At 36.8% G+C, this 72,089-nt stretch overlaps 2 protein-coding genes and 2 long non-coding RNA genes across 5 annotated transcripts; 3 read left to right on the top strand and 1 right to left on the bottom strand.

Moving 5' to 3' along the window:
- Positions 1-20,520: 20,520 nt before the first annotated feature.
- LOC104115716 (pentatricopeptide repeat-containing protein At5g46100) lies at positions 20,521-24,695 on the top strand. 2 transcript variants are annotated; one of them, XM_070195528.1, is made up of 3 exons: positions 20,521-20,672; positions 21,711-23,525; positions 23,798-24,695. In XM_070195528.1, exon 2 carries the CDS (start codon positions 21,871-21,873, stop codon positions 23,302-23,304), a length of 1,434 nt encoding a protein of 477 aa, XP_070051629.1. In that variant the 5' UTR covers positions 20,521-20,672; positions 21,711-21,870; the 3' UTR covers positions 23,305-23,525; positions 23,798-24,695. The 2 variants fall into 2 exon arrangements, with proteins under 2 accessions (XP_070051629.1, XP_018633036.2); XM_018777520.3 differs by lacking the exon at positions 20,521-20,672 and adding an exon at positions 20,686-21,071.
- LOC104115715 (protein DMP6-like) lies at positions 23,712-24,575 on the bottom strand. The gene has a single exon (XM_009626403.4). The coding sequence runs from the start codon at positions 24,573-24,575 to the stop codon at positions 23,940-23,942; it is 636 nt and encodes a 211-aa protein (XP_009624698.1). The 3' UTR covers positions 23,712-23,939.
- A 7,919-nt stretch (positions 24,696-32,614) lies between the features above and the next one.
- On the top strand, positions 32,615-34,344 carry LOC138906534 (uncharacterized). The gene is made up of 2 exons (XR_011413961.1): positions 32,615-33,037; positions 34,171-34,344. It is a non-coding gene; the product is annotated as an uncharacterized lncRNA (long non-coding RNA).
- A 12,403-nt stretch (positions 34,345-46,747) lies between these two features.
- LOC138906535 (uncharacterized) lies at positions 46,748-48,448 on the top strand. The gene is made up of 2 exons (XR_011413962.1): positions 46,748-47,169; positions 48,304-48,448. It is a non-coding gene; the product is annotated as an uncharacterized lncRNA (long non-coding RNA).
- The last annotated feature ends 23,641 nt before the right edge of the window (positions 48,449-72,089 follow it).

The following is a 72,089-nucleotide window of genomic DNA, read 5'->3' as shown; positions in this document are numbered from 1 at the left end:
CGCGATACTGCGTAGGAGGCCCCTATGGGACCTACTTGGTGGGGCCTCGACCTTCACTTATTCTTATCTCGTTTTTGGGATGAGCTTTGCTCATTTTTCGTCTTCCTTCCAGACTCACACTCTCCAAACCCTCCCAAACAGTTCCCCAAAGGCTCCAAACAAATTCCAAAGGAATACACCATAATCAAACATAAAAAAATTAGCCTAAATGAAAAAGAGAGTCTCTATGGTGTGGTGATGTGATTAAGGGTGGTTGTAAGATAAGGTAAGCTTTGGTTCGAGTTTTTTCAGATTCTTTAAGGTATGTATAACACCCTATTTATTGGGATTAATACTATCTATGTGTTGGTTGAATTATTGGATGAAGATTACAAGATAACACTTGAAAGGGGAAGAGTTGTTGTTATCTTTTGTTGGGTTGTTTTAAGGCTATATATATATATATATATATATATATATATATATATATATATGTTGTTATGGCTGAAATTTTAAGTTGTATCTACTGCCTAAGGTATGTAAATCATGTTCTTGGTTGTGCTTAAGGTTAATCATGTGTTGTTTGAGTTAAAATCTTCAAGATAGTAATTGACATGGCATAGGGAATTGCTATCTTTTTTTTGTAGGCTGTGTTGAGGCTATATATATGGTTGGTTGTGGCTGAAAATTGTTATAAACAGTGGGCTTATGTTGTGGCTGCTGTTGTTAAGCTTATCTATATGCCAATCCAGTGGATTGAAGAAGATAGCATGAAAAACAAGAGGTTGACGATAAAGGTTAAGGTGCTAGGTGCGTGGACTATTTTTGAAGATTATTCTTATGATGTTTTGGGATGAAAATGATATGGTAAGCATAAGTATGATGTTATACAAGTTGTAGGAAGATTCATGGAAAATGAATTGGATTAAATTATATTTTTTGTTAATTGTAAATCGAGCTTGCCGCTCAAAATGGTTGTTGAAGTAACCAGAGAGCTTATTGTGAATTATATTGTTGTCGTTTGGGCTGTTTGGTGACTTTTAGTAACTTATGGGATGTAGTAAAAAGAGGGCAGGTGATGTCCATTTTCTTGTAGAATATTAGTTTTGAAATATGAGAGTAACAATGCTTATATGATGACGAGGAAGTCTGGTTACTCATTGTATACGTAAGAAGATCATATTGAGCTTGGTTGACGATTGGAGAGAAGATTGCAAAGGTATGTTAAGGCTATCCCTTCTTTACTTTTGACATGATCCATACGATACAAACGAAACGAGGAAACGCAAAATTTTCATAAATGCCTCTATTCGTAGAAGCACTAGGAGTGCCTATGTTCTTGATTCCCCGTGTGTCATATTATTCTATCGTTTGTTCATGGGTCTCATAAAATATATAAGTTGATAAAGTTTATTTCATGATATTAACCGAAGGCATATTGATCTTATGATATTCCGAGAGATCTTACTGACTTATTTCATTATGCATTGCATTCATTTATACATGTACATTGACCCATGACCAGATGGTGTTATATATATATATATATATATGTTATTGATTCCCCGTGTGTCATATTATTCTATCGTCTGTTCATGGGTCTCAGAAAATATATAAATTGATAAAGTTTATTTCATGATATTAACCGAAGGCATATTGATTTTATGATATTCCGAGAGATCTTACTGACTTATTTCATTATGCATTGCATTAATTTATATATGTACATTGACCTATGACCGGATAGTGTTATATATATATATATATATATATATATATATATATATATATATATATATATATATATATATGGGATATGGAAAAAGGTTATGACATTATATACGCGCCACCACCTGATCAACTGGTATACGTTGATGATTTCGCCCACAGTGGCTAAGATGATATGATGGGATACCCTCAAAGGCTTGATGATGTTATGTACGCATATACCTATGCATGGTATGACATTTATATGCACATGCGTGACATTATAAATTTTTCATGATTCATAGAGCTATTCAGAATTACAGGTTGAGTTCTTTACTCCATGTTTCTTTCATGTCTTTTATATACTATTGTAATGCCTTACATACTCGGTACTTTATTTGTATTGACGTTCTTTTTGCCTGGGGACGTTGTGTTTCATGCCCGCAGGTCCCGATAGATAGGTTGAGAGTTCTCCTAGTAGGCTATCAGCACAACGAAAAGTGTTTGTGCACTCCACTTGCTCCGGAGTTGCAAATTTGGTCAGTATGATTTAGACATATATTGATTAGTATGGCGGGGCTCTGTCCTGACCTTTATGACATTTATGTACTGTTAGAGGCTTGTAGACAGATGTCATGCATATGGATACTTGTATGGCCTTGGCGGCCTATGTTTTGAGTATACAAATGATCATGTCAGCCTTATAGGCCCGTATGTCACGGGTATAAGTTTATTTTATTCTGGTTATCTCATGACGCCCCTTCTAGCCCATTTACCCATGATTGTATGATAAGAAAGATATGTTACATTGGTACTCGGTTGAGTAAGGCATCGAGTGCTTGTCGCGGCCTTGCGGTTTGGGTTGTGACAAAAGTGGTATCAGAGCAGTTCTATCCTAGGGAGTCTACAAGCCGTATCTAGTAGAGTGTGGTTTATGGGTGTGTTGTGCACCACACTTATAACCAGGAGGTCATATGGCATTTAGGATTGTCACTCTTTCTTCTTACTCTAGATCGTGTGGTAGAGCTCAATTGTAAGAATTCAAACTCCTAAATTTTATTTTATTCGTAATACAACAATACCTACATCCAGAAAGACAGTTGGTAAGAGATTGAATGTGGCTGTGGAAATGTTTAGTCAGAGGAACTCGATTTTGCATCATGCTTATGATGAGTAAATGTGAGTTCTCAGCAGATCATGTCTGTACTAAGATGTGTAAGCTTTTTCATAATGAGTCCTAAGGCAAGAATATCTCTCCACATATATGGTAAAAAGAAATAACGGAATCAGAAGGTAGATACAAGTTTCGACAAGTAAAAGAAGCAAGATGAAGAAGGGCACGGGGTACCTAGCTAATGAATATTATCAGTATTTACAATTCAGACAGAGAAATACAAGCATTATGAGTTACTTTCAACAATAATAGAGTTATATACAATTGGCCACGCTCATCTTAATTATGCCCTATGGGAGCCAGCAGATATAGTTTAATAGAAGGATAGGATATCAGTATCCAACTGGGGTTAGAGTAACCCAATAATGGTGGATGGATTGTTATCATTAGCTAACCTTTCCAAATATTGTGTAAGTGTGGTAATAGATCTCCTTGTGAGACACCAGATGGTGAACTCTAGAATAGTACAATCAGATATGAATACTAGATTTTCCAGACATTTTAGAAGATGGGCAGTAGAATCCTAGAAGGGATAAATATTTACCTTAGTATGACTCCAGCCCCGAGTAAAAAAAAAGGCGAATGTTAGGCATTCCGAAGAGCCAGTGAGGTGAAACAAGGGGAGCTAAATGTGAAAGAACGTTTTGTTGAAGTTTTCAAAATAAAGTGATTGACAAAAATATTATCCGGAGATTAAGAAGAGAGTAAATAAAGCATCATGAGTAAGATGTGATATATGTGTGATAACAGTAAATTAAAATATGACATGATGATGGAGTCTATAGTCACGTGAAGGAAAAGACAAGAGGAGACATGCCTTGAAATAATAAAAGAGTATAAGCCATAAAGTCATATCCCCATTTTGAGAAACGAGTTGGTGACTCCAACATGATTACCAGAAGGAAATGTTAGACCCCAGAGTGATAGAAATCAATATGGGCTGGTAAACAAGATAAACTAAACATAAATAAGGGACCGGAGGATGTTATAATAGTCGGCATCATGAGAATTTTAGAGATCACGTTCCGGCGATAATAGAATGGACAACAGAAGAATAACCTTTAAAGTTCATTCAGGAAGACGTTTCTCTAAAGCATGCATGGTGAGCAGAGTTAAGCTTAAGGGACTAAGTATGCCAGTTACACTAAGTCTCACCCTCATGCCTAAGAACTTTAGTTATCTTTGGTACAGAAAGATTACCGCAAGGCGTGTAAGATGTCAGTAAATATGTGAAAAGACGCCAAAGATGAAGAGGTAACTATGGAATAGTAAAGAAAGAATGTGGTAAAAAGGTGACAGAAATGAGATTGCATTTATTCAGATCCTACAGATATGATACGACTCCAGAACATTATGCAAGCATGACGTAGGGGAGAGGCAGTACGGGTTTCGCACTAGATGATACTGATAAATAAGTGGGAATGAACACTTGATACATAAGGAGCCAGTACGAGAGGTAAGTTAAGACAAAGGACATAACCTAAAAGGGGTTACGCAGAATATAGATATAAGAATGGACCAACGAGTAGTCTGTAGTGGATTCGGGAAGAGTCTAATTATGGCTAGACAAGAGGATACAAATAAATTAACAGGTTGTCCAAGATAAACATAGTGAACCCCAACATAGAGAATCCAGTCTCGCATATACTAGATCGCAATTGTTGAAAAAAATTTCAGATTAAAGTTGGGGTAGTTAAATGTACTATATAATTGTTCTAGAAATAAAAGAGAGTGCCACTGGAAAGACATTCAAAATTTCAGTTTAGAAGCAACCCTACGAGCACAAGGGTGTGGAGGTATGTAACTAAGGATAATTATAGGCGAGTAAGAACATCAAAGATTCCCTCGGGTATGCGATGTAATAAGCTTATAGCTTTACATGAGTCAGAGGGTCTCCACTATGTACTATCCTAAAAGACTAGCTGGGGAAATAAGGAAGATGGCTTCAACCTAAGCATAATGACATAAAAATGAAATGGTCTTGTAACAATAGTCTCACTACAATACTATATACACTCCATAAGAAAGTGGCACCATTGTGGCTAATGAACGGGAAGTAAAAATCAAAGGTGATATTTGAGATCATATGAATTACAAGAAATTTCAGTATTCGTAAGCAACAAGATAATCCAAGTATTCATTCAATAAATACAGAACGACCAGGAAAAGTAATTGCTTACATTTAAAGACAACTGAGAAGGCACGAAAGGAAATCTATGGTGCTAGCAATTTAAAAGAAGATTGCGAGTAGTATAAATAGATATGCGTAGATCGCAAGCTAAAGTATGATAGAGCGATAAGGTTTTAGGTAGACAAGAGTAAGGTTATGAAAAGGTAAGTGAGAAAGTGACGAGAACAGGTAATGCCTCAAGATTAAGCCTATCAAAACAAGAGAGCTGATGGTTTCCATAAGTTATAGAAAGCTCGGTACAGTCTAAAGAAACTCAGAGGAGTCTAAGAATATGAGCAATTAGAAGAGATGAAATGCTTCCCTGGTAGTAGAATAAGAGTGTAATGGTGATAAATAAGAGGGTGTCGTTTAGGCGTTTGAATGAGTAATGATTTTAAAAAAAAAAAGGATTTCATGAATTGCATGAGATTAGAATAACCATATAAGATGAATCACACCGGGATGTTATGAAATACGGTTATTGAAGTATAGTATCACCCCTAGGTGGATCAGAAAAATCACTTCAGATGTTCCCCGATGAGACGTGAGACCTAGTGACAATATATTACATAAGAGGTCTCAAGTTATCAGTGGTAGATATAGATCAACATTAGGGTGAATCAAAAATAGATGGATAGAAATTCCAAAGTATAAGAGGAGGTTATAATGCCATTCTTTAGATGAACAGTAATAAGGAAGCATTAAAGGATTTAGATTTATACATATGGGATAAGCAGTGAGAGAGTAACCTGGAGTTGGGTAGCAGACCTCAGTAATAATAAACTGAAGTAAGTGTTATAGTACGGTATGATCTACCTAGATACACTAAAGCCATAAGAACTAATAACCAAGGCTAGGAAACAAAATATAGCAATAGTGGTACATTCAACAAAGTACCAAGCGAAGAACTTCAATATACCTATAGATTCCCAGTGCGACAGCTTGTCGTGGTCCTGTATATGTTCACAAAGTGAGGCATAGAGATTGGCTAAAGGTTGAAGGAAAATGAGAGAAGAGTCGCATAGGCGTACATACAGGGACAAATTCGTACAGACTACATGATAGAAGGTAGCAATAGTTACGAGATTGGAAATATTCCGACCACGAGTCGTGGCGTGAGAAAGAGGCCTAAAGAGGGGGGGAATGCCCTGGCCTTTGAATTTATTCATAGAACAGTTGCCTAGATGGCAAAGGACAATATTAAAGTATTCATAAGAGCCATAGATTATGAGAATGATAAGCGCATCAATCAACATTCGAGGACGGATGTTCCAAAGGGGGGAATGATATTACACCCCATATTTTTGTACGTGAAAGTACGTCGTAAGTCAATTGATATAAGTTTGAAAATGAGATCTTCTTTGAAAGTATATAAAGTGATTTAATAATGTTACATCCCATTTTCGCAAGCCTTTAAGAGTTATCATTCGGGGACATATATTTCTAAGGGGACATGTTGTTACACCCCATACTTCAGACGGCACTGTCATTATAGGATTATCTTATGTAAGCTCAAAAAGGACGAAATCCTTCTACAAGGATAAGAAAGGTTTACCGAAATTTTAAGTAAGTTAAGATAAATATGAGACTTGTTAATCATGATTTAAATGAGTTTAAATTCATGATATGACTATATATGATATTTGGATATAATATATAAAGTTTGGGAATAGTTGGATTTAAGTTACAGAAAAATTGAGCTAAGATTTGCTTTGTAAAAGGTCATTTTGAGAAATTAATTCGTAAGCCTTATGATGTCATTTTGGGACATATATCATACAAAAATAAAGGTATTTGAACCTAGTTTCAAATGGTCCAAACCATTTATTCATACGATATCGGGGTAGAGATATATGAATTTTCAAAATAGGGTCGCCAAGTCTCGTCGCCGCACTTCGGAGAAACTGGCAGGTTTATAGGTCATGTTGCGAGGCCATTTTCTCCCAATATATTGAGAGTTACATGTATATCTTTTTATGAAATTAAATTCCCATGTGTCTAGTTTCTAACGTTGTAAATTGTTCATCAATACGACATCGGTGTAGAGAGATATTTGTGTTTTTACGAGACTGCACAGGAGGCCCCTAAGGGACCCACTTGGTCGGGGCCCGACCTTCACTTATTCCTATCTCGTTTTTGGGATAATCTTTGCTCATTTTTCATATTCCTTCCAGACTCACACCCTCCAAACCCTCCCAAACAGTTCCCCAAAGGCTCCAAATAAATTCCAAAGGAATACACTATAATCAAACATCATAATTAGCCTAAGTGAAGAAGAGAGTCTCTATGGTGTCGTGATGTAATTAAGGGTGGTTGTAAGATAAGGGAAACTTTGGTTCGAGTTTTTCCAGATTCTTTAAGGTATGTATAACACCCTATTTCTTGGGATTAATATTATCTATGTGTTGGTTAAATTATTGGATGAAGATTATAAGATAACACTTGATAGGGTTGAAAGGGAAGGAGTTGTTGTTATCTTTTATTGGGTTGTTTTAAGGCTATATATATATGTTGTTATGGCTGAAATTTTAAGTTGTATCTACTGCCTAAGGTATGTAAATCATGTTCTTGGTTGTGCTTAAGGTTAATCATGTGTTGTTTGAGTTAATATCTTCAAGATAGTAATTGACATGGCATAGGGAATTGCTATCTTTTTTTTGTGGGTTGTTTTGAGGCTATATATATGGTTGGTTATGGCTGAAAATTGTTATAAACAGTGGGCTTATGTTGTGTCTGCTGTTGTTAAGCTTATCTATATGCTAATCCAGTGGATTGAAGAAGATAGCATGAAAAACAAGAGGTTGACGATAAAGGTTAAGGTGCTAGGTGCGTGGACTATTTTTGAAGATTATTCTTATGATGTTTTGGGATGAAAATAATATGGTAAGCATAAGTATGATGTTATACAAGTTGTAGGAAGATTCATGGAAAATGAATTGGATTAATTATATTTTTTGTTAATTGTAAATCGAGCTTGCCGCTCAAAATAGTTGTTGAAGTAACCAGAGAGCTTATTGTGAATTATATTGTTGTTGTTTGGGCTGTTTGGTGACTTTTAGTAACTTATGGGATGTAGTAAAAAGAGGGCAGGTGATGTCCGTTTTCTTGTAGAATATTAGTTTTGAAATATAAGAGTAACAATGCTTATATGATGACGAGGAAGTCGGGTTACTCATTGTATACGTAAGAAGATCATATTGAGCTTGGTTTACGATTGGATAGGTCAGACAGCTTTGCAGTGGTTGTTTGCATCCAGTTGTTGAGGCTCGCCAATGTCTGGAAGACTCGCAGCACATAAAGTAGAGCAGTATGCATGGGAACGTGCCTCAAGTCGAGGTGGAACTTGTGGCAGGAGCTGTAGTAGGAACTGAAAATGGTGGTGGAGGCATAACTGTTGCACTACATGAAGGCTCGGCCGAAGTGGATGGAATATCAACTGCCTCTGCAACTACCACCGATGGCTCATTAGACTGGCTTGTGGTGATATATGGCTGACCCTTTTTCTTAGGGTTGTGTGCATCCATCAGTGAATATCATGAGAAAGGTTTCTTCAGTCGAACCTTTGTATCTGTTACCCCCCATGTTTTTGTACGTAAAAGTACGTTGTAAGTCAATTGATGTAAGCTTGAAAATGAGATTTTCTTTGAAAGTATATAAAGTGATTTAATGATGTTACGTCCCATTTTCGCAAGCCTTTAAGAGTTATCATTCGGGAACAAATGTTTCTAAGGGGACATGTTGTTACACCTCGTATTTCAGACGTCACTGTCATTATAGGATTATCTTATGTAAGCTCAAACTTCTACAAGGATAAGAAAGGTTTACCGAAGTCTTAAGTAAGTTGAAATGAATATGAGACTTGTTAATCATGATTTAAATGAGTTTAAATTCATGATATGACTATATATGATGTTTGGATATGATATATAAAGTTTGGGAACAGTTGGATTTAAGTTACCGAAAAATTGAGCTAAGATTTGCTTTGTAACAAGCCATTTTGAGAAATTAATTCGTAAGCTTTATGATGTCATTTTGGGACATATATCATACCGAAATGAAGGTTTTTGAACCTAATTTCCAATGGTCCAAACCATTTATTCATACGATATCGGGGTAGAAAAATATAAATTTTTAAAGCAGGGTCGCCAAGTCTCATCGCCACACTTCGGAGAAACTGGCAGGTTTATAGGCCATGTTGCAAGGCAGTTTTCTCCCAATATATTGAGAGTTACAGGTATATCTTTATATGGAATTAAAGCCCCGTGTGTCTAATTTCTAACTCTGTAAACCGTTCATCAATACAATATTAATGTAGAGAGATATTTGCGTTTTCGCAATACTGCGCAGGAGGCCCCTATGGGACCCACTTGGTGGGGCCTCGAACTTACCTTATTCTTATCTCGTTTTTGGGATGAGCTTTGCTCATTTTTCGTCTTCCTTCCAGACTCACACTCTCCAAACCCTCCCAAACAGTTCCCCAACGGCTCCAAACAAATTCCAAAGGAATACACCATAATCAAACATAAAAAAATTAGCCTAAATGAAAAAAAGAGTCTCTATGGTGTCGTGATGTGATTAAGGATGGTTGTAAGATAAGGGAAGCTTTGGTTCAAATTTTTTCAGATTCTTTAAGGTATGTATAACACCCTATTTATTGGGATTAATACTATCTATGTGTTGGTTGAGTTATTAGATGAAGATTACAAGATAACACTTGGAAGGGGAAGAGTTGTTGTTATCTTTTGTTGGGTTGTTTTAAGGCTATATATATATATCCAGTGGATTGAAGAAGATAGCATGAAAAACAAGAGGTTGACGATAAGGGTTTCTTCCCTAGTCCCCGAGAAGGGTCACCCCTTCCAGCCAGCTGTTGTTTTCTTTCTGATTTCATGTTGTTGGGCACTAGGTAAGGGTCTCTTCCCTAGTCCCCGAGAAGGGTCACCCCTCCTTTCGAAGTGTCGCCTCTACCTTTAGATCGAACCATTTTCTGTACCAAGCAAAGGCAATTGTTAGTTGCAATTCAAGTTCAGACATACAATGAATGTAAGGACATACCAGAAGATACAGTGAGGAACACAAATGAAACATTCTTGCAGGTAGGGATCTGTTGTCCGCGCATTTTTCATTGCGGCCGCAGAAAAGGCCTTGTTGATAGCATATTTTTCTTTTGCGGTCGCAAATTTGGATTGCGGTCTGCACATTTTGTCTTGCGGCCGCAACTCAGATACCACAAATATGCCAACTCTTTGATAGCTGAGAATTGGCTGTTTTGCGGCCGTAACCTGTTTTCTGCGGACCGCACATTTTTTCTTGCGGTCGCACATTGAATCACAAATATCACCTTTCTCTGAAGACAAGAAAAGTGTTATTTTGCAGTCGCAACGAAAATTCTACGGTCCGCACAATGTTTCTTGTGGCCGCAGACTCATGCTTAACTAAGTTGCCCTAGACTCATCTTCTGCGGATAACACAATTTTTTGTGCGACCGCAGATTTCAAATAATTACGAACAAGCAGTATGTTTGTCTAGGGTTTGCAATTGTTTTTGCACAATTTCAACATGGTAACAACATCAAAGTATGACAATACACTTACCCAGTTGCCAATTAGCAAGTACTAGTTGACCTACTACATATTTATCCCCATAAGTATGTACAATCAAATTCAACAGACTAATAGCCTAAAATTTTACTAAAAATCTAAAAATTAAATGAAAAATATTAATAAGATTGTGAAACATACCAAATGAATGAGTATGAAGAAATGGGTGATCAACAGTAGCTAGACGTGTGGGAAGATGATTTAACAGGAGATTGCAAAAAAAAAAAATACCAGTTGTGTGCTCAGAGAGGGAAAATAGGAACAATAGCCCTAGCCCTTCTATTTATACTTATCGATTGTACCAAGGGAAGGAGAAGCGAGTGTGGCTGTAGAATTCAATTGCGGTCCGCACTCTATTAGCTGGGGCTTAAATTTCCTTTTGTTTTGCGGACCGCGGATTGTTGTGTGCGACCACATATCACTCATTGCGGCCGCAAATTTTGTGTTGCGGCCGCAAATCGGCCATTTTTCTGACGGATCAACTTCAGAGAGTTGTCATTTTTCATCTTCCAGTTATGCGGTCTGCAAGTTAATTGTGCGGCCGCAATGCACTTTTGCTGCATCAATCATAATTGTGTGGTCCGCAATTCTTTCAACACTTAACCAAATATCTGTCCACAATTCCCGTAAAGCACAGTCATCCCTGTAGCACACTTCAAATTAAGTTATCACAAAAATAATACCTAACTACAAAAGAAACAAAGAAAAGAAAAAGAAACATGGGTTGCCTTCCAAGAAGCGCCTGATTTAACGTCGCGACATGACGCAGAATACAATCAGTTGAAATGAATCACCGCCATGACGTGGCCATCTCTAACTTTTCCCAAATAATGTTTCACCCGGTGACCATTGACTCGGAATACCTCATTGTTTTTGTTCTTCGAGTCCAATGCACCAAAAGGTGTCATACCCACAAATTCAAAAGGACCACTCCATTTAGACTTTAGCTTTCCTGGAAACATCCTCAACCTCGAGTTGAACAACAATACGAGATCACCCACCTTGAATTTTTTTGTTCCAAATGTATTTGTCATGAAGATATTTCATCTTTTCTTTGTACAAGGAATAACTTGCATAAGCATGATACCCGAACTCATCCAATTTATTCAAATATGCAACCCTCAAATTAGCGGCTACATCACAATGAAGATTCAACTTCTTTAGAGCCCATATGGCTTTGTGCTCAAGTTCCGCCGGAAGATGACAAGGTTTTCCGAACACTAACTGGTATGGCGACATTCTGATAGGTGTTTTGTAAGCCGTCCAGTAAGCCCATAATACATCATCAAGCTTCTTTGACCAATCCGTTCGGTTAACATTCACTGTTTTGGACAAAATACTCTTTATCTCCCGGTTAGAGACTTTCACTTGACCGTTATCTTGTGGATGATAGGGAGTCATGACTTTATGAGTAACAACATACTTGCTAAGTAAATTGTCGAAAGCCTTGTCATAAAAATGCGATCCCTCATCGCTTATGATAGCTCGCGGAGTACCAAACCATATGAAAATATTCTTCTTCAACAACGCCACCACACTTTTCGCTTCATTGTTGGGTAGAGCAATGGCCTCAACCCATTTAGACACATAATCAACCGTGACCAAGATGTAGGTGTTTCCACAAGAACTCACAAAAGGACCCATGAAGTCAGCACCCCACACATCAAAGATATCAATCTCCAAAATAGTAGTGAGAGCCATTTCATTCTTCTTCGAGATTCCACCGGCCCTTTGACATTCATCACATCTATTCACTAACTCACTTGCATCCTTGTAAAGAGTAGGCCAATAGAAATCGCAACTTAGCACTTTGGCCGACGTTCTTGCTCCACCATGGTGACCACCATATGGAAAAGAATGACAAGCCCCAAGAATTTCACCTTATTCTTCTTCCGGTACACATATTCTAATCACCCTATCCGTACAAATCCGGAAAAGGTATGATTCATCCCAATAATAATCTTGACAATCCCGTTTGAGCTTCTTCCTTTGGTTTGAAGAGAACTCATCCGGGATGATTCCACACACAAGGAAATTTTCTAGATCCACGAACCATGACACCTCCTTTATTGAAATAGCCAAGAGTAGCTCATCGGGGAGGGATTCATTGATTTCAAGGCCATCATGCAACCTCCCCTCCTCCTTCAAATAAGACAAGTGGTCCGCCACTTGATTTTCACTCCTTTTTCTATCTTGGATGTCAATATCAAACTCTTGCAACAAAAGCACCCATCTCATCAACCAGGCTTTGAAATCTTTCTTGCTCATAAGATAACGAAGTGCCACATGATTTGTGTGGATAATAACTTTCGCACCCATCAAGTACGAGCGGAACTTCTCAATTGCAAACACAATGGCAAGGAGCTCTTTCTCCGTAACAGTATAGTTGACTTGGGCATCATTCATGGTCTTACTAGCATAGTAGATCAGATGAAATTTCTTGTTGATGCATTGCCCCAAAACATCCCCAACCGTTACGTCACTAGCATCATACATGAGTTCAAAGGAGACACTCCAATTTGGAGCGGTGATGGTGGGAGTAGTTGTCAGCTTGAACTTTAACAATTCAAAGTCTCTCGTGCAATCATCGTTGAGTTTAAACTTAACATGTTTCTCAAGAAGTTTGCACAAAGGGTTCACCACTTTAGAGAAATCTTTGATGAAGCACCGGTAAAACCCCGCGTGGCCTAAGAAACTCCGCGCACCTTTCACCGACGTTGAAGGTGGAAGTTTAGAAATCACCTCAATCTTTGCATTTCAACTTCAATTCCATTCTTTGAGATCTTGTGGCCAACGATAATGCCTTCCTCGATCATGAAATGACACTTCTCCCAATTGAGCACCAAATTAGTTTCTTCACATCTTGGCAATACTTTATCTAGATTTGCAAGACAATCATCAAAAGAATCCCAACAACCGAGAAGTGTCAACGTAGTCCTCTACCATGTCCGTGAAGATAGCCAGCATACATCTTTGAAAAGTCATCGGTGCATTACACAAACCAAATGGCATCCGCTTGAAGGCGAAGGTACCATAGGGACTTGTAAAGGTTGTTTTCTCTTGATCCTACAGAACAATAAGGATTTGGTTGTAGCTCGAATACCCGTTAAGAAAGCAATAGAAAGCATGGTCATCCAACCTATCAAGCATTTGGTCAAGGAAGGGAAGTGAAAAATGATCCTTTATTGTGACTTTGTTGAGCTTGTGATAGTCCATACACACTCTCCAACCGGTCACCGTTCTTGTAGGAATCAACTCATTCTTGTCATTGGTGACTATCGTCATGCCCCACTTCTTTGGGACACACTGAACCAGAGAAGTCCACGAACTATCGAAAATGGGGTAAACAATTCCGGCATCCAACCACTTGATGATCTTCTTTTTGACAACCTCTTGCATAGCCTCATTGAGTCTCCTTTGATGTTTAATAGACAGTTTGGCGTCTTCCTCCAAGTTGATCTTGTGCATGCAAATTTCGGGACTTATTCTCCGAATATCCTCCAATGTCCACCCAATGGCCTTCTTCCTCTTATGTAGCACCGCCAATGTAGAATCTACCTGCACGTTAGTCAAACAAGAGGAAAGAATAACCGGTAAAGTAGAACAAGGGCCAAGAAATTTATACCGAAGATGTGAAGGCAATGGATTCAACTCCAAGGTAGGAGGCTCTTCAATTGAAGGCTTTGTAGGAGGAGTTTTCCTATTTTCAAGATTCAAAGATAGTTTCAGGGGTGCGTAATTGTACGACCCCATTCTTTGCAAAGAGTTCACACATTCCATGAAGCCATCCATCTCGTCATCATCAAAGTTGAGCAAGACGGCCTCAAACATATCACCGACATTGATTGTGGCACGTGTATCATCAACAATAACATCGGTCACCAAGTCCACAAAAGAACATACCTCGTTGCTATTTGGTTGCCGCATGGATTTGCACACATGGAATACCATTTTTTAATCACCCACTCGGAATATGAGTTCTCCAACTTCCACATCACAAAGATCCTTTCCCATAGCAAGGAAAGATCTTCTAAGAATAATCGGCACCTCATAATCCACTTCACAATCAAGAATGACAAAATCCGTTGGAAGAATGAATTTATCAACACAAACCAAGACATCTTCAATCATCCCAAAGGTCTCTTCATGGTCCGATCTGCCATTTGCATTCTCATAGAGGTGGGTCTTAGTTGCCCAATTCCCAAGGTCTTGAAAATTGAATATAGCATCAAATTGATACTTGCTCCAAGATCATAAAGAGCTTTATCAAATTGGCACTTCCAATTGTACGAGGGCTTGTGAAAGCTCCGTGATCTTCCAATTTAGGAGCCACTGAATGCACAATTGCAAACACTTGATGAGTAACCTTGATAATTTCAAAATTCATTGACCGCTTCTTTGTCACAAGATCCTTCATAAACTTTGCATAACCGGACATTTGTTCCAAAGCTTCAACTAATGGCATATTGATTGAGAGACTCTTCGTCATTTCAATGAACTTTTTGAATTGATTCTCCCCATTTTGCTTGGCGAGCCTTTGAGGATATGAAGGTGGAGACTTAGGCAATGGTGCCTTAGCCTTTTGCACTACCGGTTCCGGTATGTCAATAACGTGATCCCTAGACAAGTTCACATCCTCTTGAGTCTCTTCCACATTGTCATCAATATCAATCTGAACTTCATCATTTGATTGCATCACATTGCTTGGGACCTCTTCTTCTTGTACCACTTGCTTATCATCTACAAGTTGCTTTTGACTTGAGGTGGGTGCATTCTCACCTCTTACACTTCTTGTAGTAACGGCCATGGCATGCCCTGTATTATTCCCACCCTTTGGGTTCACCACCATGTCACTTGGTATTGCCCCCTTAGGATGAGAATCGAGAGCTTGAGAGATTTTCCACATTTGCATTTCTAAATTACAGATCGATGTGTTGTGTGAGGCAAGTTGGGCATCCGAATCGACATTCCTTTCCATCATTTGCTTGAACATGTTCTTAATATGCCCCATTTCATTATTGAAAGAACTAGGACTATGAGAAGGATAAGGAAGGGGGTTGCTCGGTTGTTGATACATCGGGGGCCTTTGAAAACCCAACCCCCGATTGCCTTGGTTATTGTTCCATCCGCCTTGATTGTTACCTCCCCAATTTCCTTGATTATTGTCATTCTAATTTCCTTGATTATTGTTGTTATGCCAATTCCCTTGATTGTTTCCACCACTCGAATTACCTTGGTTGTTATAATTCCAATTGCCTTGATTGTTATAATTCCAATTGCCTTGATTGTTTTGAGGTCGCCATTGTTATTGATTTGGGCCGTGGAAATTATTTCGTTGCCCTTAAAAGTTGTTTATATATTGTACCTCCTCTTCTTGGTCATTGTAAAAATCATCTTGATCAAACCCACTATCTTCTTGTACAAAATTGTCCACTCATTGTTGCACTTGGGGACCCTTGGTTTTCCGTTAGTTCACCATCATGTTTACTCCCTCCATGGCATTGGTTCAAAATCACCTAGGATTTTGCACTTGTTGAAGTTCAGACTTTGATAGTTGATTCATGGTGATAGTCAATTCGGCTATGCCTTGCCCGTGGTCATGCAATTCTTTGTGAAGGTGGATCACGTTGGGATCACCTTGTGGAACATTAGCCCAGGATTGCCACGTCGATGATGTTTCTGCCATTTCATCTAAAATCTCACACGCCTCCGCATAAGGCGTAGTCATAAAATTTTTCCGGCAAATTGATTCACCACACATTGGTTGGTCGTGTTAATCCCACGATAGAAGGTTTGTTGAATCATATTTTTCGTCATATCGTTGTAGGGCCATTCCTTGACAATTGTTCTATGTCGCTCCCATATCTCGTGTAGTGGTTCATTGTGCTCTTTCTTGAATGCTAGAATCTCATCCCGAAGTGTAGCCATGTGCTCCGGAGAAAAGAACTTCGAAATAAACATTTTCGCCAATTCATCCCAAGTGCGAATGGAATGGTTCGGTAAACGTTCCTACCAATCTAAGGCTTTCCAGAGAAGGGAAAAAGCCTTAGCCTCAAAGCATTCTCGGAGACATATGTTTGCTTGCTCCTCCAACAAGTGTCCACAAACCCCTTCAAATGTTTGTATGCAGTTTGACTTGGAGCACCGGTGAATAACCCCCGTTGTTCTAACAAAGTGAGCATCACATATGTTATTTAAAAGTTGCCCCTAATACGGGGAGGGACTATTGCACTTACATATCCTTCATTGGGTAACACCCGGTGTGGATCCGCTCATGGTGGAGGTGGGGGTGGGGCGGACATATTGTCATGAGGCACTCGGCCTCTTCTATTGGCCTAAGGTTCAAGAGGAACCTCATCCACTTGGTCATTCTCAATATCCACATCCCCCAAAGCAATATTTTTTCGAGCTCGTTGTTTGCCATGGTTGCACCTACAATTTCTCAAACAAGTTAGTAACACGGAAGGAAAAGAAGATACTTCAAAAAAATACCCAAATATATAGCTAACACCGTTTTTAACTCCCCGGCAACGGCGCTAAAAATTAATCGCGTCCGATTGCACACCTCAATTGAAGTATGAAACGATCGTTTGCAATAATAAAACCCAACTAAGAGCCGGGGTCGAATCCACATGGAGCTAAGATGAGAGTTATGGTTATATATTCTAATGCACGTGATTGAATTATCTTGATTTGCACTTCCACAAAAAGGTTTTGTTTCTATTTCTAGTTTTACACTAAAGATTGTGGAATAAAGAAAGAATACTAGAAATAGTTATTTTTGAGGTCTTTTAAATTGGTAAAAGCCTATGGTTGTGACCATTGTCTAGGTGTTTGCCTAATGGAATAAAGACCTTAATGTTTGTTTTGTTGATCGGGGTATATTATAGTTATCAACTCTCAATTACCCACTCAATACCTCTCGGTCAGAGAGTGGTTTTGCCCAATTTGACTTTCTCAAGACCAAATAGGTATCTCACAAAACAGTTGATAAAAGCTCAAGTCGGTTTATTATTATCTCTAGGTTGAACCCTTTAATTGGGTTAATCAATCTCTCTATTGACCCAATTCTATGTTAGCCAAGTTTTCATAGACTAAGTCTCTCTTTCTCAAGTAGAGACCAAGTCAAATAGGCATGAACTAATGTTTGCAACCATTAATTTCACAAATTAAAGCATGAAATAGGCTAAATAATAAATACCCAATCATAAACAAGCACTAAATTAGATACCCATAAGGTTTACACACTAGGGTTGAGTCACAACCCTAGTAAAAATCTAGCCACTCATGCTTGATTTTGAAGAAAAAGAAGAAGAAAGACTAATTAGACTCATAATGTAAGCTTAAAATAATAAAATCTATTGTAAAATACACCAAAATATAGTAAACTTCCAAAAGAGGCAAAGAAAAATAACTACAGTACTTGCTGATGTCAAAACTTAACTTAATTTCTTGAAACTCTTCTATTTATACAAGTCTGAAAATCTCGGACAAAAATACCCATCGGGAGGTTCTACGGCCGCACAATTCCATGTGCGATCCGCAGATGTCTTCATCTTGCAGGAGCTGGGATTCTGCGGCCGCACAATTCTGAGTTGCGGCCGCGAGACAATATTTCTACGGTCCGCAAATTATGTCTGCGGTCGTAATCCAGTCTTCTGCTGTCCGCACATTTATGTCTGCGGCCGCACAATTCTTATGCGGTCCGCAATTCACAGGGACTTGGGATTTGAAAACTTGCACACTCTCTGAACTTGAGTCCTAGCCCAGCTCTTGCGACCGCACAATTCATGTGCGGTCCGCAATTTGCAAAAATATCTGCTGAATTCTGCTTCTTTGTTTGTGTCCGCAGGTGGAATTCTGTAGACCGCACATTGTATGCTTCTGTGCCCTTTTGTTTCCTTATGCTTGGACTACTCCTCTTTGAGCTAGATTTCATCTTGGGAGTCCAACTTCCAACATTCCTGCAATTTTGCATATTTCATTAGTGTCAGGAACGCAATTCAATACCTTTAGACTAAAATAAAAGTTAAAAGGCGCTAATAAATATCAAAATCCCACTTATCACCGTCCAATTTGTATTTTGCCCTACTTTCAATTGCATCACACATAAAAATGATACCAAGTAGCCGCTTTGAGCATCCATGTTTAAAACATATTTAAAATTTATTTACACTTTAGTCAATTTTAATAAATTTAAGAATTGGTCATACTATTGCCTTCAAACCTTCGTGTCAATTTCAAATTGTTATATCTTAAGTTCGTCTAGAGCTTAACTTAAAACACGAAAGTCTAAAGTTTAAAATTTCAGATCTATGATTTCAACTTATCGGGTTTAAGTTGATTTTGAGGTAATTAAATTTCAATTTTTTGTAAATTTGATTGTTCTTTAAATAGGGGTCCTAAAATAGCCCCGCATGACACTTGTATCAAAGAGCTGGCTTAAATAACATGACAAATATACACACACAAAATATACCCTTTTTATTAACTTGATTGATACAAATGTTATTATTTTCTCAACTTACACAAAATCTACTTTAACTTTGCGGGAGAATCTTTTACGCGCATTAGTTTGCAATTTCTATAGTTAAGACCATCTAAAAACTTGGGTGAAGGGCCAAAATATTTACCTAGTCGCCTTCGTTATTAGTGCAAAATTTTCATCATATTTCATGAGAACGACCTTAGGCCATCTCCAACCCCCTTTTTCCCGTAACGAGGATAATTTTTGTCATAATGAAGCTCCAACCCTTCCCCACTTTTGCCCCCAAATGGGGGATAAATAGTGTTCCTTCAAATATGGGGTACACTATTCATTTTCTCATTAGTATTCATGCATATATTATTATTTTATTATTTAACTCTTTTAATTTATCTCTTTGTATATACCTAATTATGTTTATGTAATATATTTATAATATTAATTTTTACATCTTAACTTTGGCGTATAATTTTGATAAATTAATTTTCGTGCATTTATTATTTTTATGTAAAATTGTAAGTTAATTTTATTATAAGTTATAACTATACAAAAAATATATAATCATCTCAAAAAATGAATGGTGCAAATATAAAATATTAGATGTTACTAAAATTGAAAGGCGCGAATATAAAATATTAGATGTTGCTAACATTGAAAAGTGAAAATTGAAAATACATTAAAATTGGAAATACATGAAAATTGAAAATACATTAAATTAAAATACATAAAAATGGTCAACCCTTGTGCAAACTATTCGTGAGCCACGTTCGGCAAAGAAGAAATATTTTGCGATGAAACAGAATCATGTCGAAAAGATGTTGAACGTGCATTCAGAGTTTTGCAACAACGTTTTGCAATTATTGCAGGACCCTCACGTTTTTGGCAAAAAGAAGTGCTACATGATATAATGACTACATGTATTATACTGCACAATATGATAATCGAGAATGAGCGTGATCTTAATGCACCAATTCAAGATGATTTGGAAGGTCGACCTCCAACAATAGAAATGGCAGTAGATGAAAATCAACGATTTCAAAATTTTTTAGCTCGACATAGAAGAATTAAGGACAAAGATGCTCATTTTGTACTTCGTAATGCATTAATAGATCATTTATGGGAGAATACTAGAGGTTGAAGTTGAATATTTATGTAGTATTTCGAATGAATTTTATCGTTATATAATATGTATTTAATTAATCTTGTATCACAATGATTTCACTTTTATATGAATTATTAGTTAATCTATAATAATTGCTATAAATTATATGATTTAAAATTTTATGAAATTGTTTTGATGGAAATTACAAATTAATGAAAATAAAAGATGGAATTTGTTTAATGGAATTAAAAAATAAAAATTGAAATGAAAGATAATATACTATAAAAAAGAATATTTTCTTTGGAAAAAAAATGGGGAAATCCTTTTAAGTACTTTACGCTCGGAAGCTGAGGCCGCTCGGCTTTCTGTCGCCGGAGACGAGAAGACCAAAAGAAACTGAAGCTGTTTCGACCCAGGTCAAGACAAATAGTAGTTGAGCATAACTTACAGAGAAGGTAATTCTCAATTACCTACTGTATGATCATATTTCCAAGCATACTGTGAATTTGGAAACTGGTTAAAGATGTATTATTTGTATGAGAATGTCGAATTTAGTGAATGTAAGAATTGAATCGGAGAAGCCAAGTTGGGAAAATAATGTAGGGAAGGCGTTTGTCGAAATGCTTGATATGGATACTATGAATTTGGAAGCTGGTTAAAGATGTATTGTTTGTAGGAGAATTTCGAATTGAGTGAATTTAAGAATTGAAACGGAGAAGCCAAGTTGGGAAAATAATGCAGGGAAGGTGTTTGTCGAAATGCTTGATAATATTGGATTATGAATGTATCTTCTCTTTTCAGATATTCTCATTTCTATCAAATGGCTTCAGTGAGTACCTCACGGTTCAGTTGGGGTAAGCAGTAAAGAAATAAAAGGAAGTGGAAAAACTCAAACTCGCTACTTTCTAAAATTTGGCCTTTGATCTCTGACTTGAAAGTCAGAGAGGTTATGTGGAAAAATTCTCATGATTTTTTTATGCTCGTTTTCGTCAACTGAATGCATCTAAAATATAGCTTTTTCTTAGATTTTCAATCCAAGTCAGAGAGCTTGCTGTATTTTTTTCTGATGTATAACACTGATAATTCAAAATACCTTAGTCTTTGCTTGAGCATTGGCACTAATACAGTCATTCTCTCCTTTCTTGCTTTGACCATCGCGTCTCTTACTCTTTGTGGTTAGTGGTAGATCGACATTAAAGGCAGTCGTGCACGTACTACCTTTAGATACTGATCCACCTCATTATGTTGTGCTGATCAATCAAAAAGGTTAAAGCTTTAATCAAAATTTCTCTTCATTGCTTCGAATATAATAAATTCTTCAATTGGATTTTCCTGTATCAATATATTTTCAGCTTAAAATTCAGTTTTGTACAATTGACTCTAACTTGTTTGATGCAATGCCTGCTTGAAAATCTTGTTATTTTGGCATTTATTTAGCTGATAACAATGTTGTAAGATATTAGACCCTGATGAATTTTCTATTGGGATTACAGTTTCTCAGCTCCAATATTGGATGCTTCAAATACATTGGATTGACAAGCAGAATTGTTGTTGTTACAACTTTAATCAGTGAAAAGCTAATGATATTAGTTGAATTTGAGGCACATATTTCTAGAAACGGGATTGCTGCATTTGAAGAGAAGTGTTAAAGTGATGAGTAGCAAGATAGCAATCAAATGGCCTAGAAAAGTCACAACGGCCCTCGTTGAACAGCTGATTCGAGCAGAAAAAGATGTGCAAAAAGCTGTTCTTATATTTGACGCAGCAACAGCAGAGTACTCTAATGGTTTCCAGCATGATCGTAGCACATTTGGTCTCATCATCTCAAGATTGCTTTCTGCAAATCATTTCAAATTAGCGGAGGAAATGCTTGTCAGAATGAAGGATGAGAGCTGTAAGATTACTGAGGATATATTCCTCTCAATCTATAGAGCCTATGGACGGGTTCACAAGCCACTTGAGGTGATAAGGGTTTTTCAAAAGATGAAGGAGTATGATTGTGAGCCAACCCAGAAATCGTATATTACGGTGTTCTCTGTACTTGTTGATGAAAACCGGCTTAAAACTGCTTTTAGGTTTTATCGTTACATGAGGGGGATGGGCATTCCACCTTGTGTTGCTTCACTTAATATTTTGATTAAAGCTCTCTGTAAGAACAGTGGAACAATGGATTCTGCTTTTCGTATTTTCCGTGAGATGCCCAATCGCGGATTTACACCGGATTCCTATTCGTATGGGACTCTAATTAATGGGCTTTGCAGATTGGGCAAGTCCGCTGAAGCAAAAGAACTTCTGATGGAGATGGAAGCAAATGGTTGTTCACCTACTGTAGTCACCTATACTTGTTTGATTCATGGCTTTTGCCAGTCAAATAACTTAAATGAAGCCTTGGGATTGCTTGAGGACATGAGGAGCAAAGGTATTGAGCCCAATGTATTCACTTATAGTTCTTTGATGGACGGTCTGTGTAAGGGTGGACGTTCTTCTCAAGCAATGGAGCTATTAGAGATAATGATTCATGAACATAAGGTTCCAAATATGATAACCTACAGTACCTTAATTCACGGACTTTGTGGAGAAGGTAAAATTGGAGAAGCGTTAGAGGTTTTCGACAGAATGAAACTTCAGGGATGTAAACCTGATGCAGGGTTATACTGGAAAGTTATCCATGGCTTTTGTGAGAATAACAAGTTTCAAGAAGCAGCCAACTATCTTGATGAAATGATTCTTAGTGGAATATCTCCTAACCGATTAACTTGGAGCTTGCATGTGAAGATCCATAATGCAGTAGTCCGAGGCCTGTGTGCTGTGAATGATCCAAATCGAGCTTTTCAATTATATCTTAGCATGCGCACCCGAGCCATCTCAGTTGAGGACAAGTCTTTTGAGACTCTGGTCAACCATTTCTGCAAGAAAGGAGATGTGCACAAGGCTGCTCGTATTGTCGAGGAAATGTTGATTGATGGAAGCATTCCAGATGAACAAACATGGGCTGTTGTGGTGGGTTCATTTTGGGATAGAAGGAAGGTAAGGGAAGCAGCTGAATCGGTACAGGCTGACCTGATGTGTAAACGTGCGGATTTTTGATCTTGACGTCTTGTTCAAGTTACTGATTATGAGTGTCAGAACCAAAATAACATGGTTTTATGCATTGCTTCACCATCTAAGAACAATTTTGGTTAATCATAACATAGTGGGTGTCTATTGTATTTACTCTTTTTATCTATTTGGTGCAAAGCTAAGATTATTCCATGGCAATCTGGAACTCAAAGGTTCAAGATGCAGTTCAATTTTCGCAGTGCGCAGTGGTAAGTGTTCAGAAACTCTATTCCTTAATGTCCCAGAATATGGAGTTTCTTGGGCTTCCTGTTTCCATGAAGTGCGTATTATATCACATTTACATGATTAAGTGCTCTTTAGTTCTAGTATCTTCCCTCCAAAAATTTGAATTATGACTCTTTTGCATGTTGAAAATGCACTTGTTGATCTCTGTCTTTCTGAACTACACATTATCTTAAAATTTCATGAAGGCAAATACAAGCATTCTTATATCTACAGTCACTGCTAAATTCATTTACAGCTTCATCTGGCAAGTTGGGTCAAAGGCCATGAAATTGGTACTATGGTACATGAATGGAAAGACCAATAAAAAGCATGAATATCACTCTGAATGTAAAAGAAGGAGAGGATACATATGCGACAAGCCTCTGAGAACAAACATATTAGTTAGCGGTGAGGGGGAAGCCAATGCCATGACGTTGCGTAGGAAACACCACAAACAACATACTGCAGATGACCCCAATTGCCACTGGCAGAGCTGTAAGCAGTTCCTGTGTTTGATATGAAGGTGTTGGGTAGAAACAATTTACCACATTCTGATCAAACAACGCAACAGCTGCAAAAACCAATATTGACATGATGGCATGCATGAAATCTATTAATTTCAGCTTGTAGTTTGCTGCGATTTCTGGTGGAGGAGTCGCTGATCCATCAATTATCCACAAGCCTCGCAGTGTGGCAATCCCATAGCAAACATTTCCTTTTTGGTCCTTGAAACTATCAGTAAAGCTTAACAGGAAACATGACAGTCCACAAAGTGCTACAAGAGCGGCAGTCAAAGATCTGCCAACCACGTCACACTCCCCTTGGTTTGTGAATATGGGTGATAAAAGTTGAAAAGCAAGAACAGACCCAGTAGGCAGAAGATTGGCAAGATGGGCAGTGCTTTTAAATGTCTGGCTGATTGCCTGCTGTATCAGATTTTTCTCCACTTCAGGCAGGGGTGAGTTTTCAAGCAGCAGGGGAGCTTTCTCTTCATCAAGATTCCGGGATGTCTCATTTTCCACCTTAATCTCCATAACCTTGAAATGTTTCGTTAAATATTCCTTTTTAATTCTTTCAAATTTGTGTCAGAATGTTATTGTTTGAAGATGTATTTATAACTGATGGAAGATAAAAATAGAGTGCACGTTGGTTAATGTTGCCTTGCAAGAAAGAAAACAGAAGCAACTCTTCCCAGGATTCTAAGTTTGGAGTTTCAGTTTCCAGATAGTTAAAGTATTTAAAAAGTTGCTTAAATGCCAATGAAGTTTCCTTTACAGTTATGGAACTCAAATTCTTTGAAATTGATGTTATTTCAGGGTGTCCGTTTTTAACTGATTATCTCCGTTTACTTGGTATTTTGTCATTAAAAGTTTCACTTTATCTCAAAAATGTAACTTTTTAGTTTATTGAGAAAAAGAAAGTTTGAACTTTCCGTTGGAATTGTTTGAACGTTTGTTTTAATTACAAGCTGCGTTTGGGAGTTAGTATTGTTGTTTTCTTTGGAGAGTTTTGTGGGTTTTTGGAACTGAGGATGACGCATGTTTCTCTTGCTTATTTTTCAGGCGACAACTTAAGCAAGATATTCCTTAAAAGTCATCTTTCAGTTTGGCTAGGTTGCCGTATCAGCATGACGCCCTTTTTTATTTTATTTTATTTTTATTTGTTTATATAGGTAGTTTAGCATATGACGTCTACTTTTTTATATATTTTTTAATCGAAGCCAGTTTCACCTCAGCCATATGACGCCTGTTGGGACAGAGAACATTAGCTAGACCACCGGAGGTCCTTAGAGAAAGTAGTGGATTTGAGCCCTGTTAGAAGTCCCGACTTTGAACCTTAGGTATGAAGTACCATTTAGTAGAGATCGCTTTACCTCTCGCACATGTTTTTTTGTCGTGAATTGGAATTAGTCGGGCCCTGCAAAAGGGGATAGTGGACACTAGTTGGGAGCCGAAAGAACAACATCCGATTACATAAGTGCCAAATTGGAAAAACTCAGGCCCAACCTTTTTTCTTTATTTATGAATGATACATAACAAGCCAACACTTTATTTGGGCCTCTTAAGTGAGAAATTGTTATGAGCACTTAATTTTTGACCATGTTTAAATTTTTTCCTACTCATCTCATAAATATCTCACTTTTCACTTCATCTTTCCCGCTCACATCTCACCACACTTTGTCCCTAATCCACTTTCCCTTGTCCCCCATGCCTTGTTCCCCATGCTTGTCCCCCACTCACAAACCCCATACCCAAAATCAGCCACAAACGTCAACAAAACGAACACCCTTTTTGCAGCAAATTTCAGCTAAAAACGAGGTCCAAAAATCACTCAAAACCTACAACTGAAATGACTCTAAGGAGGCAGCAAAAACAGTCATCAAAAGCACCCTGTTCATCGGCAAAAAACCAGCCTTTAACAGTCACAAAGACCAGCTGAAACTCCCACAAAAAATAGCAAAAAACATCCTACCCCCCTCCCCCCCCCCCCCCCCAAAAAAAAAAAACCTAGCTTTAAACAATTCCAAAAACTGCCCTCAAATCACCCCCAAAACATTTTCGAACAACTCAAAATGCCATAGCGTAACCCCCTCTAAATCCCTTCATGAATCAGCCCTTAAAACCATCCTGAACTTGCCCCAAAATCACGCCAAATCAGCATAAAAAAATAGCTGAAAGTAACCTCAAAAATACCTCCAAACCAGCTCTCAAAATCAGTCCATAAACCATCCCAATAAAACACCATAACTGCTACAAAATCAGCTATTTAGAAGCCACGAAATTAGTCCAAAAAGCAGCAAAATTTAGCCTAAAAAATGCTGAAACCTGCCATGAAACCTGCCCCAAACTTTGCCAAAAAACAACCATGAAGCGAGCTCCAAAAACCGATCTCCGTACGCAGCCATGAAACCTGCCGGAAGCCTCCATGAAACAGTCCGAAAATCACTTGAACGGAATTCAGTTTCCTTTCTTTTATCAAAAATCGTGGAAGTCGCCGTTCGAGTGCTCCTGCCACGGGTCTTGTTCGAGTTCTTTATCCGGGTTGTAATTTCTGGGATTCATATATTTTGATTACGTTGGAAGCTTTGCGTATTGATCTATTGAAAAAGTTTAGTTGCTGAGTATAAATGTTCATTCTTACCTTTCCTAAAACTTTTGTTGGTTCATGAATCTTTTTCATGTGTTTTGTTTGGGTTCTGTTAATGCATTCTTGATGAATTCATGATGCCTCATTGTGAATGAATTTTGACAGCATTTAAGTTTTGAGTTTAATTAGAATAAATTTTTTTGATTTTCAGTTGTTTTAAATAGGTAATATACTAAAAGGGGGTTTGGCCCAGTAAGGAAATAGTTGGGTTTGTTAATTAGCAATTACTTGAAGCATGGATTTTGGTTATTAAACAAAATGATTAAATGAAAGCTGCATACCTTTTATGTATTGCTTTAGAGAAATTGATGAATTGTTTCATTACTGAAATAATTAAATAATTGTAGCTATAATCGTTGTTAAATATGTAAATAAGGTCGTTATCTACTTTATTACTAGTAATGTGAGATTAAATAAATCATCGTGACTATGGGTACGGTTCCCGTGGCATAGTCACGATATGTAACCCCAATTCAGGTGTGCATTTCATGTGATCCGATCATAATTTCAAATAATAATAATAAAAATAAACATGTTGTAAATCACCGGTGCGTTTCACGTGACGCATTTCACAATATGTACAAAAATAACGAGTGCGCGACATCGCGACTCGTTCAAATAAATTCCATAAACACTAAAAATGATTAATTAATTAAAAGCGGTAAACGATTAAATGCACTATAACTTTTTAAACATGTAATAAATTATATAATTAAGCTAAGTTTAAGTAAATAAAGCTATCGTGCTAGAACCACATGACTCGGGGAATGCCTTACACCTTCTCCCCAGTCAATAGAATTCCTTACCCGAACTTTGTTTTTGTAGACCAATAATAAAAAAGTCAAATATTCCTTTGAATAAGGATTCAAATAAAAGGTGACTTAGAACACCCAAAAATCAAATTTCAAGTGGCGACTCTGAATAATAAAATAATTCCTACTTCAAAAATGTCACTTTAATTGGAAAAACTCTTTAACCCACAACAATCCATAATACATATATTTTGTGGGGTAAAAAATGAGTGTGACAGCTATGGCGACTCTATTGGGGATTCTCAAGAATTCGAGCTTGTACATTGATTTTATTTGGCTTTATTAATTTTTGTATATACTGTGATTTATTTGGGCCTAGTGTGCTATTTGTTCGCTTTTACCGCTTTGATATTGTTGAATTGTACATATAAACTGTCTTCTCATGCACCCCCTTTGAGTTTTCTTGAAAGTAAAATTTGGGCATTTGCTTGACATAACCCGCTTTCTTTGAGATAGCCGAGGTGCTTGTCACCCGATGAAGGATTTTTAGTCACACATATTTTAGGCGGGGAGCACCACCAGCTAAGCCGGAAAGCAATGCTACCGGTACGCTGACCCTCCTCGGCTCGAGTTGTCCGCTCGAGTAAGCCAGTCTAGATACCTTCTCCAATAGGATTTAAACCTAGAAGAACAACTTCATCCCGGATATCCCTAGTAGGTTCGCTTTATTTGCATCACATGCATTTGACTTAGCGAAGCTCGGCACAAGGGTCGGGTCCGTATAAGACAGGTATCCTCTTTGAGACCATCATGTTCACCTATGTGCTACTTGTTACATCATTTGGAAGGATTGCTTGCATTGTTGACTGGCTTTAGAAAATTAGTTGAGCGGAATTATTTAAAAAAAAAATCATTCTCCTAGTTTAGTACACATAATCCTTTTTACTAAGATTTTGTAATAGTCTAGCGTGAGGTGTAAAGATTAATTTTCATAAAAATTAAAAGAGAAAAATACTCGGTTTTACCGAACTACGCGTGTCTGATTCTCACTGGATGTGAGATACGTAGGCAAACCTCATCGGTTCCGGCCCCCAATTTTCAAAAAATCCAAAAAAATATTTTTTTTAATTCCTTCTTTAGAAGTCTTTCTTTGAGACGTTAAATCCAAAAATACTTTCTTCGTTTTAAAAAAAAAAAAGTCTTTCTCCCAAAATTCAAAAAAAATCAAAATCCAAAAATATTTTCTGTCTTTTTTAATTTTTTTTGAAAAAAAAAAGAAAAAAGAAAATCCAAAATAGTTTCTTTCTTCTTCTTCTTATTTTTTTTAAAAGTCTTTCTTTCGAAGAATCCAAAAAATAAATCTAAAATATTTTCCTTGTTAGGAACTTTTATGGGATTATCTGTATATGAGTAAAAAAAAAGAGTTAATTTATTTACTTTATTCCTTATTTTACCGAACTACGCGTGTCTGATTCTCACCGGATGTGAGATACGTAGGCAAACCTCATCGGTTCCGACCCCAGTTTTTAAAAATCCAAAAAAAATATTTTTTCCTTTAATTCTTTCTTTAGAAAATTCCAAATAAAAAAAATTAAAACCAAAAATATTTTCTATTTTTTAGAAGTCTTTCATTTGAAAAAGAAAATCAAATCAAAATTCAAAAATATTTTTTCTTTAGAAGTCTTTCTCCGGAATAAATAAAAAAATAAATTGAAATTCAAACAAAAAATAATTTCCTTCTTCTTTAGAAGTCTTTCTTTTCAAAAATTCTCAAAAAAAATCAAATTCCAAAAATATTTTCTTTCTTTATTATAAGTGTTTCTTTCGAAAATTTAAAAAAAAATCAAAATAAAAAAAGACTTAATTTATTTCCTTTATTCCTAATCTTCCCGAACTACGCTAGATCTGATTTACGCGGAGTCATGATACGTAGGCAATCCACATCGAATTCGATCATAGCCATAAACAAATTGAGTGGAAAAACAAAAATCGAAAAAATACACAATTGAGTGAAAAAGAAAGAAAAGAGTGACAAAAAATAACAGAGAAAAACAAAGAGCGAAAAAGAAAGAAAAGAGAAAAAATATCATGATATGAAAAAAAAAAGGAAAAAAAAATAGCCTTCCGAGATGGAATCAGTTCACCCCTGTTGGTAAATCATACTCGAGTTTGTTCCAAAAGCTATTCAGGCTAGGTCTGCTGCAGCCAGTGGCCCCGAACCGGCCAAGCCCCGAGTCCCCATCACACCGGGCTAATGCTAGATGTGAATACCATTCTGGAATAGTGGGACATGATACTGAAGACTGTTGGACTTTTAAGAGAACAGTGGAAGATGATACGGGCTAATGCTAGATGTGAATACCACCCTGGAGTAGTGGGACATGATACGAAAGACTGTTGGACTTTTAAGAGAGCAGTGGAAGACCTCATCGAGGTCAAGACAATAGTGCTTAGGGATGAAGAGGCCCCTAATATGATGAACAATCCTCTCCTTACTCACACCAATGGGCCAATAGTCGGAATGATCCGTGAAGATGCGGAATTTGATCCGGCACTGAAGGCCATTGCACCCATTGCCGAGACATAAGAAAAGACAAAAAAAAAAAACGGTCGCCAAGCTTGAAAGTCCCCCATCAGACGGGAGTCTCGGTAGCCAGTCTTGCTATCCTTTCTGTGTTCGGATTATCTCAGGGTGCGATCCGGATGTTTTACTTTATTGTCTTACTTTCCAATGTAAATCCTTATATCTTTAAAATTAAAAAAAAAAAAATTTAATAAATAAATAAAATAAAAATCAAATGAAATTAATATTTCATTGTCTAGAAATCTCTTTTCTTAATCTTGTCACTTTTCTTATTCTCTTTTCAGTTCTGTTAATGCAGATTTTAATGACATGACATGCTTGCGGACTTCATGCCTTGATTCTAAAATATTGTTAGACTTTGAAATAATGATTCAAGAGTTAGAATGCAATGAAAATAAGTTTAAGGAAATAAAACAAAGAATCGGAACAACTAAGGAAAAATTGTATCACGATTGGAAATGTCCATATATTGTAACGAGAGTACTGCCAAAAAAGAGCGTTGCAACTGGGAAAATATCGAAGGAAATGTCCCTGAAACAACTGTCAACGCAAGTGCAGTCAAAAGGTACTATGGTTGATCCTCTATATAACATTAATGTTCTCCGGTTTGGATGAAGAGGGCTTTCTTTCTCATTATCCAAATATTCAACCCTTTGCAAACCCTTTGAGCCAGATTTTTTTATTACCCTTTTTGGAACCTGGAAGTTATTATTAAAAAAACATTTGAATGAAAAATGAAAAAAAAAACAAAAACAAATAAAAACAAAATAAGGAAAAGAAAAAAAAGGAAAGAGAAAGAGGAAGAAAAAGAAAAGAAAACAAAAATCCAAACAAGTTCATGTCCATTGAACTACGTTTGACTTGATCCCGAAAGGATATGTAGGCAGGTTCTCTCTGGGGTTCAGTCACACCAAAATAAAAATTCACATTCCCCCAAAAGTTGAAACTGGGAAAAATGTTACAATGGTTCGACGATGGTCTCACCTAAGAGGTTCCAAAGTTGTAATTCAATCCAAATCCTTTTTACCCAAATCCTTTTCAATTCCTTCTGATCAATCAACGAGAATGTTTAAGAATTGGAGGATACAATCACTTGGATCAGATGCCACCAAAATGAGAGAAATAAAATGAGAGATTCTTATTGGTGAAAATCCTCACGGTCACCATAAGGCGATGACGAGCAGAGCAAATGAAAATGAGAGAGTCTTGTTAGTGAAAACCCGCAAAGGGCACTATAAAGCAATGATGAGAAGAGAAATGAGAGAGATTAGCTGGTGAAAACCCGCAAAGGGCACTAATGATTGAAAAGAGAATCTTCGCAGCCATTGGTATTGACAGTCCCGGGCAAGGTTTCTCGGTTTCGAGGCAAAAGTTGTGATGAATTTCTAAGAGTCGGACGGTTTACATAGATCAGGCATCCAGTCTAAAAGGCATGTTATGTTCATTGAAGTCCGCATGTACTCCAGTTAAGTCCTTCTTTCATTCCCCCGAAAGGGATACCTTTTGTCTAAATTCATTGTCCATTCCATTGTTTGTTTTTCTTTGAATCCCTTTTGGTCTAACTCTATTCCAAAACTAAGGCAAAGAAGGGATAGCAAGACTGATTTACAAGGCTTTCGTTTGATACAAGCTAATATTCAAGAGGCAACCAGCCTTGGCATGGGCATCAAGTCAACCCCGATTGGCCATGGTGGCTGATGCTTTGAAATAAAAAACTCTCAAAAGGAGAAATTCAAATTGAAAGTGCCTACAAGGCAAAATGAAGTTGAATAGGTTAAGTCCCAAGTGGCTAACCGTTTTTGCAAAGTTTGAAAAGTCAAAGGTTGCCCAATGCTCTGAAATTGAAAGTTGTGGAGGAAAGAAGTCGAAAGTGAGATGCCACAAAGTCAAAATAAAGTTGAAAAGGTTAAGTCCCACGCGACCAACCGTTATGTAAAAGTTTGAAAAGTCAAAGGCTCTCCGGGGCCAGAAATACAAGTGGTATTCACGAAACATCTAGTGGAAGGTTGAAATCATCATCAAAAGAAGATGGGCACAAAGCCAAGCTGCCAAAGACATCAAGGCCACAAACCGACCATCACTTTTTAAAACTCACAATTTTTCTATGTTTGCAGCTGTGAATATCTAATTTTTGTACTATTTTAACACCTCCTAAAGTCATTAGTGTTTTGTTGCTTTAATTATATTTCCCAATTTTTGTGTCTTTGATTGCATATTTCCTATCATAAAAATACCAAAAAATAGTTTTTTCTTTATTTGTGCATTTTAGGAATTAACTAACTATTCAGTTGGTGAATTAATCTAGTTAGTTGATCATTTGAATAAGTTACTTAATTAATTTATTTATTTGTGTAAATTTAGTTTAATAAGTAGGATTAAGAAAGAAATTGGGCCAAATTTGAAAGAGAAAGTGGCCAAAAGTGCAAGATAAGGGGCTGCCTTTGAAAGGGTCCGGAACGACGTAGTTTTGCCTCAAAACTACGTCGTTTCATTAAGTGACCCAAGATCAAATCTCACCCATGGATCTAATGGTCCATATTTGATCTCTCAAGAGGTATTTAAAGCCTCAAAAATCTGAAAAATTCCTTCATTTCACCCATAACTCTTTCTCTCTTCTCTCTCTTCTCTCCACCGCCGCCGCCGCCGCCGGAAATCACCCACCGGCGGCGGACCACCTCCAAACACCTCCAAATTAACATCATATAATCTCCACAACCTCCTCTTCCCATATCTCCAAACCAATTTCTTCAAAAAACCCTCAAACTCCTTGAATTTTAGATCTAAGAAGCTTTAGCCGCCACTTTTAGGTCCAAATTCTTGAAGCTCCGGCCAACACCACCCTACAACACATACATGAATGGATAGAGCTCCACGAGACCTATCTTTTCCTACCCATTTCACCCCCAAAATCCCCGTCGCCGCCGGCCCGCTCCTCGCCGCCGCCACGGCTCCACCGCCAAAATGCCCCGAACCCCCATTTTAGCTATTTTTCGGCTTCAAGCATACTTGTTAGGTATAATCGTCATCTCTTTAATTAGTTTCTGATTTTTTTTATTTAGTAGATTAGTTTCTGATTTTTTTATTTTTTATTTTTATTTATTTATTTTTTCTATTTTGGTTATTTCTTGTTAATTAGAGTTTCAAGTTAGGTTTATTTAATTAGCTATCTCTATTTAGTTTAGTGGTTTGTTAGATTCGTTATTGATTTAAACATGATCTTTAGTGTATTAGTTAAATCGTTCACTTAGTTAGTCGATTATTTAGTTGTTGTTAGTCGTTGTTCGATTATTAACGATGCTCGTTCTGTTTTGAGCATTAGTTTGTGAATTTAGTTGTTTGTTTAGTAATTAGTTTGCACAAATCCAATTCATTCCTATCAAGTTGATTTTAATACTTAGTTCAATTACGTTTTTAGTCTCGTCTATACTTTGTCAGTCATAGTTGTCCAAGTTTGATTTGTGTTGAGCAAGTAGTTTGTTGTTGATGGTTAAAATCTGAAGTTTAGTTTATTTTATCACAAAATAGGGTAATAGTAGCTTACTTTTACTAGTAGGGTGGCTGAAAGGACATTTTTTCTCCTTGCTTCTGACACAACAGATTTTCAGGTTGTCCTTTCACCTTTGGGACAGACCTTGAACAGTGTTTAGCACACAAAGTCAGTCTTTTGGACAGATTTTTGGTGAACCAAAATCTGTCCAAAAATCTAACTTTATTTGCCTATTGAAAGGACTGCTTTTCTCCTATAAAAGGGACTGTCTTATACTTAGAATGCAGAGGCTTACTCACTGAAAAGGAGGACACTCTATTACACACTCTATCTTATACTGAGACACATCTTGGAGAGTTGCTTAAAGACATATATCTTTGAGAAAAATCAGCAGCTTAATACATATAACAAGCTGAAATTTCAGAGTTTTGTGAGGATTATTTGAGTGCAAAAACCTCGAAAAAAATAGAAAGATCCCTTAGGCAATTTGTGAAGTTGATAGATACTAGTTTCAAGCATCTTTGTTGAGTTTTCTGGGTTGTCTTAACACTTGAGTTGCTGCTGTTTCTACTGTATTTGCTGCTGAGTTTTTTTTGTTGCTGCACTGCTGTATTTTATTATTTCACAAACCAGGTAACTTTCAAATTCTTATATTGCAGATTCTTGATGATAATAAGAAGGATTTGATCCCGGTTTAGTTGATGGAACATATTAGATCTGATTTTGTTTCAAGATGAATGTTATATTAGTGTTATCATCATGTAAATCTGTTAAAAATTAGTTAAATTATCGTTTTCTTCTTTATATATGTGATTGAAATTGCATTATGTTAAGATTACTTAGTTTAAGGAAAAGATAAAGACCCCACTTTTAACCATGTTTGTTTAGTTTGGGCTCTTTTTCATGAGTTACTTTCATGGTTCATGTATAATTATCTAAGAAAGACTTCTAGCTTCATATGTTTTGATGCTTTGAATTATAGTCAACATAATGTTATACTTAATATAGTTCTTCTCTTTAGCATTGAAGTATTACCGTTTTTTATAGTTTTTATATTTAGTCGTGGTTTTTATGTTGTTAATGAGTGTAGTTTGATTAGTGCCATGATTGGTGTAGATGAGTAAAAATATTATGTTAGTCCTTAAGAAATAGTTGGTTAAGAAGATAAAAGATAATAATTAGCATGTAAGTTTCTTTTATGAATTTTTTTTTTTAGTTTGGACATCAATGTAAGAAGCAATTTGGGCTTAGAAGAATAGTTGTTATTTTGTGTTGTCTTGGTCATCGAGGCTCTTAAGCAACATGGTCCAAATAAGCTAAAATTTGTAGGCTCAATGACAATAGAAAGCAAGATGGGCATTTTCTTAAAAACCAATAAATTGTCTTTTGTTAAATAAAATAAGTGACCCAATACCATGAAAGCTTAACATAAACTTACCCGGGTTTAATGTATTGCATTAGTGAAAATTATTTTTAATAATAATATTTTTTTTCCAGTCGAACAAGTAATAAATAAAAAAGAAGCGCTTTTTAATTAATTTAAGCGATAGGCAATTTTAGGCACGTTTGAGATGTAGACCATGTGTTCATACACGGTCCTTGGTCGATTTTGTTTTTAATAAAGTAGTCATGTGTGCATTCCCGCTCCTTGACTTTTCAATATTAATTGTATTTAAACCATGTGTACCGACACGTTCTTTGTTTTAATACATATAATCAAATAAGGACTTTGTGTGCTTGCACGCTCCTAGGCCAAAATTATTAATTATTAAGCAGCACTAGACAATAGTAACTTAAGGCAAATAATACACACTTTTATCCAAAAATAATTCAAGCCAAATTTTAGTCAATAAAAGCGACCGTGCTAGAACCACGGGATTCGGGGAATGCCTTACACCTTCTCCCCGGTTAACAGAATTCCTTACCTGGACTTTGTTTTCGCAGACCAATAATAATAGAGTCAAATCTTTCTTTGATTAGGGATTCAAATAAAAGGTGACTTGGAACACCAACAAAATCAATTCCAAGTGGCGACTCTGTAAATAAATTAATCCCTACTCAATTTTGTCACTTTAATTGAAAAAATCCTTTAATCCACACAATATTATTTTGTGGGTAGAAAAAGGGGTGTGACAGCTCTGGCGACTCTGCTGGGGATTTTAAGAATTCGAGCTTGTATATTGACTTTATTTGGCTTTATTAATTTTTGTATATATTGTAATTTATTTGGGCCTAATCTGTTACTTGTCCACTTTATACTGTTTTTATATTGTTGAACTGTACATATAAATTGTATCCTCTCTCGCACCCCTCTGAGTCTTCTTATAGTTAGTTATGTTGTGTTTACCTACCAGCATCACAAAATTTCTGTCTTGAGATAAAGCCAGTTAGCCTATCAGCTTCTGGTGAAGGATTTAGTCACACATGCTTAGGCGAGAGAGTCGTTAGCTAGCCAGTGCTGTTCTACTACTGGTGATACTTGACGCTCATCGGCTCGGGTTGTCCGCTCGAGTAAGCCAGTCTAGACACCTTCTCCATCAGGATTTAAACCTAGAAGAACATACCTCATGCCGGATATCCCTAGTAGGTTCGCTTTATTTGCATCACGTGCATTTGACTTAGCGAAACTCGGCACAGGGGCCGGGTCCGTATAAGACAGGTATCCTCTTTGAGACCATAACGTTCACTTATGTGCTACATGTTACTTTATTTGGGAGGCTTGCATGTCGACCGACTTTAGGGTGGATTAGTTGAATAAGCAGAGAAACATAAAAAAAATAAAAACATGCTCCCGATTTCTATACAAATGTTCGTTTTTTTTTTAAAAAAAAAAAAAACCCGAAGTGATTTGGTGCGTATGGTGTCCATGATTAATTTTTCATAAAGAGAGAAAATATAGCTAGTTTCATTGGAAATTTTATGACCGAACTACGCGAGTTTGATTCTCACCGGATGTGAGATACGTAGGCAACCTCCATCGGGTTCAACCCACATTTTTCCAACAAAAAAAAAGCATAAAAATTACGCATGTGCATAAAATTTTCAAAAAAAAAATTGCTATTTTTGGTCACCTTTTACTGTTTGGCCCTCGTGTCTGGACGTTTTGCCGAGACACCCTTAAAACCTTCAACGGAAGTACCGAAGGGCCATTTTTGAAAAAATAGCCATTTTCTTTATTTTTGTCTACCTTTTATTGTTTTGTCCCTATGGTCGTAGTATTTGCCGAGACAATCTTTAAGCCTCTCTCGGGAGTATCGAAGGGCCGTTTTTTTAAAAATAACCATTTTATTTATTTTATCGACTTTTTATCATTTTGTCCCTATGTTCGGCTATTTTGCCGTGACTGCCCCAAAAGCTTCTTTGGAAGTGCGAAAGGTTTATTTTTGTAAGAAGGATTTGTAGTCCAGTTTTGTCTCTTGTACGAACTACGCGCACTCGATTCCTGACCCTATGTAAAATATGTAAGCAACTCTTTTATGGTTCGGTGCCCTGTCCAAATCGGTCAAGTCTTACCATTATGGTCACAATTGAATGATCTTTCGAAATTGTATCATCTCCCAACGAGAGTGTCCGCTCAATTTCAGTAAACCCTCACTTCAAAACATGGTTAGGGTCGGTTACTTGAGTCCCACATTGCCATTCCTAACTTTCATGAGTCAAACCCCAAGGCATCAGAGATTTTTATATTATCTAAGCTTGCATCGGTCCTAACCTCATGTTCTACTGCTTAGGAGCGATATGGATACAATGAAAAGAAGATCTGACAAAAGACCGAAAGATGACGAGCCCTCACAGATTTGGCTTGTGCATAAAACACCCCGGTTGTTGAGACAGTGGTGGGAAAATATGGGCATTTGTGGGCAAGAAAAGATAAAGGACCATCTGGGTCACTTTATGAACATTATGGAGATCAACCCAATGAGGGACTTAATCGAGGCATTGGTGCATTTCTGGGATCCTAATTACAACGTATTCCGTTTTAATGGTTTTGAAATGACTCCCACTTTGGAGGAGTTAGCTGGATACACAAGTTTAGGTGATGAGCTTCGGAAGAAGAAACCTTTGGCCTCAAGGGATGTCACTGGCAGTGGGTTCCTTGAGCAGATGACAATCAGCCAAAATAAAATAGCAAGAGTGGAACGAGGGCACGTCCGATTGGATTTCTTGTACGACAGGTATGGGTGTCCAGGTGGATTTTCAAAGCACGGAAAGGAGCTTGATAATAAAATTGGATACAAAGCTTGGCAAAGCCATGGGCGGAAAGCATTCCTAGTGGCATTTCTAGGGACAATGGTTTTCCCGAGGCATGACAAAAATATTGATATTCGATTATCTGGCATAGTCACCACTTTATTGCATCGAAAGGATGTCACTATCATTCCTATGGTATTGTCTGATATTTACCGTGCCCTGACCAAGTGTCAGGAAGGAAAAGATTTCTTTGAAGGCTGTAACGTCATACTCCAAATATGGTTTTTAGAACACCTTCTCAGTCATCCAACACGGGTAAATTTTAGTGTTCATTGGAGCCACAATGAGCTTGGAGATGAGTTTGAAGATTTGACTGAAGACAGTAGCTTTCCCAAGGGAGTCGAAGCATGGAGAGGGCATCTTCAAAAGTTTACCGCTACTTAAATCACATGGAACTACCACTGGTACTCACCAAAAGAAGTCATATACAGATCTTACCACCATTCGTTTTTGATTTTGATGGGTCTTCGGGGTTTTCAACCGTATGTCTCTATGAGAGCTCTACGCCAGTTAGGTCGAAAACAAGTAGTGCCCACAGTGGAGCACATGCAAAGATTCACATGGGAGGTAATATAAGAGGATTTTGTTCGTGAGGCTTATGCTCAACAGGTTTGGGATGAAATTAAGGTGCTCGAATCTCACACTATGGTGGAAGATCAGGATCGAGGAGAGTTAGACCTGGCATATTTTGAGTGGTTCTATGACCAAGATGCTTTTAGATCCAGGCAAGAGACAGTTCTGAAGAGCACGACAGAATGGGAGACTGAAATCAGAACAAGAGTAGGGCATGCCAAGGAAGAAATAACAAGAGATTATGAATCCATCATCCGGGCTCTACGTAAGGATATAAGTATCGCTAACGTGAATATGGATTTGCAGTGCATTGAGTTTGAAGAGGAGAAAATCAGACTGACACATGAGGTTCAAGCGCTTCAAGCACAACTTCGGCAAACGAGAATAAGGGTTGTTGCTCAGCAACATGCAGCCATTCCAAAGCACGAAGAAATGCATCACAGCCTTATCATTCATGATCTAAGGGCTCGGGCCAAGGCTACAGAATCAGGTAAGAACCAGGTAGAGAATGAGCTAGCAAAGGTCCAGAACCAGCTAAATCTAGTGCTACAACGAGAGGCGGATATATCGGACATAGCCAATAACCATGAGCGACAGATCCAGTTTTTAAGTCAGAGCCAGGAGCATGTTAGAAGGAGGGTCTATGAAGTGGCTAATTATACCGCTCGAGGGTGTGTGACTTATCAGGGTTTGACCCGAGAGCAATTTGCTACGGTAGCGCCCAACTTCGCACGCCACATTTCCAGAGACTTGAAGCACATATACCATGATATGGGAGATCAGCCGCAGGAATAAGCACTTTGACTACAATGATGCCGGTGGATTCTCATGCAGAGATTAGAGTCTTCTTTAGTTGGCAGTCCACTTTGATTGTTCATTTGTAGTCATCGAAACTGTAAAAGTCTTTTGGTGTTTTGAGCCTTATTGTTTTGCCTTTTATTTTTTATATTTTTTATTTTTTTTAAAAGTTTGTTTTGAGTCGGGTCTAGTCTTATTTAAATATTTGTCTTTTAGGTTGTATCTTTATGTAATTTTCCTTTGTCTTGTATCAAAAAAAAAAAAGAGAAGAAAAATCCGAAAATCAATGAAAAAGATTTTGTTTTAGAAAAATTCGAAAATGAAACAAAAAGATTTTGTTTTTTGTACATTAAAAAAAAAAGAGGAAGAGAGGAAAACTTTGTTTTGTAAAAAAAAAAAAAATCGTCATGCCCCTGAACTACGTAACGATCTGATTCATACGGCGACATGATACGTAGGCAACCCCCAAAAGGTTCGATCGAAATATTTCTCAATAATTCCAAAATAAAGGGAAGAAGATAAAAAGGAGTAAAAAAATAAAAAAATAAAAAAGAAGAAGAAGAAGAAGAAGAAGAGGAAAAGAGAAGAAAGAGAGAAAATAATATGCAGCAACCTTATAAGCCGGAATGAAACATGAAGCCTTCCAAAAGCATATTAGAAGTGGTGATATTGTTAGGATCATGGCATATTACGTCTGATTCAGATCTGTAAAATGCTTAACCCTAACGCGTTTGTTGTCTCTTATCTAGTAAGTTTAAGGTGGTTGGTTTGTGGTGAAACTGGCAATACATCATTACTTTACCTGATCTAAGAAGAAGGTCGTAATGGCTAACAATGATGAAATCGAGGTGGTTAGTGACGACCCTCAGGGTCAATTAGTTGAACAAGAGTCGGAGGAAGTAAGAAGATTGAAACGACAACTGTCTGACGTGTATCAGGCTTGGGTCTCCGGTTAGCCTCCGCCTCAGGGTCCCTCAGAGGGAACTTTCATCGTACCCCAAGATACTCAACCACCGCTCCCCACAAGGAGTGATCACATTCTGCCTCCGGGGTATGTGCCAAATTACAATTTCCCTGCCGCCCCTGGTACTTCCAATGTACGACCTCCTGCCGCACCGATTAGGAACACCCCTCTCGTTATGTCTGGCGCGCCAGTGTATACAATCCTGCCACCAAATCCTATGACGAGATCAAACATCGAGCCATTATATCATGCTTATGATGGCAGTGCTACTCTCCAGATATGGCTTTTAAGGTTTCGACTCCACACAATCAGACCCTACAGTATGAGTTACCTACATAAAATGAAAAGGCTCTCAAGACAGGAGAGCCAGATGAGATGGTCAGGAAAATGAAAAGTCTTGAGCAGAACATAAAGAACATACAAGGACTAGGTGGTCACAAAAGTGTCTCATTCAGTAATTTATGCTTGCTTCCTCACATCCATTTTCCACCAGGGTTCAAGACCCCAAAATTTGAGAAATATGATGGACACGGTGACCCTATCGCCCACTTGAAAAAGTACTGCAACCAGCTGAGGGCGCGAGAGGAAAAGAAGAGTTGTTGATGGCTTATTTCGGGGAGAGCCTTGTGGGGGTAGCCTCTGAATGGTTCATTGACCAAGATGTCTCTCACTAGCACATTTGGGACGACATGGCCCAAGCCTTCATCAAACAATTTCAGTACAACATTGACATTGCGTCAGATCGCAATTCCTTGTCCAATATGAAGAAAAGGCCGACTGAAAGCTTCAGGGAGTATGTTATTAGGTGGAGAGAGCAAGCATCTAGAGTTAAGCCACCCATGTATGACAATGAGTTAATCACTGTCTTCCTTCAGGCTCAGGATCTTGATTATTTTCAAAATATGATGTCCGCAATGGGCAAACCTTTTGCTGACACAATCAAGATAGGAGAAATGATTGAGAATGGCCTCAATACTGGGCGAATTATAAGTCAAGTAGCTCTTAAAGAAGCCACCCAAGAAATCCAGAATAGGCCGGACAACCTTGTTAATCAAAAGAAGAAAGATGAGGAGGCCATGATGGCATCACGGGCAAAAATAGGCCAAAGGGTAACATCTCAACCCCCGGATCCACGATACTCAGTTGCTCCATAGTATGTACCATTCAATGCTCAGTCTTATGCCAAGCCATCCAATAGCCAACATATGTGAGCCCCGGCTTTAACATACTTTCTTTAACATACTTTCGTCCTCGTCCAAAACAAGAGTGTGAAAGGGAACATAAGCAGAGGGACAATTTCACGCCAATCGTAGAATCCTACATAAGTTTGTTTGAAAGGCTAAAACGTTGTGGCATGATTGAGCCGCTTCAAGGGTATGTTCCTGATCCATATTAAAAAGGTTTTGAACCTGATGTACGGTGCATGTACCATTCTAATGTCCAGGGGCATAGCATTGAGGATTGTCGGGCTTTGAAAAAGGAAATAGAAATGATGATTCAAGAAGGAATGATCGTGGTTCAATATAATAGCATCCTAAACGTCATGACCAAGCACGCACTGTTCATATGATTTACAATGATAAAGAATATGGGTACGGTTTGGTGAAAAATGTCAAGAACCTGTCCGCTGAATGCAAGGCAATCAAAATTGTTGAAGGTCCTGTTTGATGCTGATGCGCAAATTCGTAGCTAAGATGTTTGAGCTTGATAATTGGAAAGACACTCCCCACCTTGCCAGGAAGGAGTCTTGGTAACTTATTTTGTCATAATTTCTATCATCCGTATTATTTCGAGGTTGTGATCCAGATGTTGTTTGTTTGTCGTGTCATCAAACCTCTCTATCCTTTAATCAATAAAATGCAACTTTTCGCTTTATCTCATTTTAATCCACTATGTATGGTTCTTTTGCATATATAGCTCTTTTCACGCCAATTTTAGTGACATGACATGCATGCGGAGTTTTCGGCTAGATTTTAGAAAGCCTGTCTAATCTTGAATTGAATCGAGAAAAAATACTCGAAGGATAAATAAGAAGTTGAAGAACTTTGATGATAAGCCTGTGTCACATGAAACCAATATATTCATATCCGTAAAGATTAAAGATGTTTATCTCAAACCTATCATGAATACCGGCTTAAGGATAATTGAAAGTTTTGAAGCCTAGTCGGAGTAATCGATGAAAGGCTCTTTGGCCACGACTTACCATAATCTAATCATATCAGGGAAGATGACCCAAATCTCCAAAGAAGGTGCATTCCAGAGAATTTAAAATAGATTAGTTGGTACTGAAATGTATCATTTCACATCAAGGCAAAGACCAATAAAATATGGCTCCAATTTGTGAAAGATCATTTATTGCGAACAAGATATTGACTACGAAGCTGTACAACTGACAAAATCAAGAAGACATTTATGTCTATCAATGCCGAACCTGAGAAGAGATAGTATGTTTGGTATTCTTGAGGCGGGAGGCCATTTTTCTGCTACCTAAATACTTATACCCTTCGTCACCCCTTTTGAGCCTGTTTTATTTTTCTTTGACCCCCCTCTTTTGGAATCAACTATAGAGTCAAAGGTCAAAAAAAAAAAAAACAAAAAAAAAATATGCCACCAGAAAATAGGAGCTAGGTCAATTTGTTGTTTAAAAAAAAGAGAAGAAAAGAAAAATGAAAAAATGAAAAAAAAAAAGACAACAAAGAAATCTTTCGTGTTAGTTTGAACTACGTTTGACTTGATTCCTTTAAAAGATACGTAGGCAGCTCTATACTAGGGTTCAGTCCAACCAAATCAAAAATAAAAACTCCCCAGTATCTAAAACTGGGGCGGGACTTTTTTATTTTTTATTTTATTTTTTATTTTTATTTTTTATTTATGTTTTTATGAAGAGTCGATTCTAAGAGTTGTAAGTATACAACCCCATCATCTTGAGTCTATTTTGAGCCTTCATACAACCCTTTCTTTTTAACCCTATCCAAAATCCATACAAATAAAGACCTCCCAATTAATCTCTAAGAATGCCAAGCGAAGCACGTAATAAGCAACAGTTGTCACACGACATAGAACAATGTCAAGTTGCTCACACAAGAAAGCAAAAAAAAAATTATAAAAAAAAAAATGAGAGAGTCTTACTAGTGAAAACCCTCATGGGCACTGTAAGGTGATGGTAAGTAGAGATAAATAAATGAGAGAGATCGGTTGGTGAAAACCTTCCGGGGCACTACCTGTCGAAGGTGAGCTATGATTTTATGCAAATGATTGGCACAAAGAGGCCAACTTCAAAGACGAAAGGGAACAAAAAGTAAAAAGGGTAGATTGGCTGGATAGATTTGGCCGCTCAATCCAAAATGCATGTCATGATCATTAAAGCTTGACTACCATATTCAAAATAGCCCATTCTATGTTTCTCTCCTCGTAAAGTGTCATTTTTCAGTTAAATACTATTCTTTCTCATTTTCACATCGCGTCATTTTATTCATTTGCATTATTATTTTGAGTCAGTATTTATAAAAACAAAAGAGAAATGATTTCAAAATCTGTTACCAGCTTTCTAACTATACAAAACGAGTTCTATCCTAGCACATCAAAGAGGACATATCTAGAAGGCAACATGCACAATAAGTTGTTGAGATTAAACGATATCTGAGGTTTCATGCAGACAAAAGTTCCAAAGAGAAAACTTTGTTGGTCTATTTGCTTAGAAGCTAACAAAGAAAGGGACACAAAATTGGTCACCGTTCCCCATAAGTGCAAAACAAATGATGTAAGGCATACACGGTATTGACAAAGGCACAAACTCTGATTTCCTCTGATAAGCTGAACAAAGTGTTTCGAAGAAATCAAAAAGGTCACTAAGTAAGACTTGCTTCATGGGCAAAGCTGATAGCACCACAGACACAAACTGATATCGGGTGCAAGATAATCAAGTTTGATTTTTAAACGAAAAAACCTCCAAAGTGATGACTTGCTTTATAGACAAGGTTCAACATCACCTTAGACATTCGGGTATGAAAATAGTCGAGGGCAACGATGGAAAACCAAGATTTCCAGAAAGCAATACAGAGTATCCGAGCAACTCGGTATCGCGCTGAAAGAATCAGTTCTTTTTCAGCAAGGTGGCCGCAAATTCAAACTACTCAGGGCATCAAGGCCACAAACCGACCACCACTGTTAAACTCACAAATCTTTCTTTGTTTGAAGCAGGAAACAAAGTAGTGTAGAAATGAAGTTCTCAAAGTACGAATGTACCAAATGTAAGTTATTCAAAGACTCTACTTCTGCTTTCTAGGCATGCCCATAATTACTTCATCAACCACTGCATTTTCCAGCATAAGGTATATCAGTCCTTAGTTGAGGTCCCATTTTGATATATAGCACACCACACCCTAGTCGCATGTTCAGTATAGGGTACACCAATTCCTAGATGTATTTTCCAACCTAAGGTACACTAATCCTTAGTGAGGTTCCACTTTAATACAAATATCCTATCCCTGGTTACTTTCTCTCTAAGTGATACAATGTGCCATCCCTTGGTTATATTCTCTCAGCGATAAAGTGTGCCCAATCCCTGGCTATATTCTCTCTTAGTAATACAGGGTGCCAACCCCTGGTTACATTCTTTCTCACTGATACAGGGTGCCAACCCTTGATTATATTCCTCCTTAGTGATACAGGGCGCCAACCCCTAGTTACATTCGTTCTCAGTGATACAGGGCGCCAACCCCTGGTTACATTCCCTCCAAGTCTTTCAACCTCACTCGTAGGAGACGCACTTCCTAGTTTGGGCGCCAAACCTTGATTATATTTCCCTTTAGTGATACAGGGCGCCAACCCCTGGTTACATTCTTAGTTAGTGATACAGGGCGCCAACCCCTGGTTACATTCGTTCTCAGTGATATAGGGCACCAACCCCTGGTTACATTCCCTCCAAGTCTTTCAACCTCACTCGTAGGAGACGCACTTCCTAGTTATGGTGCCAACCCTTGACTATATTCCTCCTTAGTGATACAGGGCGCCAACCTCTGGTTATATTTTTTGTTAGTGATACAGGGCGCCAACCCCTGGTTACATTCCCTCCAAGTCTTTCAACCTCACTCGTAGGAGACGCACTTCCTAGCTTGAGTCATTCCAATAGGAGACACACTTCCTAATATGAACCATTAATCCTAGGAGACGCACTTCCTAGTCCGAGTCTTTCAACCTCACTCGTAGGAGACACACTTCCTAGCTTAAGTCAACTGTATTCATTTTAATAGGAGATGCACTCCCTAATATGAGTCATTATTCCAAGGAGATGCAGTTCCTAGTTCGAGTCCTTCAATCTCACAGCCATTCCAACGATACCCATGGGTCACGCACCTCCTAAGTCCAAGTTATATCAATTTTATACCTAAGATAAGAAAATCCTTTTCGGAGCCTTTAGTTTCATTTTTGGATTTTTCAAATAAAATAAGCTGCCCTGCAGTTTTACCCAATAACTCGCAAAATTTTCTCAGTGCCAAACTGGGGCAGAAAATTTTGTTCGTTTTGTTTGTCTTTGATGGCTTTGCAGGCCCTGCCGTAGAGCATATGTTGTAACGATTAAAGCTTGCAGTTTCAGCTTTCTCATCATAATAAAGAAGTTTTTCGGTCACAAGATAGTTGGAGTTAGCTTGGATAATGTGTCAGCAGCCCAGCTTCTCGAGTTTCATTTTCCCGAACTCTGATCCGGAAAGCAAGCAATCGAGAATGAGCCATGATCCTTTCCTCAAAGAGCATCAAGATCCAATCTAAGGTCAACACAAGCGAGCAGGTCAAGAATCAAGATTTGACTCCACAAGACACATAGATTAGGAATTGTGTAACTCTTAGTTTCTAGACATATGTAGTTCTTTCTCTTTTCCTTTTGATGCAAGCAGCAAGTAACAGTAACAACAACAACAGCAGCAACAACAGTCTTAAATCTAGTGTCTGGTAGTCCCAGCTACCAAATTTTCCCAGAACTACACTGACCTAATTCCTCTAAATAAGGATATGTAGGCTACCTCGGAAGAGGGTTCGGTCACCATTTTTAAAAAAAATGCTTTCATTGGAGTAATATGTGAGCAAAAATTAGCCATGGCATTCACTTTTCTTTGCATGAAAACTCTTCATGTTCTCGAGCAAAGAGGGCAGCTGTGAATACCTAATTTTTGTACTATTTTAACACCTCCTAAAGTCATTAGTGTTTTGTTGCTTTAATTATATTTCCCAATTTTTGTGTCTTTGATTGCATATTTCCTATCATAAAAATACCAAAAAATAGTTCTTTCTTTATTTGTGCATTTTAGGAATTAACTAACTATTCAATTGGTGAATTAATCTAGTTAGTTGATCATTTGAGTAAGTTACTTAATTAATTTATTTGTTTGTGTAAATTTAGTTTAATAAGTAGGATTAAGAAAGAAATTGGGCCAAATTTGAAAGAGAAAGTGGCCAAAAGTGCAAGATAAGGGGCTGCCTTTGAAAGGGTCCGAAACGACGTAGTTTTGCCTCAAAACTATGTCGTTTCATTAAGTGACCCAAGATCAAATCTCACCCATTGATCACCCATTGATCTAATGGTCTGTATTTGATCTCTCAAGAGGTATTTAAAGCCTCAAAAAATCTGAAAAATTCCTTCATTTCACCCATAACTCTTTCTCTCTTCTCTCTCTCTTCTCTCTCTTCTCTCCAGCGCCGCTGCCGCCGCCGGAAATCACCCACCGGTGGCGGACCACCTCCAAACACCTCCAAATTAACACCATATAATCTCCACAACCTCCTCTTCCCATATCTCCAAACCAATTCCTTCAAAAAACCCTCAAACTCCTTGAATTTTAGATCTAAGAAGCTTTAGCCGCCACTTTTTGGTCCAAATTCTTGAAGCTCCGGCCAACACCACCCTACAACACATACATGAATGGATAGAGCTCCACGAGACCTATCTTTTCCTACCCATTTCACCCCCAAAATCCCCGTCGCCACCGGCCCGCTCCTCGCCGCCGCCACGGCTCCACCGCCAAAATGCCCCGAACCCTCATTTTAGCTATTTTTCGGCTTCAAGCATACTTATTAGGTATAATCGTCATCTCTTTAATTAATTTCTGATTTTTTTTATTTAGTAGATTAGTTTCTGATTTTTTTTATTTTTTATTTTTATTTATTTATTTTTTCTGTTTTGGTTATTTCTTGTTAATTAGAGTTTCAAGTTAGGTTTATTTAATTAGCTATCTCTATTTAGTTTAGTGGTTTGTTAGATTCGTTATTGATTTAAACATGATCTTTAGTGTATTAGTTAAATCGTTCACTTAGTTAGTCGATTATTTAGTTGTTGTTAGTCGTTGTTCGATTATTAACGATGCTCGTTCTGTTTTGAGCATTAGTTTGTGAATTTAGTTGTTTGTTTAGTAATTAGTTTGTACAAATCCAATTCATTCCCATCAAGTTGGTTTTAATACTTAGTTCAATTACGTTTTTAGTCTCGTCTATACTTTGTCAGTCATAGTTGTCCAAGTTTGATTTGTGTTGAGCAAGTAGTTTGTTGTTGATGGTTAAAATCTGAAGTTTAGTTTATTTTATCACAAAATAGGGTAATAGTAGCTTACTTTTACTAGTAGGGTGGCTGAAAGGACATTTTTTCTCCTTGCTTCTGACACAACAGATTTTCAGGTTATCCTTTCACCTTTGGGACAGACCTTGAACAGTGTTTAGCACACAAAGTCAGTCTTTTAGACAGATTTTTGGTGAACCGAAATCTGTCCAAAAATCTAACTTTATTTGCCTATTGAAAGGGCTGCTTTTCTCCTATAAAAGGGACTGTCTTATACTTAGAATGCAGAGGCTTACTCACTGAAAAGGAGGACACTCTATTACACACTCTATCTTATACTGAGACACATCTTGGAGAGTTGCTTAAAGACATATATCTTTGAGAAAAATCAGCAGCTTAATACATATAACAAGCTGAAATTTCAGAGTTTTGTGAGGATTATTTGAGTGCAAAAACCTCGAGAAAAATAGAAAGATCCCTTAGGCAATTTGTGAAGTTGATAGCTACTAGTTTCAAGCATCTTTGTTGAGTTTTCTGGGTTGTCTTAACACTTGAGGTGCTGCTGTTTCTACTGTATTTGCTGCTGAGTTTTTTTTATTGCTGCACTGCTGTATTTTATCATTCCACAAATCAGGTAACTTTCAAATTCTTATATTGCAGATTCTTGATGATAATAAGAAGGATTTGATCCCGGTTTGGTTGATGGAACATATTAGATCTGATTTTGTTTCAAGATGAATGTTATATTAGTGTTATCATCATGTAAATCTGTTAAAAATTAGTTAAATTATCGTTTTCTTCTTTATATATGTGATTGAAATTGTATTATGTTAAGATTACTTAGTTTAAGGAAAAGATAAAGACCCCACTTTTAACCATGTTTGTTTAGTTTGGGCTCTTTTCTATGAGTTACTTTCATGGTTCATGTATAATTATCTAAGAAAGACTTCTAACTTCATATGTTTTGATGCTTTGAATTATAGTCAACATAATGTTATACTTAATATAGTTCTTCTCTTTAGCATTGAAGTATTACCGTTTTTTGTAGTTTTTATATTTAGTCGTGATTTTTATGTTGTTAATGAGTGTAGTTTGATTAGTGCCATGATTGGTGTAGATGAGTAGAAATATTATGTTAGTCCTTAAGAAATAGTTGGTTAAGAAGATAAAAGATAATAATTAGCATGTAAATTTCTTTTATGAAAAAATAATAATTTTTAGTTTGGACATCAATGTAATAAGCAATTTGGGCTTAGAAGAATAGTTGTTATTTTGTGTTGTCTTGGTCATCGAGGCTCTTAAGCAACATGGTCCAAATAAGCTAAAATTTGTAGGCCCAATGACAATAGAAAGCAAGATGGGCATTTTCTTAAAAATCAATAAATTATCTTTTGTTAAATAAAATAAGTGACCCAATACCATGAAAGCTTAACATAAGCTTACCCGGGTTTAATGTCTTGCATTAGTGAAAATTATTTTTAATAATAATATTTTTTTTCCCAGTCGAACAAGTAATAAATAAAAAAGAAGCGCTTTTTAATTAATTTAAGCGATAGGCAATTTTAGGCACGTTTGAGATGTAGACCATGTGTTCATACACGGTCCTTGGTCGATTTTGTTTTTAATAAAGTAGTCATGTGTGCATTCCCGCTCCTTGACTTTTCAATATTAATTGTATTTAAACCATGTGTACCGACACGTTCTTTGTTTTAATACATATAATCAAATAAGGACTTTGTGTGCTTGCACGCTCCTAGGCCAAAATTATTAATTATTAAGCAGCACTAGACAATAGTAACTTAAGGCAAATAATACACATTTTATCTAAAAATAATTCAAGCCAAATTTTAGTCAATAAAAGCGACCGTACTAGAACCACGGGATTCGGGGAATGCCTTACACCTTCTCCCCGGTTAACAGAATTCCTTACCCGAACTTTGTTTTTGCAGACTAATAATAATAGAGTCAAATCTTCCTTTGATTAGGGATTCAAATAAAATGTGACTTGGAACACCAACAAAATCAATTCCAAGTGGCGACTCTGTAAATAAATTAATCCCTACTCAATTTTGTCACTTTAATTGGAAAAATCCTTTAATCCACACAATATTATTTTGTGGGTAGAAAAAGGGGTGTGACAGCAGCAGGAATAAAGCAGTGCAGAATGGCGATTCCTAAAGAACGAATGTCACCAAAGGTAAGTCCCTCAAAATTTCCATTTTATTTTATTTTCAGCATGCATCACTACTGTCCATACCTCTCATTTTCGTAGCTTAACCTAGGTAGAACCTTTTCGCCTAGGGGGATCCAACTCATAGTTTCAGGTACAAGTACTCTTCGCCCAGGCTTGCTTTACGTAGCTTAACCCAGGTAAAACCTTTTCTCCTAGGGGGATCCCGCTCATAGTTCCGGGTAGAAGTACTCTTCACCTAGGTTGTTTTACGTAGCTTAACCCAGGTAGAACCTTTTCGCCTAGGGGGATCCAGCTCATAATTCCGAGTAGAAGTGCTCTTCGCCCAGGATATTTTACGTAGCTTAACCCAGGTAGAATTTTTTCGCCTAGGGGGATCCAGCTCATAGTTCCAGGTAGAAGTACTTTTCGCCCAGGTTGTTTTACGTAGCTTAACCCAGGTAGAACCTTTTTCGCCTAGGGGGATCCAGCTCATAATTCCGAGTAGAAGTACTCTTCGCCCATGATGTCTTACGTAGCTTAACCTAGGTAGAATCTTTTTGCCTAGGGGGATCCAGCTCATAGTTCCGGGTAGAAGTACTCTTCGCCCAAGTTGTTTTACGTAGCTTAACCCAGGTAGAACCTTTTCGCCTAGGGGGATCCAACTCATTATTTCGGGTAGAAGTACTCTTCGCCCAGGTTGTTTTACATAGATTAACCCCGGTAGAAGCTTTTCGCCAAGGGGATCCAGCTCATAGTTCCGGGTAGAAGTACTCTTCGCCCAGGATATTTTACATAGCTTAACCCAGGTTGAACCTTTTCGCCTAGGGGGATCCAGCTCATAGTTCCGGGTAGAAGTACTCTTCGCCCAGGTTTTTATACATAACTTAACTTAGGTAGAACCATTTCTCCTAGGGGGATCTAGCTCATAGTTCCGTGTAGAAGTACTCTTCGCTCAGGTTGTTTTACGAAGCTTAACCCAGGTAGAACCATTTCGCCTATGGGGATCCAGCTTATATTTTTGGGTAGAAGTACTCTTCGTTCAGGTTGTTTTACGTAGCTTAACTCAAATAGAACCTATTCGCCTAGGGGGATCTAGCTCATATTTTCGGGTATAAGTACTCTTCGCCCAAGCTTGTTTTTCGTAGCTTAACCCAGATAGAACCTTTTTGCCTAGGGGATCCAGCTCATATCTCCGGGTAGAAGTATTCTTCATCCAAGTTTGTTTTTCGTAATTTAAATCTAGTTAGAACCTTTTTTTGCCTAGGATGATTCAATATTTTTCAGTAATACATGGCGCCAACCCCTGATTATATTTCCTTTTCAGTAATACCGAGCACCAACCCCTGATTATATTTCCTTTTAGTAATACATGGCGCCAACCCCTCGTTACATTTCCTTTTAGTAATACAGGGAACCAACCCCTGGTTACATTTCCTTAGCAGTATAGGGTACACCAATCCTAGATCTCCTTACCAGTATAGGGTATACCAATCCCTAGTTGTATTCTCCAACATAGAGTACACCACTCCCTAGTTGATTTGATCTTAAATGCAGGATACACCACTCCCTGATATCATTGCCAATATAGGGTATCCCATTCCCTGGCCACATTTTTAGGGTACACCATTCCCGATTTTTTTATTTATTTATTGCTTTCAATAAAGAAGTAGTTAGAATTTTGTTACAATAACTCACGAAATTTTCCTAGTGAAAACTGGGGCAGAAAAATTTCGTTCATTTGTTTATTTTGTTATCTAAGTAGGTTTTACCTTGAGGCACAAGGTTCAAGATGATCAAAAAAGAATTCTCAATCCAGAATAAAGAAAAGGAAAAGAAGTGAAACCAAATGTAGAAGTAGATAGAAAAGATATGGACTGCTCAAGACATGACTGAAGTTACGAGCTTTACATTTTCCGTTTTGCTTAGAAGAAGTCATAGAAGAATGAACTAGCACGTACAACTAGCAAGCATCAAGGTTCAGATCAGACTCATGCATGAACAACTCGTAAAGACTCATAATCAAGCTTCAAAAGACTTATAGATAGTAATCTTGTAACTCAAAGTTGATAGGCTTAGTTTTTTTCGATTTTTATGTAATAGCAAGACCATAGAGCCTCGACGGAACCTCACTCGACTCTCCAACTCATCATTCCATCACTTTTCTTGAACTACACGCGACCTGATTTCCCTATAACCCAGGATATGTAGGCTGTCTAAATCAGGAGTCAGTTGCACCTTATATTTTATTTTCTTCCCTTTTGAATAATGGTATGGCCAAAAATTAGTCATATCACTCATCTTTTCTTTGCCTGAAAACTTTTCATATTTCCAAGCAAAGAGGGGCATGCTGTAAGCACCTAATTTTTGACCATGTTTGAATTGTTTCCTACTCATCTCATAAATAGCTCACTTCTTACTCCATCTTTCCCGCTTACATCTCCCCATACTTTGTCCCCACTCCACTTTCCCTTGTCCCCCATTCCTATCCCCCATGCCTTGTCCCCCATGTTTGTCCCTCACTCATAAACCCCTTACCCAAAATCAGCCACAAACGCTAACAAAACGAATACCTTTTTGCAGCAAATTTCAGCTAAAAACGAGGTCCAAAAATCACTCAAAACCTACAGTTGAAATGACTCTAAGGAGGCAGCAAAAACAGTCATTAAAAATACCATGTTCATCGGCAAAAAACAGCTCTTAAACCAGCCTTTAACAGTCACAAAGACCAGCTGAAACTCCCACAAAAAATAGCAAAAAACCATCCTAACCCCCCCCCCCCCCCAAAAAAATCCAGCTTTAAACAGCTCTAAAAATTGCCCTTAAACCACCCCCAAAACATTTCCGAACAACCCTAAATGGCACAACATAACCCCCTCTAAACCCCTTCATGAATCAGCCCTTAAAACCATCCTGAACTTGCCCCAAAATCACGCCAAATCAGCATGAAAAATCAGCTGAAAGTAACCCCAAAAATACCTCCAAACCAGCTCTCAAAATCAGTCCATAAACCATCCCAATAAAACACCATAGCTGCTGCAAAATCAGTTATTTAGAAGCCACGAAATCAGTCCAAAAAGCAGCAAAATCCAGCCCAAAAAATGCTGAAAACTACCATGAAACCTTCCCCAAACTTTGCCCAAAAAAACCATGAACCGAGCTCCAAAAATCGATCTCTGTACGCAGCCATGAAACCTGCCTGAAGCCTCCATGGAACATTCTGAAAATCACCTGAACGGAACTCAGTTTTCTTTCTTTTATCAAAATCGTGGAGGTCATTGTTCGAGTGCTCCTGCCACGGGTCTTGTTCGAGTTCTTTATCCGGGTTGTAATCTCTGGGATTCATATATTTTGATTACGTTGGAAGCTTTGCGTTTTGATCTATTGAAGAAGTTTATTTGTTGAGTATAAAGGTTCATTCTTACCTTTCCTAAAACTTTTGTTTGTTCATGAATCTTTTCCATGTGTTTTGTTTGGGTTCTGTTAATGCATTCTTGATGAATTCATGATGTCTCATTGTGAATAAATTTGGACAGCATTTAAGTTTTGAGTTTAATTAGAATAATTTTTTTTGATTTTCAGTTGTTTTAAATAGGTAATATACTAAAAGGGGATTTGGCCCAGTAAAAAAATAGTTGGGTTTGTTAATTAGCAATTATTTGAAGCATGAATTTTGGTTATTAAACAAAATGATTAAATGAAAGCTGCATACCTTTTATGTATTGCTTTAGAGAAATTGATGAATTGTTTCATTAGTGAAATAATTAAATAATTATAGCTATAATCGTTGTTAAATATGTAAACTAGGTCATTATCTACTTTATTACTAGTAATGTGAGATTAAATAAATTATCGTGATTATGGGTACGGTTCCCGTGGTATAGTCATGATATGTAACCCCAATTTGGGTGTGCATTTCATGTGACCCGATCATAACTTCAAATAATAAAAAAATAAATAAACATGTTGTAAATCGCGGGTGCGTTTCACGTGACGCAATTCACAATATGTACAAAAATAATGAGTGCGCGACATCGCGACTCGTTCAAATAAATTCCATAAACACTAAAAGAGGTTAATTAATTAAAAGCGGTAAATGATTAAATGCACTATAGGTTTTTAAATATGTAATAAATCATATAATTAAGCCAAGTTTAAGTCAATAAAACGACCGTGCTAGAACCACATGACTCGGGGAATGCCTTACACCTTCTCCCCGGTCAATAGAATTTCTTACCCGGACTTTGTTTTCGGAGACCAATAATAAAAGAGTCAAATTTTCCTTTGAATAAGGATTCAAATAAAAGGTGACTTGAAACACCCAAAAATTAAATTCCAAGTGGCGACTCTGAATAATAAAATAATTCCTACTTCAAAAATGTCACTTTAATTGGAAAAACTCTTTAACCCACAACAATCCATAACACATATATTTTGTGGGATAGAAAAGGGATGTAACAATTGTTATACAAATAGCCGGCCAGATTCACGATTTAATTTTTCTAGCACGTATATATAGATTATACATTAATTATATACAGTTATATACATATTATACATAGAATTTCCACTGGCTATTTGAGTTAATTCTTCGAAACATTTTGCTCGTTTAGCCTTCTCACACAGACCTGCCTAAGGTTTTGTCCTGTTTCATTTCATTTGATTGCTTCTCGGTTTCTTAATAGGAGGATTCTATATTTGAGAATGGAAGAGGGTTCAAGTCTTTAATAGAACTCAAACATGTAAAGCATAACTGAGAGGTTAATCCCTAAGCATAATGTCTTGAGATTTTTCACTTTTGTGCAAATTCTCTTTAATTGGATACTACGAAGTTTTCATCGTCACACACACGCGTATATGTATATATCGACCTCAAACGTTGGGAGGATCTTCTTTGTTCCTATGATACTGGCACACGTACATACCATGGATTTTTCAGATGAGTTTTCTTGAATCAATCAACCCATGGCCATAAAGAATGAGAGGTCCTAGTTAAAAAGTTTACTTCTTGTCATTGTGTGTTCCATTTGTGCTTCTCTTTTTATTTGTTAAATAATTTTGGGTAAGTGTTTTGCAAAAATAATAGTAGAACGACATGCAATGTACTTCAACGGAAATATCAACTCCTGAAATGAATTTGAATCTAATCAATTAGCTCAACGACATAACATTTTCTTCTTTCTATAACATAAAGAAAAGCTCTCCTACCCACTCTCCACTCTCCATTATTAAATAAAGAATTACTTTCGCGAATTAAACTAAGACATTTTTATAGTAATTTCCAACAAATTTTGGTCTAAATCTGCAGCGAAGTCAAAAAGTATCAGTTCAAACGTAGTGGTTAAATGTCATGTTTGATAATTACGAGGGACCAACTAATCTAATTTTGACCAGCAAATCAACAAAATTGAACATTTTAAAAGACATCAATAAGACTCTAAAAGTGACAGTAGCTACATAAATATTTTAGAAAAAATACTAGTTATGTCCAAAGACCTTTACAGGATTTATTAATAAGACTTCGACATTATTTAGACATAATGGTAGACGTTTGATATCACAAATTTAAAGGTGATGCAACAACATAGAAAAAAGAAGAAGAAAAGTGAAAAAAATGAGGTCCACGAGTAGATAAGGTCATTATGTTGTCTATTAAACACCATATATATAATAGGAATAATTGGCATTTAATTCTGTGAACTTTACAATGTTTAAACATATATACAGAATTAAGAAGCTTGACTGGACCCTTTTGGGTTAGGTATTTGTTCACTGGTTGGAGGCAAGAATTCTGTGGTTTAAAGCGAGGAAAATTTATATGAATAAATTTACTGCTCATCACAAATTTTAGCACAAAAAAATAAAATAAAAAATGAGTGTAGGATTGACCTATGTTTCATCGCATGAAATACAAGAAATAAGATTTATATTTATACTCGAAACAATTACGGGAACGTACAGGTGGGGTAATTCCCCAAACCAATTGTAGCCTATATTCTTTTTTTTTCCTTACCTAATTTAGCCTATTTTTATATAATTTAAAATTTCTTTTCAACCATTAATAGGATATTAAGAAGACTTGTGTAAGAAACAGATTTGACACTGATTCATGTTTATCATCATATATTTACACATTTTTGAACGTACATCATTGATTGCTGATTAGTTACTTAAATGTGTGTGCTTGTGTGGGCAACTAACTCTTAACTCTTAAAAAATCTCAGGCCAACATCTAGCATTTTACTTCAACTATGACAGACACATTGAGCAGAAATCATTAATTTCCTTGATTTTAGGACATTTAAGGACTCTACCCCCACATCTAATAATGCGGTTGAGTTTGGTTCTACTGAGATTTTATTCGATTCAATTGAAACCCATAATTTGTGTGTCTCAAAATACCTCGTTAACTTGGACCCAGTAACAAAGACAAGTGATCACGCATATATACTGTGGAAATGAAGTGAAATATTGAAAGGGAAGCCACACGAAATATAGGACAAAAAAGCATTGATCAAAACATGTCAACGTGAAATTGAAGGAATTGGAGCACAGCTGCAACAATATAAATTATATAATCATTTTGTCTACTTAGTAATTCTTTTTTTTTTTTTCGTATTAGGAGCAGTTGGACAAACAAAAGTATAAGAACTTCTTCTGTTAGATCAACTATGGCATCTAATACGGTCTCTAATGCTCCTAATATAATTGTCATTTCTAATAATGCATATTTATTAGTTATATGTAAAAAAAATCAACCCTAAAAAGGTGAATGAAGATTTGTTTAACTTAAATTCTAAGCGAGAAACTAATTTGCACGTCAAAGAAGTATGCAAGTATGTTGGTAGAAAATGTAGTAATTCTTTTTTAGCACTCGAATAGTGATAATTTTTTTCTCCATGCTTAATAAGTATGCAGCATGAAAATTACTGTGTTTATTTTTCATTTTTCCTTTTATGAGTTGAAAGCTCAAGGTGTCAATCATGACAATATATGCCATCAATCATGGCTGGTACAAGAAAATACTAGAGCTTGGTATTATCTAACATTACAGCAAAAAAGATATCTAATAACTTGGAAAGTATAGTAATTAATTAACCTATTATAACAATAGTGTATTTTAGTACGTCTGTTCTTGTAGCACCCCGAAAAATTTCGAAGTACTTAAGCGCTATTAAGAAAGTTGATGTGCGCTAATTATATTATTTTGTGTGTAGACGAGGACTATTAATTTGATGGATATATTGGATATGATAATAAGTGTATGAGGCATATTATAAGTGATGTGGGATCTAAGCAAAGCCATAAGTCTAAGTAGTTGGAAATTACATGATGGACTAAAGTTCCAAAAGAGTACGCACAAGACCAAACTTTGGATGCGTATATCTATATATATATATATATATATATATATATATATATATATAGGAGTTATGTGATGTAAGACCTATCAAATGAAAGATCACCGAGTCTAATTTTTAACTCTTCAAACCGTTTGTCATTTGGACACTCCTACAAGAAGTTATGACCAAATTACCAAAGGCTAGCGGAGGAGCCTGCGGATGCAAAGCATCAGAGGCCGCGTCCGAAAGAGAGGCTTGCAATGAAGTGCTGCCATAGCGTCCGGGTCCGCATCCGAACTTCAAAGAGGAGTGAAGTGGGGATGCGAAGCATCCAGGTTCGCATCCGAAACCCAGAAATTTGGGCCTATAAATACAAGGTCGGGGGAGGGGAGTATTTTGAGTATTTGGGGGTTAGGGTTCTTGAGGTGAAGGGGCGATTTTGAACTCAAATCAAGTCTAATCAACCAAGGTAAGTTGTTAATGATATTTTGGGTTGATTATTACTCAATATACATAAGTTCTAACATCATTCTTGCATACAAATACTAGATTTCTTGATCAAATCCTCAAGAACAAAAAAATCACCAAAGTTGTGATTTTTTAAGATTTATCTACTAGAGGTAATTCCAATACTTCAAACTCGTTTATTATGAGTAGTTAGAAGTATTTAAAGCATTTGTTACAAGTCTTGATGGTTGAAAGATTGAATTATAAAACTCTAGTTCATGGTATAAATAGTACTTTTGAGAAAATAAGAGAGAAGATGTATGGTAATCTTGACGATAAAATTTATGAATACAATGAACCTATAGAAATAATTGTTAGCAAAAGATGGCAGTGATCAACTAAGTAATCACCCGAATTGTATATTTTGCAAGTGTTGATTATGGAAGGTGATGAATAGTAACTTAGTGGCAATGGACAATTGATGTAGTATCATTACTGACTTTGAATGAGTATTAAAACATAAGAATAAAATTGAATGGTCTAGCATGTAAAACTATTTGGCGATTTGAGTTGTTGGAGGCTTGTAGCCAACTTGTGAGCCATATATGGATGTTGATCAATATCTTACGTCATATTTTGATGTAATTAGGATATCTAATTGTAGATATCGACTTGTTGGTGATGTTGAGCATTTTAATCAACATTGAAATGATGGAGGAGGATTGAAAGCTTGTGAATGCTAATAAAGCGAAAGCGAGGTAAGTTGATTAAAACTTTCTCTTCTTGATGGACTTTCTCTAAAAGCATGTTTCGAGTTAATACTTAAGTTGTTTGTAAATGTGCTTTCGTGCTTGTGGGAACAAACAAGTACGGATGTGTCACGACCCAAAAACCTAACCTGTTGTGATGGCGCCTATCGTGGAACTAGGCAAGCCGACTCATTTCCAAAACAAAATGATATTTTTATTTCAAAGATAATTTCAAGATTATTTAACATAAAACCTCAATTTAAAGAGTTCAAATCAAAGAAAAAAAATATAAGTGCGGAAAAAAAAAAAGCCTGACATCGGGGTGTCACTAATCATGAGCATCTACTACGATCTGTCTAATAATGTCAAGGCTAACTCAGCCTGGAAAATAGCTAAATACTACTAGAGGAAGATAAGAGAGAGAAGAGCAGGGGCTGCGATCGCCAAACAGCTACCTTGCTATCTCCAAGAAAATCTGCAACCAGAACACTCAATAACCGCTACCGTGTCTAGCCACACTTGGATCTGCACACAAGGTGCAGGGAGTAACGTGAGTACGCCAACTCAGTAAGTAACAACAATAAATAAAGACTGAGCAGTAGTGACGAGCAGTAAAGCATATAACATTCATATCAGAAAATCTCAGTAAAATACCACTTGCTCTTAAAAAAATCAGGATTTGAATCAAACATCTCGTTTAAACCCAGTTTCAGTAAAAATCATTTAAAGACATTTTTCCAACAGTTTTTCACACAAAGGCTCAATGCAAAGGTGAGCAAAAAAAAATGATGAAATCATAAACAGCCACTCGTGCTACTCGGGCATACCTCACAATCACTCTTGCCACTCGGGCATACCTCACAATCACTCTTGCCTCCCAGTCGCTCAGCATTCGACACTCGGCACTCGCACTCAGTAGGTACCTGCGCTCACTGGGGGTGTGTACAGACTCCGGAGGAGATCCTTCATCCCAAGCGCTATAATCTGCACGGACAACTCACGTGCGATAATAATAAAGTATGCTGCAGGCGGGCAACCCCGATCCACACTCATCCTCACAAATTAGGCCCTCGGCCTCACTCAGTCACAAGTATGCTGCAGGTGGGCAACCCCGATCCACACTCATCCTCACAAATCAGGCCCTCGGCCTCACTCAGTCATAAATATCTCAAGCCACTCGGGCATTTCAGTAAAACAGGGCATTCGGCCCAAAATATTTATATGCATCAAAATAGAGTCATAAAACTGAGTTATGCGGTAAACAAGTATAAACATGACTGAGTATAGATTTTCAATCGAAAACAATGAGAGGATGGTAAGAAATAGCCCCTAAGGGTCCATACAACATTGGCGCAAGGCCCAAACATAGCATTCAGCCCAATTTAAAGGAAATTCTTTCTAAAACATATAAGTATCAAATGGTTTCAACAAAGTATGCAACTTTAAAGTTGCCACGGGACGGACCAAGTCACAAATCCCCAACAGTGCACGCCCACACGCCCATCACCTAGCATGTGCGTCACTTCAAAATAATATAATGATATAAAATCCGGGGTTTCATACCCTCAGGACTAGATTTACAATCGTTACTTATCTCAAACCGGTCAAATCTATATCCCGCAAGGCTCTTGCCTCTGGACTCGGCCTCCAAATGCTCCAAATCTATTCACAATCAGTATAATACCATCAATATATGCTAATGGAATGAATTCCACAAGAAAAGCTTCAAAATTAGACCAAAATTCGAAATTGGCTCAAAAATCGCCTGTGGGGCCCACGTCTCGGAACCCGACAAAAGTTATAAAATCCGAAAGCCCATTCAACCACGAGTCTACCCATACCAATTTTACCAAAATCCGACCTTAACTCGACCCTCAAATATACAAATCAAATTTTCAAATTTCTAAGTTTCAATCTCTGATTTACGCCTCAAAATCATATAATCTAGTCGGATTACTCGATGATAATTCACTATTATGGAGTAGAAATGATCACAAGGGACTTACCTTAAGTTTTTCTTGAAAATATATCAAAAATCCCTCTCCCCAAGCTCCAATTTGTCAAAAATAGCAAATAGGACGAAGCCCCCATTTTTTTTTATAATTCTGCCCAGACATGCTCGGTTATGCCTCGATCTTGGCCTTCGATCGAGGTCCTTGATCCTGGTTCTCGGTCCTGGCCCTCGATTATGTCTTCTTCCCAGCCTTCGACCGTGACCCTCGACCCTGGGATCGATCATGCCTTCGATCGTGACCCTCGACCCTGGGCTCGATCATGCCTTCGATCGTGACCCTCGACCCTAGGCTCGATCATGCCTTCGACCGTGACCCTCGACCAAGGGCACGATCATGCCTTCGACCGTGACCCTCGACCCTGGGCTCGATCATGCCTTCGACCATGACCCTCGATCCTGGGCTCGATCATGCCTTCGACCGTGACCCTCGACTCTAGGCTCGATCATGCCTTCAACCGTGACCCTCGACCCTAGGCTCGATCTGGGCTTACATCTAGGCTCGATTTCTGGGCAGAAGCAATTTCCAACAGAAGGAAATTGCACCAGGTGTTCTAGTTCAATTTTTGATCCGTTAACCATCCGAAACTCACCCGAGACCCTCGGAACCTCAACCAAATATATCAACAAGTCCTAAAACATCATACGAACTTAGTCGAATCCTCAAATCACCTCAAACAATGCTAAAACCATGAATTACACCCCAATTCAAGCCTAATAAACTTTGAAATTTTTAATTTCTACAAACAACTCCGGAACCTATCAAATCATGTCCGATTGACCTCAGATTTTACACACAAGTCCTAAATGACATAACAGAGGTATTCCAATTTTTAGAATCGGATTCTGACCCCGATATCAAAAAGTCAACCCCCGGTCAAACTTCTCAAAAATAAAACTTTCGGTATTTCAAGCCTAATTCCTCTACGGACTCCCAAATAATATCCCGGATACGCTCCTAAGCCCAAAATCACCATACGGAGCTATTGTAATCATCAAAATTTAAATCCGAGGTCGTTTACATATAGGTCCATATCCGGTCCACTTTTCTAACTTAAATTTTTTAATTATGAGACTAAGTGTCTTATTTCACTCCGAGTTCCTTCCGGACTCGAACCAACTAACCCGATATAACATAATATAGTTGAATATCACAAAAAGAAGTAGGAATGGGAAAAACAGGGTTACAACTCTCGAAACGACCGGCCGGGTCGTTACAGGATGTCTCCATGTACTAGAATTTTATGTTGCATATGTAGTGTCATGCTATTTTATAAAATTTTATTTTAAATCTTGTTGGCAAAGTGACACTCAAGGTAAATGCTATAAGTTTTTATCAAAACTTACGTATTGAGAAAAGTATACATATTTGAGTGCTAAAGATAAGTTTTCATGAAAAGTATTTTCTTTTGGAAATTGACAAACAGAATAACACTTGCGGTATCTTTTAAAGATTGATGTTAAATTACTAAAGGTTTTAACATGTAAAAGGTTATTTATTTAAATTTTATTCAAAAGATTTAAATTTTCTATAAATGCTATAATTTGATAAAAATAGATCATTTGAGGCTACTATGCTATGAATCTATTTTGACGTATCAAATGTTTTGGGAGTTACTTGTGTTCACCGAGATTGACTTCAGATATATCGTGTTCGTTGTCATGAAACTACACGTGCCGATGTAGGCGTAAATGGCCACTTTGTGGTATAGACTACGGCAGAGTGTTCTCTCTCTCTCTCTCTCTCTCTCGAGTACTATTTTGTGTTATTATTAGCCTGGCTAAGTCAATTCGTACGACACTACGATGAGACGACCTGCGCAAGTAGGTATATGATACTTGCCGCTAGGTACATAACCTAGTTGACCTTCTTGTATCGGTGATGGTATAGTACTCCGAGTGAAAGTTAAGGATGATTTCCTTATGTTTAGGCCTAAGGAGCCGAAAGTGATTTCGATGACTTAAAGCAAATGGAATGAATTTGTACGATTTTATCCAAAATCTTGGATTGATGTAAATATTTTAAAAGTTTATATTATGGGTTATATCTCACTTGGTTGTTATTTAAAATAACAAGGGTCGTGAATTGATAAAATTTCTTATCGTTTTATATCAAATATTGGTGCATTATTTTTATAAAGTTTGTCCCAAGAACTTAAGTTAGAGAGAGTCTATGACACTTATTGAGTACCGCAGTGGTTTACTCAGTCTTTAGGGGGGCCCTCCACGGCCCTGCTTACTTTACATGTTTCAGGATGATATATAATACATGGCATGTGGTGAGGCCAGGATGACTCTCTTTCCGAGGTATTATGAAGCACCACTTTTATTTCGTGGTAGCTATCATGTTCTTCCTTATTTTATTTTGTTGGAACTACTCCAACCATTGGTTCTATTCTTTGGTATATAGGCTCCATAGATAGTTGTAAAAAGTTATAATAATGGGGTTATAGACGACATACATGAAAGTATATTTATTTTACTTAGTTTCATTGTTATTATCATGAAAGACATCATGTGTGATTTTGAATTGGAAAATATTCCATCATTTAATTTGAAAATGTATATGATTTTCAAGGAGCTTCCGCAATTAAATTGGTTTTCATGCATATGATTTGGGTGCATCACATGGTTTGGTTCGCTCGGGTCGGGTAGTGTGCCGGGTGCAGGTCACGTGAATTTTGGATAGTGACAGTTCTAACCCAAGCTGCATCTATAGAAACCTAGCCAAATACATTGCATCCCTGTAAAGTTGCTTGGAGCAAGAAAAATCTAAATTATCAGGGATCATCAACATACTATTATTGAACTTCTTTCTTTATTCTGCAATCTCCCATATATTTTGTCTCGTTTTCTTTTTGCTTATATCATTATTAGGTAAATGCCAAAAGCTGGGTACTAGGCTTATCCTATGCATATTTTTAGCTCATCCGTTGTTGTTTTTTTAAATTTCTCCAACGCTTGTATTTTTTGCTGTAAAAATTCTAGATTCCATGATTCTCTAAAAGACAAAATTTTCCAGGAAAAACCAAAGAAATTACAACCAGAAGCAACAAAAAACTCATGCCACAGTGATCCTTTCCATCAAATCACTGTTCATTATTCCCCTTCTAAGGTTCTTGTTTATTTTCGTTGGTATTATTTTCAGGCAAAAATCTAGTAGGCATTAAAACAAGAGTAGCTCAGCCCTTCCAACATCAATCTTTTCTTACTCAAACAAAAAATAAACGAGTTTAAATTTTGTGCATTGATTAATATTTAATTTTTTTATATTGTCAGGTTAAGTTTGTGCTCAAACATAAAAAGTAGAGCAATAACATGTTGTAACTTGTTAAATTGCAACGATAATGTTGTTTTTCTTACATATAAATAACTTAAATGCAAAACAAATACTATAGTAACTAATATCTTTATACGTCATTTGTGACTATTTTCTTTCTCTCTCTTTCTCTCCCCGTTTTGAGTTGTTCCCTATTTCTAAGTCATTATATATATGATTTAATTGATTTTGACAATTTTATTTCCTTTTGAAAACTAATTTGTACGTACATGGGGTTAAGACTCTCTGTCATCGTAATTTTGGATCTTTTGGAAATGATAGGATAATTTGTGCCATTATTTTGATCATGCCAATTAAGTTTGGTTTGGATTTGATTTGCAACCACATGAAAGCTTCCACAATGTTATGTTAATATATTTAATACATTAGGTAAAATTTAAGGGTCCCAGACATCAGTCACCTCGACCCAATTCCACGTGATTGTGCATTTCAATATTATGTATAGTTTGATGGGATTTAATTCTGGGATTTTCCAACCTGAAAGATTATAGTAGTACTAGGAAAATAATTTAAGATTGCTACATAATATTTAGTACAACGGTTTTCTTTAACTTAAAAGGCTCATAAGTAGTTGTAGATTCGTACTTGCAAACTTGTTTAGTATTTAAACATGTATTAAAGTGCAAATTTGAACTGCCAAAAATTTAAAAATGGGAAGGAAAAAAAGAAGAAGAAGTTTTGTTTGATTAACATAATACCTAGGTCCCAAAAGTCCAGCACAAAGTAATCATTCACAAAGCATTGGTAGTAAGCAAAAAGGAACTCTTTCTGTAACAAAAGAAGAGAAAGCTATTCAAGATTGGGGCAATACAGTAGTATAAGCTATTCCCACAAGCAGTAGTGAAGTAGTTCAGCTTTTTTCTTTTTTACACTAAAAAGTGAGTGACAAAAAGAAAAGAAAGCAAATGGCACAGTCCTTTTTCCCAATAGGGTTTTGGGGAAATATTAAAGATTGAATTGAAGAGAGATATTGTAGTACTGTGGGGTTGAACCATAAGATGACAATCATGAATGTGGTGAGGAACAAACTCAAATGGGTTGTTGACACTAGTGCCTTTTTGTGCCTCTTTTAAATCTTAAAACTATTGAAGTTTTTTTTCTTCTTTTCTTGATATTATTTATTGAAGTAGGGTTTGGATCTTGCCTCAAAGTTTGTAAAAGGTTTGATCATGGGGTCCCAAAGAGATTTCTTTCCTCCTTGTACATATCTCTCCCAATCCTTGTAGGATTTTTGATGAGCTGCCAAAATCATAAATCATAGCATTCATTCTAGTTTTCAATTTTACTGCCTCTTTTTAAGAATTAAATAACTATATATAAAGATCGTATCATCATTCAATTACGGAAGGCTCTTGCTTTAAGTCCTTTTAATTCAAGGTCGTTTATAGCCTTAACTAGACAAAGAACTTCTTTCCAATTTTCTTCTAAACTCTTGTTTTCTTTATAGATCTTGTTTAAATTGTTAACATGTACTCTCACTATTCACTTTATATGTAGGACTCTATTTTTTTTTTTAGTTTATTCTGAATAAAGAATCATTTTCTAAATCTTTAAACAATTTAATTTAATAATCCATTTTATTATCAAAAAACTTTTATAGTCACACAAATAAAAAAATTTAAATTTTCTTTTTCCCCTTAAATTGAGTATCGTGTAAAAGTGGTTCACATTGAGAGGTTTAGTTTAACACTCACCGTTGAGGGAGAAAGGGCAGTTATTCAATCATTAGATTGTACTTTACGTTTCATTTTATGTTATTTAGTTTTAAAAATAAATGAGTTGATGTACGAATTAATATTAAAAATTGAATGCTAAACCTTCATATATGTTTCAACTTCTTTTTTTTTGGTCGAAAGGGGAGAAGTAATTATAAAGTTGGAGGTGCAGTGCCCACTCTTGATTAAATTAAGCTTAATTAAAATTAGCATATTGCTAATTTGATATATTTGAATTTGTAAACAAGGATAAAGTTTGGAAAAACAAAGTTATTTCCTTCTTTATTATTATTATTATGTGAAAGATCACTTATTTTGGACCAAAATAAAAAAGTAAAAAAATCATTAATTATGTACCGGAGGGAGTATGTCTAAATGAAATTCGTAACTTTGGGGAATTAGACGAAGTAGAGATCCTCCAATATGCCAAATGAATAGAGCAAAAACAACTTTAATGGGGTGGCCCTATTTATTATGGAGTACCCTACAATGTGCATTGAAGTTTTGGACATATGAACAAGAAAATAAACCTTTACTTTCACAAGTAAAGAAAAAATTCACCCCATGCACTTGCTATTTTCAATGACAATTGGTGAAATTCTTTCGTTGACATTAAATGACCTTTTACATGAACTCAGAAAGGTCACTAAGACAAGTGATCCGATATAACTTTGCATATCATTTTTGGGAATTTTTTCCATCCGGAAACTGCTATGCATTAAAAAATATAGTTGTTTGGGAATTGTATTGGAAAGTGCAATAAACTGAAACATGAATGGGGCTAGACAGGGATTGTATTCTCTTGTTTTAGTCATGCGTGCTGTTCTCTCTTCTGTTTTGTTAAATGTAGTAATACCAATTAATGAACAAAATCAGCTAGCATAGATTTTTGTGGCGTTTAAACTTAACTTTGCTTAATTTTTGAAGAAAAAAAATATATTAAAGGACGCCTGTGGGTATATACGGGTCGGACTGATACAGCAAGCTTATTATCAATCAGTTGTCTTTAGAAGGTGTCCGATTTGAAATTAAACGACGTCCTTATATAGAAATTGTACACAATTTCCGTTGAAATTGTCCCCTTTTTGAATTAGATTTCGACCTTTTAGAACAAACATGTCATTTGGAAACAATAATAATAACAACCATTAATATCATTGTTATTATTAATGTAATTGTTATTATCATATGTTGTATGCGCATATATATATATATATATATATATATATATAACCAAACCTGTTGTTGTATGTGAAAAAAGAAAAATGGACAAAAAAAATCAAAAAAAGATGAACTTATGATGTAAGCGCTTACATCGACATTCGTATGATGTAAGCGCTTACATCAGCATTCCTATGATGTAAGCGCTTACCTCGACAAGACATTCAAATGCCTATAAAAGTGGTATGAATTTTCATTTGCAAATCATCCCTCAACTTTTTCTTTCTCTTTTCAATTAATAAAGAGTTATTCTTTGTGTGGCCGTGGAGTAGGCAAAATTACCGAACCACGTAAATCTTGTCTTGTCTTGTTTTGTGCAATTTATTACTTTTCTCTTTCAAATATTTTTTCCTTCTATTAGTCTGACACGTTTCCCAACAACTAATATCAGAGCACACAAACAGTGTAATTCTGATAGAAAAGTATGGTATCAGTGCATGTACTATTCTCAAAAATAGTGCAACTTTACTGATCATCGTTACTATTCATAGGCACTATTCACATAAATTATTTTTGTGAAAAATGGCATCGGAAGAAGGGAAGGTTAAGATTGACAAGTTCAATGGCAAAGCTTTTGGATTCTGAAAAATACAAATAGAGGATTATTTGTACGAGAAAAAGTTACACTTACCTCTAACCAAGGTAAAATCAGAGAATATGGCCAAAGCGGATTGGGATCTATTAGATCGCCAAGCTCTTGGTGTGATTCGTTTGACGCTAACACGAAATGTGGCGTTTAACATCATTAACGAGAAGACCACTACAGGCCTGATGAAGGCGTTACCAAATATGTACGAGAAGTCATCTACTTTAAATAAAGTCTATTTGATGCGTCGATTGTTCAACTTAAAGATGACAAAAGGTGGATCTGCTATGGAACATATCAATGAGTTTAATGTAATATTAATTCAGTTGAGTTCTGTCAATATAACATTCTATTACGAAGTCAGGGCATTGATTCTACTATCATCTCTACCGGAGAGTTGGTCTGCAATAATAACTGCAGTTAGCAGTTCATCGGAAAGTACCAAACTCAAATTGGATGATATTAGAGACTTGGTTCTAAGCAAAGATATTCGCCGGAGAGAATCAAGTGATTCCCCAAGATCTGCTTTGAATACCGAAAGCAAGGGGAGAAATATCCCAAGAGGAAAAAGTCATGATCGTGGCATATCAAAGTCAAGGAGAAGAGGACAATTCAAAAATCCCAAAGACATTATGTGTTGGAATTGTGATAAAAATTTTCACTACAGTAGTCAGTGTAGAGAGCCAAAGAAGAAGAAGAAGAACGATCAATACTAGGATGATAATTCAGCAAATGCAATTGCTGAACAAGTCGGTAATACAATAATTTATTGTGCAGACAGTCCAGTCGAATCTTGGATTCTCGACTCACGTGCTTCCTTTCACTTTACATCATGCAAAGAATTATTGCATAATTTTATTACTGAAAAATTTAGAAAAGTTTATCTAGCAGACGACGAACCTCTGATCATTATCGGAAAGGTGAAGTTCACATAAAGACTTCACAAGGTACGCTATGAAAATTGCAAAATGTCCGATATGTCCCCGGCCTCAAGAAAAATCTGATATCTACGGGTCAAATTTACATTGAAGGATATACAACAACATTTGATAATGGATCGTGAAAGATAACCAAAGAAAATTTAGTTGTGGCACGAGGCTTCAAGAAGGGAACACTGTATGAAACTCAAATACAACGAGATACTATAGCAACAATTGATCATGGCCGTGATACAACATTGTGGCACCGGAGGCTCGAGCATATAAGTGAGAAGGGAATGAAGTTGTTGGCATCCAAAGAAAAGTTGCCAAACCTAAAGCATGTTGAATTAGGTTTGTGCGAAGATTGCATTTACGGAAAATAAAAGAGAGTTAGTTTTTCAAAGGTGGGAAGGACGCCAAAGAAAGAGAAGCTAGAACTAGTGCATACAGATGTGTGGGGACCACTACCTGTAACTTTTCTAGGAGGCTCACGCTATTATGTCACCTTATTTGATGATTCCACAAGAAAGGTATGGGTTTACTTTCTGAAAAATAAATGTGATGTGTTTGTTACCTTTAAAAGATGAAAAGTTGAAGTTGAAAATTAGACAAGTCTAAAGTTAAAATGTCTGAAGTCTGACACTAGAGGAGAGTATGATAGTCAAGAGTTTAAAGCATTATTCTCTGAGAATGGTATTTTAGAATGATCAAGACAGTTCCTCGAATACCAGAACAAAATGGCGTTGCTGAGAGGATGAACAGAACCCTAAATGAACGAGCCAGAAGTATGAGAATACATTCTGGATTGCCGAAGTATTTTTGGGCTGAGGTTGTTAATACGGCTGCTTACCTCATAAATAGGGGACCCTCTGTACCACTGAATTTTGAAATTCATGAGGAGGTATGGATAGGAAAGGAGATAACTCTCTAACATCTAAATTTTTTTGGTTGTGTTGCTTATGTGCATGTAAACTCTAATGATAAAGATAAGCTTGATAGTAAGACCAAAAAATATTTCTTTATTGGCTATGGTGATAATAATTTTGGTTATCGATTTTGGGATGATCAGAATAGAAATATCCTAAGATACAGGAATGCCACATTTAATAAAAATGTGATGTACAAAGACAAGCTCGAAGTAGAACCAACCAGCAATAGTAGACAAATATCTCAAACAGATGACTTAGAATAAATCTCAAAAAATGAAGTGTCTAGAGAGACTACAATTAGATCTGAAATTGAAGATGCCGAACCAGAAGCCGAATCTGGACAAGAATCAGAACCCGAACCACAGATAGAATCAGATGGAGAACCAGATCTGGAGTCAGGACTTGAATCAAATTCGGGATCAGTTAATCGTGAATCTACATTAAGGAGATCTAAAAGAGTCACGAATGCTCCAGATAGGTTAACTCTCTCTTTCTCTCTCTCTCTCTCTCTCTCTCTCTCTCTCTCTCTCTCTCTCTCTCTCTCTCTCTCTCTCTCTCTCTCTCTCCCCACTATTTACTTCTGACTGGTGCTGGAGAACTAGAGTATTTTGTTGAAGCAATGCAGGTGATAAGCTCTGATAAGTGGAAGCTAGCCATAAAATAAGAGATGAATTATCTTCAAAAGAATAAAATATGGATACTTACAGAGTTATCAAAAGGAAAAAAAATATTGCAAAATAAGAGGGTGTACAGGGTCTAGGAAGAGCATGATGGTAAGAAAAGATACAAAACACGATTATTAGTAAAAGGCTTTCAGTTGAAGGAAGGGATTGACTACACCGGAATCTTCTCTCCTATAGTCAAATTAACTACTATCGGGTTAGTACTAAGTATCGTAGCTACGGAAAATTTACATTTGGAGCAGCTAGATGTTAAAACTGCTTTCTTGCATGGTAACCTAGAAGAAGATATCTACATGAAGCAACCTGAAGGTTTTCAAGTTTCTGGTTAAACAAAACCTTGTGTGTAAGTTGCAGAAGAGTTTGTATGGTTTGAAACAAGCACCCCAACAATGGTACAAGAAATTTGATAGATTCATGCATAATAATGGTTTCACACAATATGAGATGCACCATTGCTGTTATATCAAAAATCTTGATAAATCCTATATCATTTTACTGTTGTACGTTGATGATATGCTAATTGCAGGATCTAGCATAAATGACATCAACAGGGTTAAGCAACAACTGGCTGAGGAGTTTGAAATGAAAGACTTAGGACCAGCTAAGCAAATGCTTAGGATGAGAATTAGCATAAACAGGTCTGAAGGAACCTTAAAATTATCTCAAGAAAAGTACATACAGAAGGTACTAAGCAGGTTTAGTCTTCATGATGCAAAGACCAGAAGAAGCACTCAACTCGGAAGCCATCTTAATCTGTCGAAGGACCAAACACCTAAGATAGATGAAGAAAGGAAGTACATGTACAAAGTTCAATATGCTTCAGCAGTAAGAAGTTTGATGTATGCTATGGTTTGCACAAGACCTGACATAGCCCATGCAGTTGGAGTTGTTAGTAGATACATGTCAAATCCAGGAAAGGAACATTGGAAAGGTGTAAAATGGATATTGCGATATCTCAAAGGCACCTAAGGTATGACACTTTGTTTTAAAAGGAGCAATATTATCTTACAAGGTTTTGCTGACGCAAATTTAGACGGCGATATGGATAGTCGAAAAAGCACCACAGGTTGCGTATTCACCTTGGGTGGTACTGCTGTTAGTTGGATGTCTAGATTTCAGAAAAATGTTGCTCTATCTACCACTGAAGCAGAGTGCACGGCAATCTCAGAAGCTGGAAAAGAGATCATTTGATTCAAGAATTTTCTTAAAGAGCTAGGTAAAGAGCAGGACAATTGTGAGCTTTTCAACGATAGCCAGAGTGCAATTCATCTTGCCAAGAATCCAACGTTTCATGCAAGATCGAAGCATATATAGTTGAGGTATCATCATATCTGAGAGTTGATAAATGAAGAAAAAATTTTCCTGCAGAAGATACCAGGTTCAGAGAACCCATCAGACATGTTGACCAAAGTTGTCGGTGTTGACAAACTGAGGTTGTGCACTGCCTCAGTTAGCCTTCAATATTGATAGGGTGAAGGCGCCACCAGAGAATAGCAAATCTTTATTTTAATTTCTTTCTTGATGTAACATAGGTTTGAGGGGGAGATTGATAGTAGCAAACCTGTTGTTGTATGTGAAAGAAAGAAAAGTGGACAAAACAAAAGAAAGAAAAATAAAAAAGAGATGAACTTATAATGTAAGCACTTACATCGACATTCGTTTGATGTAAGCGCTTACATCATAGGAATGTTGATGTAAGCGCTTACCTCGGCAGGGCATTAAAATGCCTATAAAAGGGTTATGCATTTTCATTTGCAAATTATCCCTCAACTTCTTTTTTCTCTCTTCAATTAATAAAGAGATATTCTTTGTGTGGCCGTGTAGTAGGCAAAATTACCGAACCACGTAAAATTTGTCTTGTCTTGTCTTGTGCAATTTATTACTTTTCTCTTTCAAATATTTTTTCCTTCTATTAGCCTGATATTTTTCATATATATATATATATATATATATATATATATATATATATATATATATATATATATATATATATATATATATATATATATATATATATATATATATATATATTATTTAGAACCCTCAAATGCTCGCATAAATACACGTATAAGAAAGGAAAATGGTCCCTTTTTGCCACCATATATCTAAATCTATCTCCACTTAGGACAAAAAGTAGAAGGGAATTCACCACCGATTGTGACACACGTATTTATGCAGATTAAGGACCAAACGAAAGTTATATTCCTTTCTGCCACACTCTTTTTGGCCACAATGGCCCAAATGAGGTTATTAATATAAAATCACATCCAAATTAGGGTTTTGCGCTAATTTTATACCAAAACTGCCTTTGCCGTTAGCGTTTGAATTTCTC

This window comes from Nicotiana tomentosiformis, chromosome 2 (assembly GCF_000390325.3).
Source record: "Nicotiana tomentosiformis chromosome 2, ASM39032v3, whole genome shotgun sequence".
Lineage (NCBI taxonomy): Eukaryota > Viridiplantae > Streptophyta > Magnoliopsida > Solanales > Solanaceae > Nicotiana > Nicotiana tomentosiformis.
This window is presented reverse-complemented; position numbering and strand designations above follow the sequence as displayed.

Excerpts from the sequence above, each read along its gene's own strand:
- LOC104115715 (XM_009626403.4), bottom strand. The coding sequence starts at position 24,575 with ATGGAGATTAAGGTGGAAAATGAGACATCCCGGAATCTTGATGAAGAG.
- LOC104115716 (XM_070195528.1), top strand. The coding sequence starts at position 21,871 with ATGAGTAGCAAGATAGCAATCAAATGGCCTAGAAAAGTCACAACGGCC.